Consider the following 72089-nt stretch of genomic DNA (forward strand, 5'->3'; position numbering starts at 1 on the left):
CTTCTGAGTATTTTCCGAATGGTCTTTTTCTTATGGGTGTATGAAGGTTTTTTATATTACAGAAAAATGAAAACTTGTCTGTCATTTGTGCTGCAATGTATTCCCCCCCTTTTTTGCCTTCTGATTTTGTTGGATTTTTTGGTGTTGTTCAAATGTTTTAAAAGTCATCTGTGGTCAAATATATCTATCTTTTCCTTTATAGCTTTAGATATTGTGATGTGAATACAGAGGCCATCTCCACTGTAAACCAAACAAGACAGAAAAAAACTCACAGTTTTGATACATCTCACATTTTATGTTTAAAATTTTAATCCATATAGAATTAATTTTGGTATAAAGAATGAGGTATGGATTTGAGCTTGCATTTTTTTTTCCAAATGGAATTCAGTTGCCTTAAGTCTATTTACCGACTGACCCACCTCTTTCCCATTACTTTGATGTTTGTTTTTCATCTTTTGAAGGTAATTATTCTAATTAAAAGGCTAAATCAGACTCATTAGATCCTGGGTATGAAAATTTTTCAGTTAGTTTATTCAATTTAGAAGCTACTGGCAAAAAAATTCCTTTTATATACAATTCTAAATCCATTCAGCAGATGGTACTTATTTTTTCTCCAAACCAAAAATTCATGTGTCATAAATGTTGATGAAGTTTTCTTAAATGAAATTTACTCCCATTCATCTTTCATTTCTTAGCAATAAGGCTGCAGTCCAAGTGGAGAAGAAAAATGAATTCTCTGCAATGCAGAAAAGGATAACATAGACTATTTGCATCATTACCTTTAATTACCCAAGAACTGGTCCGTTACTGGAGATTATTCTGTGGTTTTTTGTTTGTTTCAGTCTTGCTTGGGATACCTTCCAGGTTTCAACTGCATTAAAAAAAGTTAATCTCATGGGTTAACAAAGAGTCATGGAAAAACTGCACGTGAGCTCATCATTAGTTCTTTATGTTACCAGGTACCTCTACAGTTAACTCACTTCTAGAATCTGTATTTGTCAAATGAATTGAATTCTACCCTCACAAGAAGGTAATATTCGAGTGCAATCAGTTGGTGCTGCTAAAATAAACTTGAGAATACTTTGCAGGGCTGCTTCAACTTGACTAGGCCTTAAAAAGATTAAAAAATGCTCCTTAAAAAATGGGGGGCGGGGGGAGGGCATAAGGACTTCATGAGCCCTAGGCAGACATCACTGATGGAACAGAATCCTATTTCCATTTGTCCATCTTGCTCACCTCTATGTTACCATTTAGAACAGTCCTTTGCACGTAGCAGATATTCAGTTGGTTGAGTGGAAGGATGGAAGGAAGGATGGGTCAATGGGTGGATGGGAGATTCCAGATGTAGGACTCACCAACTTCCTCGACACAGCAGCAACTGTTGATGGAGCAATTAAACATTCAAGATGAAATCTATTTTCCATGCTACACTGAGGTTTTATTCTTGACTTATTTTTCCTGACTATTCAATGAAAGACATGTATATTAAAGAAAGCACTTCAATCAGAAAAGCCTATCTTGCTTGGTGTTCTCATTGAAATGGTTTGCTCATTTTTGCATCATGATATAATTAAGAAAACTGTTTTTATATCTCAAGTTTCCATAAGTCTCCTAAACAGAAGTGGATCGATGTATACTCCCTGTTTCAATTAGGGACCACTCAAGGTTTCTTTCTTTCTCATTAATTACAAATATAAGCCAAATGAGAATGGGAGCTCCTCCTTTCATCAAGGACAATGGAAAGTGTTTTTATAATAGCCATGTTTGCAGTATTTTAAAGTACAGATAATTAAAATCTCAGCATGTTGCCATCCAAATCATATACAACAAAAAAGTAAAATCTTCTTACACCATATTTCAAAGCACCAGCCACTTGGCTCCTTCCTCCCCTTCCTCCTCTAACAGGCTCTTCTTACTCAGGACCTGGAATGTGACACATGACTTGTAAGTGGTAGCCGGCAGCAAAGGTGAGCAACCATTTGGTTCTGTTGGGCTTGCACACAGATAAGCAGGGAGTGTTCACAAGCCAACAAATAGCGAGAATGGCTGATGACAAGCTCTTACTAAAGTCAGGGAAGGACTGAAGAAGCTGCTTCTTACATTTTGGTAGACTGCCTGTAATTTAAAATGAATATTTATTTCTGCCTGTTCCCAGTTTACACTGTCAAGGTTTTGGTAGTAATCATTTCTCCTCTAGATTCAACTTCCACTGCGTGTTAAAAACCCTTGCTTTTATTCATTTCAAAGGAGTTGGCTTCCTTAGGAGATAACATCACTGTTTATAACAGATATTCATAACAACCATATGGACCTTAAAAAATCATCTGATCACTCACTCAAAAAATATTTATTGAGTACCAACTAAATACTAGGCACTGCACTACATCAATGTCAGGGCTACAATGGCTAGAGGCTCAAACTCTTTGCCAGGAATTCTTTGTATATATTTTTTAAAATTACTAGTAGACTTAAAACCATAGACAAATAAATGCACAAGACTGTGGATTGCTGGAGGTCAGCAAAGCTCAGATAGAGCACTTTGCATGTAGTAGAAATGCCAGAAAAAAAAGTCATTCATATGATGTCTCATCCCACAAGAGGTTTGAGGTGATTTACAAAGATAAATGAGCTTCCCTGGTAGTGCAGCTGGTGAAGAATCCACCTGCAATGCAAAAGACCCTAGTTCGATTCCTCGGTTGGGAAGATCCCCTGGAGAAGGGACAGACTACCCATTCCAGTATTCTTGGGCTTCCCTGGTGGTTCAGGCAGTAAGGAATCCACCTGCAATGCGGGAGACCTGGGTTCGATCCCTGGGTTGAGAAGATCTCCTGAAGGAAGGCACGGCAACTACTTCAGTATTCTTGCCTGGAGGATCCCCATGAACAGAGGAGCCTGGCGGGCTGCAGTCCACAGGGTCAAAAGAGCTGGATATGACTGAGCAACTAGGCACAGCACAGCACAAAGATACATATAATTCAAAACGATGAAATAAATGAGTCAGTACAAAGAAATGTGGATATTAAAATAATAAAGGTGGGAATAAATTTACCATTTAGATATGCTTTCTGGAATTCATTTAGTTACTCAGGAAAGGCAACCACTAGTGATTGCCAAATGGAAGAGAACTGTAGGTGAAGCCTATTTAACATGATTTCTTCTGCAAATAGGAAGAATGTAACACACAAATAAAAGGTATTTGTAAGATGATTGACTATACTATATAATGGTCATGCTCAGTGAGAACACATGGAAAAGTTATTGTTATTGAAAGAATTGAAAATTACACTTTTTTAAAGAAACATTCTTTTATGTGTGAACAGATGTATTTTCTACTGCAGGACACAACAACATGCATTTTAATTAAAGCATGCATCAAACTAAAAAAATAAATAAAATGATTAGCCAGTCTGTGGAAATCAACAGAAGGGATAGTCCCAACCTACCTTAGGTGGATAATAATAAATACCTAGGTGTCTGAAATCATGTTGAAGAGTAAGGATCAGACAAAAGGTGGAAATAAGCTAGTATCTAAAAATAGTGAGTTCTACGCCATAGTTAATCAGAAATTAAGATGTGGTAGATTGCTGTGGTCTTATTAAGGCTTTGACAACTGTGTTTGGGGGACACCCATGAGTGAGGTCACTCCTACTATTGTGACACCAAAAGATAACAGTCAGTAAACAAAGAGAAGGTTTAATTTTGAGGACATCTGGTTTAGACATTAGAACACAAGAGTTGAAAGCAGAGAAGGCAGGGCTGAAGGGTGAGCACCAGGATTAAGATTTACCATTGGCAAGGCACTCCTGTGGCCTGGGGTGGGGTGGAGGGACTAAATTTTGTCCCATATAGATACCATTCCGGGGGGCGGGGGACTAAATTTTGTCCTAAATAGATGTCATTCGGCACATTTTAGAGGCAAGCATCATGATGACAGGTGTCTAGGCTAGATCATCAGGTGGTGTGACCCTTAAAATAACAACAAGCCTCCTGGAGTGAGCGAACCTCCTTAGAACCACTCCTGGCTAACAGGTGGGTTGACTAAGAATCCAAGTGTCTACAGGCAGCTGAGTGGCTGAGAAAAGCTTTCAATCTTTCACAAGCTCCCTTGCTCTGGAGAGACCCACCCATGGTGCCAACCTGCCCTCATCCTTCACCAATTCAGAGGAAAGAAACAAATAGGTTCAACTTCCAACCGGATTTAAGTTTCCTCCAAGGCTTAGGATTCCTCTGCATCCAGCTCATTGTTCCCAAGATTACCAAATTTAACCTGATGCTCCTCCCAGACCTGTCCTCCAGGGATGACCCCAAGACACCCAGATTGTCCTAGTCACGGTTTCCCTCTCTGGTCCACTTCACACAGCAGCCTGCTCGTCCTGGTTCCCACACGGCTGCTGCCAGTACTCTGCTGTAACTTCTCACACGTAGTGAAGGAAGCACAGAAGCACAAGTCTAATCAGTACTAAAATGCCAATATTTTTATTTAAAATCTATTCACTTAAAGTGACATCTTAATTCCATTCAGCACTGATGAAAATGCCACTCAGCATTGATCCACTTGATGAAAGTGAAAGACGAGAGTGAAAAAGCTGGCTTAAAACTCAACATTCAGAAAAAGATCATGCCATCCGGTCCCATCACTTCATGGCAAATAGATGGGGAAACAGTGGAAACAAGAGACAGACTTTATTTTCTTGGGCTTACAAATCACTGCAGATGGTGACTGTGGCCATGAGATTAAAAGATGTTTGCTCCTTGGAAGAAAAGCTATGACCAGGCTAGACAGCATATTAAAAAGCAGAGACATGGCTGACAAAGGTCCATCTAGTTAAAGCTATGGTTTTTCCAGTAGTCATGTATGGATGTAAGAGTTGGACTATAAAGCAAGCTGAGTGCCAAAGAATTGATGCTTTTGAACTGTGGTGCTGGAGAAGACTTGAGAGTCCCTTGAACTGCAAGGAGATCCAACCAGTCCATCCTAAAGGAGATCAGTCCTGGGTGTTCATTGGAAGGACTGATGCTGAAGCTGAAACTCCAATACTTTGGCCACCTGATGAAAAGAATTGACTCATTGAAAAATACCCTAATGCTGGGAAAGATTGAAGGTGGGAGACGGGGATGACAGAGGATGAGATGGTTGGATGGCATTACTGACTCAATGGACATGAGTTTGAGCAAGCTCCAGGAGTTGCTGATGGACAGGGAAGCCTCGCATCCTATAGTCCATAGGGTCGCAGAGTCAGACATGACCGAGTGACTGAACTGAGAATTGAGAAGGCCACTCAGCAAAGTAATTTGCCCAGAATAAAAAAAGAGCTTCATTTTTGGAAAGACTTCCTGCTAAATTTCAGACATTTTTTTAAATTAAAATACAAGGATTGTCTTCACAAACTCTTCCTGAATATTTCATGTGTTTTCTGCTTTATTTGCTGTGCATATCTTCACAGTGTGCGTATTATTTTTAAGTATTCCTAACAGATGGCTTCAAGTGCTACATATTATATAGCATTAAGTGAAAAGCTTGGTAAACAAATGAGTCAAGGATTAAAATATTTTACAGCTTATAAATCATGAAAGATGTTCAGTAACAGTATATTAATAAAAAACCTTTAAATGTAAACATAAAACATTCATTACTGCCATTGGATCGGTCAACTGTTTATGACAAATGAATTATTTCTTAAAAGAAGCGCTAGTCCTATATGGTCTCAGATTATAACCTAAATTAATCTGAGGTTGGCAACTACTTTTCCTATGAGCCTGGCCTACTCCTACTTTCTCCATCCAATTCCCCAGGCTTCTCTGCCATTTTCCCCTCATTAATGCCTGCTTCCTAACTAGGAAAGGAAATGAAATTCATGTCAATTTGTTACCATTTGTCCAACTTTAGCAAAATTTTGCTGAAAGAAGTTGAAAGCACAGGTTCAAGTTGAGAATTCAGAATAATCAGCTGTGATTTTAATGATCTATGCTTTCTAGTTCCTTTTCTACAAGAGACTAATCTAGTGATTGGCACTAGAGTTTCCACTGAGGGTTTGTGCAATGATTGAAACAAAGACGACCAAAAAACCCAATAACTTTTGCCAGTGTACTGATGTCTTTGAAGCCATTTTACACTGTTAACTTTTTAGCCATTATTCCACCGAGGGATAAAAACCAATGAAATAGTCTGCTACTCAGTGTTTCTCTCTCATGTGTGAAAGTGTTAGTTGCTCAGTCGTGTCCAACTTTTGCGACCCGGTGAAATGTAGCCTCCCCAGGTTCCTCTGTCCATCGAATTCTCCAGGCAGGAATACTGGAGTGGGTAGCCATTCCCTTCTCCAGGGGATCTTCCCGACCCAGGGACTGAACCTGGGTCTCCAGCATTGCAGGCAGATTAATTACCACTGAGCCACCTGGGAAGCCCTCCTCTCTCACACTACCCTTATTTTAAATTGTTATTTTCAACCTAGTACGTAATGGTCTTTTCCTAATCGTTCAGTATTTCTAGAATCTGATGCAAGATCTAACAAGACTCTTACATTTCATTCTCGATTTCCCCAGGAAATGAGAACTCGACTCAGTTTTGATTGTGAAAATAATGTCAGCTTTTTATGAACGATCTGACAAAATGCTTATAACCAGCAGTTACAAAGTGCCTGTTAAATAAAACCTCTCACCTTCAGGCCACAAGCTGGCTTCACCCGTATCAAGGTTCACTGCCCAATTTCACACATACATTCAAAAACTTTATTCTACTGCATTCCATGTGTGGCTGCATTGTTTCCTTTCTACACTAATATCTCGTACTTCACTTTTCCAGACCTCTGTGAGGCTGAGAAGGATGCCCTCCTGAATCAAGGTTGGCCACCACATCAGAACAAAGGCAGGCATTCTGGCAGTTTCACATTAAGGCCTGTGTGCATTTTTGCCTTCCCTATCACAAGAGCGAATCTTACTGCACAACAAACATTTAGAAGCATGAGCAGTATTAACTATGTATCTATTCTGCATTGTGTATTGTGCATATCTTACAAGCAGTCTATCTATATGACGTTTCGTCAGACAACTTTCTTTAAAATGCAAAATATTCATATCATCAAAAAACCAGGAAAAAAAAAAGAAAACCAACCAAAACATGTTCATAAATAAATTCAGGACTGGCAAGGAAAGTTGCTTAAAGTTTAAAAAAAAAAAAAAAAAAAAAAGATTCTCTAAACTACATTAAACTAAGAGAAAAGGGAGTGGGTCTCTATCTCAGTGGTACTTAGATTTTAAATATGCATTTGAACCACCTGCAGTTCTTGCTAATAGAGCTTTCTGGGTCCTGTCCCCGGAGTTTCTGATGAAGTGGGTCTGGGGTTGGGCCTGAGACTCTGCACTCTTCCAAGTTCCCAGGTGCTACTGCCATTGCTGCTCTGGGGACACCACTTTGAGAACCAGTGATCTCACCAACCAGCTTTCCAGATCTGGCTGGCCAACTCCTTTAAAAGTACAGTAGAATTTTAAACGGCTGATGTACAAAATCAAAGAGACTATGATGGAATGAAGGACCACTGTATTTCAACAGAAAAATGTATTTTACTTCCCTAAAACACATCACCCACCACCACACTGGCTTTAGATGACTGGAAGCTGTCACATACACGTGATATGACCTTAACACAGGACAGTATTATGTGCTAAACTGACCGCTGGGATACTTAGTTTTTACCAAAAGGCAAGACCACCATAAATGACATTGAAAAGTCATAGTTACCACAAAGGGTGTGTGTCAGCTCCTAGGTAACATTCTGGAAGGCTCTAATCACCAGCAGCCCACGGACTGTCAGTCAGATGACCTGCACCGCCAGGCTTAGAGGCAGGTGCACTTGAGAAAGGCTTTCTCTTTATTGCTGTAGGAACATCTCACGTGAACTCTACCCTCTTAACAGATTTTCTGTGCACAATACAGTATTGTTAACTGCAGGCACCACGCTGCACAGATCTCTAGAGCGGACTTACCTCGCGTAACTGAAACTTCTTTAGTCACTGAGTTACTCCCTACACTCTCCCGCCTCCCGCCCGAGCCTTGAGCTGTGGTTCCACATCACACGGGCCCTGCATGCCCCTTGGCCAAGCCAGGTTTCCACCAGATCATCTGTGTGTGAACTAAAAAGTACACTCTGCACTGTTCTGATGATGATGATGATAGTGGTACATCAGAAATAGGGACGCACTGGACTTCCCCGGAGGCCCAGTGGTTAAGACTGTGCTTCTAATGCAGGGGCCACCAGTTCAATTCCAGGTAGGGGAACTAAGATTTCACTTGTGCTGGTGCAGTTAAAAATACTTTTTTAATTAAAAAAAAAAAAAAAAAATAGAGATTCACTTAGGAAGAGACTGTGTACTAGTGGCCTACATTTTTTTTTTTTTTTAAAGAACCAGTTACTAACATTTGGACATCATATTTCACATAAAAATCTGTGTTGTCAGTCACTGAGACAATCAGGTTTAGCAACCCTGGCCTAATGTTCATTTCTATCTGGCCACCATGAGCTTGGGCTGAGAAGTTCAGCTTTCCCACACTGCCACTGTCCTCAGTAACCCCTCCTCTCCTGCCCCTGGCCTGCCTTCTCCTCCACCTCACCTATGCAGCTCTATAAACATTTCAGTTTACAACCCCTGCCCCAAGGTTGTGGTATAAATGAAAAGTTTGCTGGGAACTGTAAATAACCATAATCTCTGTCTCATGCACTTTTCTGTCATTCACCAGAGCACAAGAGAATGTGACATTGTAATAACGACCATCTTTACTCTCCTCCAGTTTTTTTAAATCATTTTCAAACTTTGGTTCTAATATTATTAAAAGTGCACCATATCTCACACTTGACAACACACCTCTGAATACCTCTGAGAGAGAAATTTGATTTCATGCTTCCTACCATACATTCTGGTTTTTGAGTATGTCTAACAGATGATGAAACCCTTGAAATTTCAAGAATCAAATTTTAGGGGTATAAGAACAGAATCAAGCACTTCTAGTTCATGTACTTATAGGTATGTAAGAATGTGGCTTGTAAACATTTGTACAATCATAAAAATGTGAAAATATGACATTTGTGTTATCATGTAAAATCATTTAGGGGGAAATGTAGAATGCTGGGCATCCTACAAGCTTATTACTTGAAAAGCTGAACAAAAAACATTTCTGAGAGGCACTGCAATAGAGCAAACCTACATGGAAAATAGCCACTTTAACAGAATAACAACTCTCTACTCCCAAATTACCCCAAATATCTCTGTCTCAATAGACTAAGGAAAATAAATGTGAGTGCTAGGGACAGGCAGAAAGGGGAACGACCTAGAGAAATACTAGAGGAGGTGATGAGATACATTAAATGGACCTCTAAAACTGAGGACAATTAGGGGTGAGGAAGGTATTCTGTCTGCAGAGAGCTCCCTTGTTCCAAGTGTATATTCCTTACCTTCACAACTACGACGTGTGGATCACGTCTCATCTAGAATACAACCACGTAACATCCTGCCACACCCACCATCATCCCACGCCCTTTGATTCCTGCTGCCCTCGGACAGCATCTGGGATGGACAGGCGTTGTATGCCTGCACTGCAGGCTGAGAGGGCTGGAAGTGGGCAGAAGATGGTGGTCTTCGCCAAGAACCGGACCATAAACATGGGTGGGAAATGCTATGGGACTGCCAACTCTAGTCTACTGTTGAGTTCCGGAAGTAGATATTCTGTTAATCGTCTTCGATTTCCCCTGAAAGCTTGTACAGTCCTGACCTTAGAAGGCTGTTGTGAAGAATAAATGAGATAATGCACTCAGTACAGGTCTCAGGTTCTATACAAACATTCAAGATGTAATTTTCCACCAAATCGTTAAGTTCTGTCCCTGTGAGGGGATGACGTATTTATAAAGGGCTCACCGTGTCCACGGTGAGGTATAAGCCACTCTCTCAATGAATTTTCAAAACTATTTTCATAGTGAAATGAGTCTGCAGGTATTATAGAATCCTTGCTGCGACACATCAAATGATAAGGCATCCAAGTACTGCATTTTTAGAAGAAAAGGAGGGCTCATGGACAAACGCATATTCATGCTGTGCTATCTACAATAAGAAATTATGACAACCAGATTAAGATTAAACACTTTAATCAACTATAATAAACCAATAATCATATATTATATAAAAATTCTGACTCATGCATCAGATTACATAAATTACACAACTGTCACATTATGTAATGCTTACATACTTCTGAGTTTGTACCTGCAAAAATGTATACAAGTTACTAGAGCATTTTCCTTAGTAATTGTAATACTCCTCAGTTATAAATAATGCTTGTATTTTTCAAATACCTGCTAAATATATACATTTCTAGATCTGCAGCATTTTTTTTGTACCTCAAAATACAAACCACCTAGAAGACTTAAGATTATAAGCCCAATGTATCGTTTGTTACAGACTTCAGTTCCATTGTAAGAGTGGATTTTTTTGACATGGAAAATAAATGAAATAAAATGTCAACTCTAATGCTTGAAGAGCTTCTACACTTCTTATTAAATACATCAGAAAACCCTTCATATGCAGATTAATTAGTTAAGGTGCTACCTATTGCATATTAAATACTTCCAATGAGTGCATCTGGATTATTAAAGTTATAAATCTGTGAAAATGGGGGCTTTCGGTGTGGGCTGACAGACCCTTCCATCTACAATCATGAGCCAGCAGCACTGCAATTCTTTTCCTTTTACTTCAAAGAGATCGAGGAAATGAGCATGCTTCGTATTTCACTTACACACACGAGTGACACCAACCGTATCTATAAGACATATGAGCACACAGACATCAGAAAGTTTCACCTTGTTTTGCAAATCCAGGGTAGGCTGCTTTTTCTAAAAAGCTACAGAGGAAAATAAAAGCTCTAGTGTAACAATTAATAGGTATATTAAAGGCAGCAATTTTTTTCTTTTTTTTTTAAGATCTTTTTGCTGAAGAATAAGCACGCTTACAAGGGTGGAGGAGTTGGTGAAGGATGAGAAGAAAGCAAGTCTGTCACTAACGAGCTGAGTTTTACTTTAGGTTTCCATTCATGAAACCCCTTTAAATACAGGGCAACATTCACAGCTGGAAAATTACAACAAAATCTTCATTTGCTGTTAAAAGCAACAGACATAGTTATGTATAATCTACGGATAATACTACATTCATGAGAGGATGGCAGAACTAGGCTCAATGCAGAAAATAGCAGCAAAAAGCGATACTTAAAAAGAGTTGTAAACGGGTGACACGCTATTTTATATACAATTATAAGATTTACTTCCTGGTATTCAATAAATGAACTTGAAGCCTAAGTGGTAGGAGTGTCTGTTCAATACTTTGAAGCTGAATTTTAGAACTTGGAGGGGAGCTGGTTGTATAATTACACTATTTAAAAAATATTAGCAGAGACATTTTTAATTACATAACAGAACTGTGTTAGCTTAAGACCGGTTTGAGATTATCACAAACGCGGCAATTTTAAAAAAATCCTCTTTTCTGTGGAAATATTTTTGAGCATTCCTTTTTTAAGCATAAAAGCAGAAGTAATCTGTCTATAAGTCTATTGTGCTGTGCATTAATGAGTACATATGTTTTATTTCCACACCTAAGTTACTAACAAAACATACCATTATACTACTTAAAAGTTAGAGTTTGGAAAAATAAACCAATGTGATCTTCTGGCCTTTTTTCTACAATGCTAGAAATTAATACTACTCCACTTTCACTTCCACTCACAAACAGGAAACACTGATATGTTTACGTAGGAACTCATTTTTACTTTTCGTTTTTAGTTCATTGTATTGACGAATTGATTATGAAAATACAGAATAAGTCTGACTCTAGGTCATGAATGAAAGAAAGTTCATAAACATCAGAAAGGAACATTTCAGGCAGTGATAAATGCAGATTCAATTTTCAATACAGTTCTTGTCTCAGAATAAAAGATAAAAATATTGATGCAGTTATAGCCAAATCATTCACCAAGGATAAGTCTAATCCTTAACAGTTTTCACAAAGGCCAAGATTCTCTCCTTAAAAATGAATTTCCTCATTAAAAAAATAGTAGCCCCTGAATCTTACTTTTTCATGAGCTTTGTTTACACAAAACATATCCCTAGTACAACACTGGTATCGGGGGTCATTCTATAGAGAGTAAATTTGGCCAAAGCATATTAAAATATTTGCAGATAATGTCATAATACTGAAAACACATGGATTCTAATACTTTTAAAAGTGTAAGAAGAGCCTCAATTATACTAACAAGAGAAAAACTAATTATTGTGCAACATTTAACAAATGTTAACTAAAAATGGCACCAGGTTAAAAAATAAGAACTACTAAGACCTCAAATGAGAAAATAAAATTTTATACCAGACTGTGAGGTTTACTACAGAAATTTAGAAGTGAAGGAAAAAGTTGGTAAGAGCTGTTTTTCCTTCTCTATTTCCTCATATTAAAAATTATTTTTTGTATTAACATTTGGGATTTTTTTCAGAATTTCAAAATTTGTGCTCTCATAGGAAAACTAAAGCAACTCAGAAAAATACAAATAATAAGGAATTTTAGCTTATGAATATAAACTTGGCCAAGTATTATCTGATTCAAAATATTAAACTGAGCAAAAGAATTACACGTGCTTTATTATTTAACTCTCAATGAAGTCTTAGTAGAGACAAATTTTAGACAAAAATGCATTTGGTAAAAGATTGGGGAATATATGTCTCTGTATACAGGTGAACTTTTCATTGTAAATTTCCTTTAGAAGAAACAGATTTCAGTATTACACGGTATGTATTTCAGACTTTTAAAGTTAAAAAATGAGCAGGAGATGATTAGTAATATTTTTGTATCACTGTTTTTCACTCTAAAGATTAATTTTGTACAAATATATACAGAAAATTCATGAAAGTAGTCAACATTTTGGGAGAGCAGACTTTATAAAAAGTTGACATACAGTTTTGTGATACTGATTTATTTTTAAAGGGTTTTAAGTATGTAGAACAGTATAAATTGTCATCCTAGTAAAGATCTGTTCTAAGAACTCACCCCTCCTTTAGTAAATCTTATTGTGGTTCAGAACCCAAATGCAACCATCTGTTCCACTATTTATGTAACTTGAAACCAAGCCTAATTCATCATTCCTAGAATTTGCTCATTGCTCTGGGTTATCAGGCATCAGAATGATCACCTACTCCCCCCCAAATTATCTTCAGATATAACTTCCTAATATTTTCTTTGCTAGTATTTTAAAGACATTAAAAATCTCAACAAAACAAATCACATTTGCTTATCTTCTGCTTATGGCTCAAACAAAGCTCAGATATTAAGACAAAAAACTAATTAAAAAAACTCATGCTGTTGTGAAGTTAATGAAGTTTTCTAAAATACATCATTCTTTGAAAAGGGACTTTGGGTCATTACTCTGGAAAAAGAGAAAGGATCTGATGGTAGAATAATATATAGTAGCAGCTTATTTTGAAACCAAGGTTCATATTGTCAAGAGTGATTTGAAGCAGCTTTCTATAACAAACCATTTAGAGTCCTAACAGCAATGCTGATTTGTTTTGCATCGATAGAGCACACATATATTTCCAGATTAAGAAACCCTAATTGGTATCCTATAATTTTAGAGGCAACCAGTTGTTTTTAAATGTTCTAAAAACACACGTATATATGAGGTATATGCACGTATTTTACATACAAAGATACATGAACATCTAGATATTCATGTACACATATATGTATATAAAATATGAACCTTTTTTTAAAATTAGTGTTTATAATGATCAGTACTCCTGCAGCTAAATGTCTATAAATTGACTTTTGAGAAACCAACCACAGTATCAATTTTGCTTTACGAGAAACCTGTTCCTGAGGAATACGTCATGTACTTCTGAAGATACTTCTAGGCCTAAGGGAGATTAGTGAGCCAGCACCAGCACCTAAGTGAATCCTAAGGAACGGCTTATTCATGAGAATCTGGCCCTTTTTTACTTTAAAGGTTTAAATTATTGAGCTCACTTCAAAGGTCACTCTTGATAGTCCCTGCTAATGTTTACAGGCGAAACGACTTTCCACAATGCAGGAGAGTATGTAATGAAACCTGATAGCGTGGTCTGTCTTTCAGTACCAAGCTTTTCTTCTATTTTTCGTCCTCTTTCTTCCTTTCTTTTCCTACCACCCCTCCCCCCCGCGCCCCCCCCCCCCCCCCCCCGATTATAAATGCAGTACCATTGGCTTGTTAACTGTTGGAGAATTTGCCAGCTTTCCTGGATGGTTCGTATGGCACTCTGAGAATACTGGGCGTCTCCTCCATCACCCTGACAAGGAGGTTGTCGATGTAGTCCTCCAGCTCCCGGATGTGCGAGTCCTTCCTCCTCAGGAGCTCTTTGTGTTTCACCAGCTCCTGCAGCACCTCCTCGTAGGTCAGACTGCGATAGCCTGCAGTGGCGTCAAAGGGGTTGCTCTCCTAGAACAGGATGAAGACGGGCACTTCAACAGAGGATCAGAGGAAGATGACCAACTATTTTGAACTTCAGCTTTTTCAAACCCTCCTCCCTATCCTGGGCGAGAACCCGTGTGACAGTTCACAGAGTGGCTAGCCAGTTCTCAGGAAAGGACTAGGGCAGACGCATGCCTTGATTACAACTCTGAATTCTTCTAAAACCACTTTTTACACTGTGGACAAATGTCCTAGTGTTAAGAAATTGACTATATAATTTAAGATTAGATTAACAGATAAAATGTTCTATTATAAATATAATTTAAGAAGCTGAAACCAAAAGATCTGTAAGAATCAACTGTAGGAAATATAAGAAGCTATTGAAAACTAGACCTTTGGACATTAATTTAGTCCTCATGGAATTGCTTCCACTGAACTAGAGTTTAATGTTATGCTTTTGCCTTTTTATTGAAGACGGTTACAAGAAACAGCATTATCAACTCTGCTTCTGCAATTTGTTACGAAATGTTGCTGGCATTCAAAACTATTATATACTATTATATAATAATATTATTATGTAATAATAGTATATCATAATAAAAAATCCATGGGCACCCTTGCAAGAAGCTCCATGGGAATAACTACCATTTTAACTTATAGGCAAATAGACCTTTTCCTCTTCTGAGAAACTAGTCTATTTTTCTCCTTCTAGTACTAATACCTGTACAATTTATTTCCCTTTTTGCCCTGGTTGTCAGGAAACTCAAGAGTTCCACTACTATCATGGTAACAATATTAGTATATCTGCAGTCTCCCACTTCACTTATTTTGTTTAATCTTATTCTTTTGGTGAAAATTCTTTTAACACAAAGGTAAAACATAAGCCAAAAAGGCACTGATTAATGTTTATTATAAAGCATCCTATATTAATAGAAAATATTTCTCAGGAATTTCATCAAAAAGGCACTGTATCGTCATCTATTTAAAGTGTGTAATACTGAGATTTTTCATTATGCAAAATGTAAAGTAGCAATCTTTTTGGCATTTTATATATAGTTCTATCACTACATTCAACAACTGGAATTGGTGTTCATCACTTTCTTTCCAAACATCTCCTTTCAGTTTTAAAGAAAATACACTAAAATCCTGAGCAAACTGACCTTGCTCTTAAGGACTAACAGTGTCTAATCTATTCAGTAGAGGACTGAGACCCAGGACTGATAAATACAGACAGGTCTTTTGCTTTTTCTTGTCATGGAAATTAAATTTGTATTCACTTTGAGGATCTATTTTAATTTGCCATGCATCCAGGAGTTTTCATCAGTAAAGTCAAAGTGTAACTTTTCATCCCCTCCTTCCCTAGACCCTCTGACTGCGCTGCTCCAAAGGCATAAGCAAGAGCACGGATACCAATACGATGTTTGTGTTAGCCAAGCACACTCCCTTCTCTAGCTAGGATAAAGGCAAAAAAAATATTCTGGGCTGCAAACTTCTCCAAGCCACAGAATCCCTAAGGTGTTTTAGAGAAGACATAGCTTGCACTAGACCTTCAAAGATCCTAGAAGGTAAAAATGCGTACAGGAATCTCAAGCAGTGGGCTCTGCTTGTTCAAAGGAGGAAACAAAGCTCAAGGCCCAGTGGTCAATAAAGGTGATCAGCAGAGTACGGCTGGGAAAGGAGGTTCAGGGCAGGGCACAGAGAGAGACAGAGACTGAAATGGTGGGTTCCAAACAGGCCATCAAGGATGTCTAATGCTATCAGACTTGGTGCTCAGAGCCTACTGAAGGTTTCGGAAGAGAGGAAAGATGAGTAAAGCTAAGTTCTAGCAAAATGGTATAGCAGTGGGTAAGACCCTTTGGAGGGACCATGATGAGTTACAAAGTTATTTAATACTATGTGGTACATGCATCCTCAGTTGTGTCTGCTTCTTTGTGACCCCATGGATTACAGCCCGCCAGGCTCCTCTGTCCATGGAATATTCCAGGCAAGAATACTGGAGTGGGTTGCCATTTTCCTAGCCCAGGGGATCTTCCCAAGCCAGGGATCGAACTTGAGTCTCCTGCACTGGCAGGTGAATCACACTGCGCCACCTGAGAAGCCCCCAGTTAATAGTACAGACAAAAGTTAGTAAGAGCCTCTACTAGATTAACAGAATAGAAAGGATGCTAAAAGGAAGTAAGTGTAAATTCTGTTAGGCATATTCAAAATATTTTACCATTAGAAACTGGTACAGATACAACTTTATGAGTTGTGCTATCTTTGTCCCCCAAACATTTCAAAATATCGTTTTACTACAACTAAAGGACAATTCTGGAGATAAGCTGGTTTACTTTTTAGTTTCTTTTCTTTCAGAGCAATTAACCTTTTGTTAGAGTAAATATACACACATACTTATAAGTTTATCTAATTGGTCATAAGTAGTCTAGAGATATAAAAGTTATAATTTTCTAAACACATTCTTATTGACATTTATTATACTAAGCATGTTTCGGGGGGGGGGGGGGGGAAGGTAAGAAACACCATAGAGGCAAGTATATTTAAAACATTAATTGAAAATAAGCTACTCTCTTACTTTAACCACATTCTGTACAAATTTGAGACAGAAACCCACATAAGTCTCACTTTTCCTTCTCTGATATATGAGATGTTCTCCAAGTTCCCTTTCAACTCTTAAATCTCCTGGTCTACAAACTGATTTTTCTGAACTGCATTTAAAAAAAAATAATAATGTCCAACTAATGTGATTTCATTTTTCTAATACAACACTTACTGAAAAAATAGCAGTTCTTCTGAGAACTGCAGGGATTAACGAAATTAAACTAAATGAGATTCATTATCAATTGATTGTTTTACTTTTTTCTCTTAATTTAACATAATAATACTGTCAGATTGAGCCTCTCTTAATCAAATTATACATTTAAGAACTGATTTCTTCAAATTAATTAAGTGATAATATACACTTAGAAAATCATTTATATTGTTACATTTAACACTATGCCAGCACTACCAGAGAATGTAGCTAAAATAAATTTTTAACATTTCTCTAAAATGGGGATTAAAAATATCAGAAAATTCTTTTATTTTGACATAAGTAGCTTAAATCAATGCCACGATACAAGTCAATCTAAAATTTAATCTCTCAAAATAATCAATTATTATCGCACAATATTGTTCAATACTTTACAGCCATAATCTAGAATATACAAATCCATTAACTGGCTTATTTTTCTCTTCACAATCATCTAATTATGGGGAAATAGATTTCTTGGAAATACACTTCTGAGCTTTCCAATAAATTTTCCATTTGTCCTTTTATGTGAAAATTTTACCCCAAATTTCTGTATCAAGTTTCTATGCCAAAAAAAGAAAAATCTTAGAAACACATGTACTATATATAAACTATGTTCTGGAAAATAATATAAAATAATTAAAAACAGTTTTATGCCTAGCTCCAGATTTATCTCATATTTGAAAATCATGTAAACCTCATTTTAAGCATAAGATTCTTAATTGACTAAATATACTCAATAAATACAACTATCTTTGTTTTTGATATAATTGCAAATAAAATAAAGATTAATACATACAATAGGAAATAAAAAATATTTTCTAAAAAATTTTCTAAAATATTATTTTGCTTAAGAACTCTCAGGCAAATATAAAAATGAATTATTTTTTCAAAAGATACTTTCAATACTATTTTTGGAAAAGCTAAAAATTGAGAAATCTCCAAACTTACCAGACTCAAATAACTTAACACAGGACTCCTAAGTACTCAATATTTTTCCTCTAGCACTCCATACAGATGGCACATATGTTTTTAAGATGTCTTCTTATATTGAAATTTAATGCAATTTTTCTCCTCTATTCCTCTTTCATAACCAATCCTTTTTATTCCTACCCGACCTCTGTTAAAAATTTCCATACACAGATATAAGAAAATAAGTATTGGGTGAGAAAAAAGAATTACTACAGGAAGCTTTCTAACTGGAATTTTAAATAACAGTTGTGCAAACGACTTTGATCTATTTTTACTTTACTCATAGTCTAGCCTTTTAAACTAGGAAATGTATATTTTTTACAATATTTAAATTTCAACAAAAGCAAATTATCAAGACTCAAAATAACTGAAGATTTAAAGAAAGGTTGTCCTGGTAACCAAATATTGGTGGGGTACTAACTGACATCCAAGGCAACTAGAGGAGGGAGAGAGAGATAAGATGAAGGCTTGGCATTCTCTGATCATCTCATTATTGTTCTAATGAGGAACTTTGCTCTGGGAATATCATCTCAGCTACTTTCACATCTTTTGTCCTACTCCCTTCATCTCCCTTTCAGTTCTTAATTAGGCCTTAAAGAGCTCACACTGCCCTTTCAACTGGCTACTGCTCCTGTTTAAACACTGTGCTTTCACAGACAGGTGTTGGCACTAGCATATAAGACATACAAACTTAATTACAAAATACTACGTCCAGAAGGGGGAAAAAATATAACTTAGTGGATGGCTATTATTGGAGAACTTAATGTAAATTACTTCAAACATCTTATAATCTTCAACATAAAACTTGTTCAAATACTTGTTTTCAATAACGGTCAGTAGGAGGATGAGCTTTCTCCTCTTAATTGTATCTTGCAGTAAATTAACAACACCTAGTAATCCTTTAACTGTCATTTAGAATAGTTAGTATTCCAGAGAAAAATAATCACACATCAAGGATTCTTTTATCACCTTTAAATCCCTTAACTAAAACAATTTTCACATTTTATTTCTTTAAAGAATTCTAAGGATGCTTTTGCAGCAATAAATTACAAGATTTGGAAAAGTACATTTACAAACACACAGAAGTTGTAATTAAGGTTACTTAATAAACAATAGCTGCACATTAAATCGATTTTTTGATGTTGCATTTTGTTTGAGATTAAGTAACTGCCTGATAGAATTCATTTTACTATCTGATCAAAGGCTGACTTCATATATTCTGATGTTTCTTGCCAGACTGCCATAATATAAAGACTTGAGTATTTATGAAACATCAAAACGTACAAATCATTTACATAAAACAGCGAAAACACAGTACAAAGTCCTCTGCTTCTATAATGTTTTCTACCATTTTAAAGACAACTATGTTTAGAATGGTTTACACAACACCATGGTTTCTTCTAGGCCTATCACATCACAGAAAATTGTGATATGTTACTGCTTTGAAAAATTCTTATTATACATCTGGATCACACACATTAAGGACAGATGGTTCAAACAGCAACCACCAGCCTCTTGGAATAAAGGCTCTATTTCTGTTACTCAGTGAGAATGTAGTTTCCTACCAAGACATGTGTCCATATTTTATAAAGTAACTTATTTTCTAGGTTTAATATAGTATTTAAAATTGACTGAAGATATTACTGAACCTCTGAAGAGAGATCGAAGACTGAACTTGAAATAACAATGAAATGAAGTTAAAATATCTGAATAATCCTTGCAAAATATGCGAGTTAATTTAGCAGGTTGCTACCAAGTCTGTTAACATATTTGGTTTCGTTCTGACTTAGAAGGTAAATGTCCTACAGGTTCTTTCACACACACTTTCCTGGTTAAATGGATCTCTTGCCAGGAAGCTTTCCCTATTGTTAAATATTAACAAGCAGTTTTATTTTTCCTTCAATCTTAGTCACAACAACAACAACAAAATGCTAGTTTTCTCCACATGCTCTTATTTCATAACAATTATAATGTTGACTTTGACATATAGCTTTCTTATCCATATTTAAAGAGCCTGCAAACAAAATCTGTATATTCTAAATGAACTTCAACTCTAACTAAAACTGTTTGCTTATACTTCCATAGATCATACCTAAGTCACACCCTATGGTATATTTTGTGTTTCTTTCTCTGCAGATTATCACACTAAACCATAATCTGTAGGTAACGGAGGGATTCACGAAGATGGAGGCCTTTTCAAGAATGTGCCGCAGACAGAAAGACAGCCTGTGGCTTGGTTTTTGGTAATTCTCAAACCCTCGATGCAACTTACCGGAATCTTCCTGAGGTCCTCATGACTTGTCGGATTCACATGAAAACTGAGCAATAAAAGACAAGCATAAATGTTAAAAGCATATCACAGTCCATGTGGGAGGAAACATAAAAGCAGAACATTTCAACCAGCACTGCAACAACAATTTCTAAACTCCTACACCACCTGGGTGACTGACATTTAATCCAGGATGTAAAAGAAAAACAAGATTTACGCAACATTCTATACTTTTAAACTTTGAGGGAAAACCCTTCAGTTAATACTAGAATTGAAGAATTGTATCTTTAAATACATAGTTTCTAAATATGTTTAAATATAAGCAAATTTACCTAGTCAGCTACTTTATAAAATTAAAGTTTGTAATATTATTATTCATTTAATACATACACCCACCTTAGGCCTTCTGAGATAAAACTAAGGAGACTTAAATAAATTTAGGGTGAGAAGCATGTAGAATGAAAGAGTTGAAGCCATCTTTTAAAACAATTATTCCTATAGGTGTTAGAAAAATTAACCTTTAAACATTTTCCTATCAAGGAGAATGAATTCAGAGTTGTGTGAACCATTTCTGTCATTAATGGATTTCTAAGTAGCTGGTCTTCAAAATTTAAATACCCAAATGGACCAAAACAAAATGGATTTCTTCCATGCAGAGGATGAAAACATCACAGCTGAATGTTATAATCATTTTCCTCTTTAACACATGTCCATTAGGAAGGGGACTGCAACCAAAAAGCAGCTAAACTTCAAAGCCATCTGCTGAGTAAATATTTCATCGTTGCTATTCAAGTTTATTTTTTACCCAGCACTTAACGACTATTAACCATCAGAACCTCTACAAAGCATTAATGTCCTAGGAACCTTTTTAATCCCCACACCCCCCAAAAAAAAGACTTCACTGTAAAAGATGTATATATATTTTTTCATTATCTGTGCAAGTAACTGGAATCCTTTGAAGAAATTCACTTTGAAAACTTTTGACTGCATGCATGAAAAGTCTGGACACTGAAAAATATCTATTTTCACAAGTACATGTCCCAAGCTGTAAATCCACAGGGCATGTGTATGACCACCTTGAGAGAGTTTCTCACATATCCAAGGTTTCATTTGTTATGACTAAAGGTTGTTGTAGTAGGTACCAGAACTGGCTGCTGACCTCTTCTGCCTAGAATTCCTGTGGATAAATCTGGCATCTCAGTAGAGCCTGGTGACATGGTAGGGAAGATTGAGACATGTTTTAAATACCAACGATGCACCATTTACAGGCAAGTGTGGCTGATACATTTTCCCATTCCCTGCACCTCACCATCTTCATGGTGTTCTGTGTGGTCCCAGACTAGTCACTGTACCAGCAAAGCCTCCAAAGTCTGACAAAAGAGTGGCTTAGAAGAAAACAATAACAAATCCAAAATACATCATCATGTGGTACCCCTAGGCCTACAGCAGGAGCAGCTGATAACACGGTTCCCATCCTCCCTGGTTTTCGGTCCAAGGAGGTCAACACGAGGGCCCACGGGACCGATCTCTCCTTGACCGTTATCTCACAGTGCGCTGTTCTCTAATGGGTCAGGAAACACATTCTGCAGAGGCTCTCCGTTCGGCTGTGATCCTCTGACGGACCCTCAGTAAGCACACCACAGTGGTTACAGGCAGAGAGGTGGTGGCGTGAACTCAAATCCTGCTTCTTCCCTCTACACACTTGCCTTTGAGTGTGTCTGGGTTCCCTCACCTATAAAACGGGAATCCTAACAGGAGGAATGCCAACAGTCCCATGGAGGACTCCTGGGAAGGTCAAATGAGATGATACCAGGTAAAATGCTCAGCACTGGTGGCTAGCAGATAGCACATGTTCAGTAAATTATTTTATTGAATGAATATTTGCATATCGCTTATACTGTGCCAGACACTGTGCTAATAAGCACTTTAACCAAAATTAACTCATTTCATCTTCATAACCCTTAAGGTAGGTATGAGTTTCATTTTCAAAAGAAGGAAACGAGCCACAGAGAGGTTAGGCAGCTTCTGGGAGGTGGTACAGGAGGTGAGCGGTGGAAGTGACACAGTGCTAGCCCTGTTTTCTGCTCATGGATCCACTTAGTGAGCACCGGCTGCCTGGCTGAAGCCCTAAACACACAGGGCATGAGGCATGAGCCACACAATGTTTTGAGTGAGCACATAGGAGATGTGCCCTTGCAGGGGGAAGAGAGCACTCCTGAGTTAAATTCTTAGCCCACCCAGAGGAAGGGAGCATTCTAGTGCAGCAAATCAGCCAAGGAGAGTCTAAGTCCAGGAAAAAGTAGGACATAACGCTACATGAAAGATAGGCTTGGCAGGCCAGAGAAAGAGGACAGTGAGGACCTATGTCGTCTGCTACTGCAGGACACCAGGAGGCTGGCAGAGGCAGTAGGGTGGGAGGGAGACCTTGAGGGGGAGTCATGTAGGAGACGAGGCCCCTGGAGCTGATCCGCAGAGCAGCAGGCCACTTCTGACAAATTTAATCTTTCATAAATGCTACTAGATGTTTCACAGGGGCTTGCCTGGTGGCTCAGATGGTAAACAGTCTGCCTACGATGTAGGAGACCAGGGTTCAATCCCTGGGTCGGGAAGATCCCCTGGAGGAGGGAATGGCAACCCACTCCAGTATTCTTGCCTGGAGAATCCCACGGAGAGAGGAGCCTGGCAGACTACATCGATCCCATCACATCCTTAAAGAATAAACAGTATTACAGCTGTATAAATCTCATTACATGTCTCAGGAATGCATGATTAAACTAAGAAACAGAAATGTTCCTATTATACTTATTGTAATAAGAATTTTAAAGGAACAAGGCACTTAGGACAAAAATTTTACCAAAATCACAAAGCTAATAGTATGGACAATCCAATGGCTTTAGCTTATGGGATGAAAGTGAAACTCAGAGACACCTGCAAAGGGTCTGTGAAGTGCCAAGAACGGTCACAACTGGAAGGGAAGGAGGTGTGGAGCGCAGAGAGCCCTGGTCTTTGCCATTGTACCCGCGCGTGTAACCTGAGTGCGCCCACACTCGCAGCCCAGCTGAGGCCAGAGCTCTGGGACTGGCCATTGTCTGAAATCCAAAGGCAGAACCCGTCCCCTGTGGTCGGCTTTACATTCACAAACTGACGTGTCAAACACATGACCAACCCAGTCATTCACGGCTGCCTTTTCTGATCCATCCTTAAGGGGGAAAAAGAGTGAACTGAACTGGACTGAATTAGCTTGGGGAGAAATAAAATGTCTCTATTTATGGACGTGTGGCACCAATTTGGGATACCTTTCCCCTTGGACTGCTGTCCTCGTGTCAGACAAGATACTGAGGAAGATAGGCTGACTGCTCAACTGAGTTGCTGACAGGTTAAGGAAATGTTTTTTAAATCAGGTATAAAAATAAACAGACATGCTCATACTGAAAAGGTCTTACACAAATTTAAACTTCACAATTCAAAAACAATTATTTTTCAAAATCAGGACTAAAAGAGTCTGGTGGCAGCAGGAGATTTTAAAGTACCTTTAGACTGATAAAAATATTTTTAAATTCATATTTTTTAAAATATTTTAAATAAAAGGCTTTAAGCTAACATTCTGAGGTTTTTAAGTTTAATAAAAGCTTATTTTTTTACCTTGTGGTATTCCCAAATTTTAAAGAATTTTTAATTAACAGTACTCAAATTATTTCAAGGGATCATCAGTATCTCTTCAATAACCTCACATAAATTTACTTTGAAGTCAGGATAAATACGGAGTAAGTAAATTAGTGAAACTTAAAACTGTCCTTCAATTTCTGCTATGGACTAGCTTCCCACAGATAAGCCAGAAAAGCAAACCAACGTTTATAAAGTGATAAAACGACAGAAATCACTAAGGCATTTGGCAGTCACCTGAGTTTTTTTCTTTGTCCTTTCTTTTCTCTTTTTAAAACTCCTTTTGTTCTCTTTTGGATTGAGAATACCTAAGAAAGGGCAGATATGGTTAACAGTGAAAAAGTTTATCAAGACAAAAAAAAACCCACAGAAGAACAAAGATCTATTAAAACTGATTAACTGAGCTGCCTTGCCAGTATAAGACAATACAAACTGTGTAAATTCCTGGCTCTAGGATTTTACATCTTTCAAGGAGAAGTCATATAACAACACTTGAAATTCTTCTGAAGGCATTTAAAAACAAGTATTATTACATCTTCTATGATATATCTTTCCAAGATGTGTTACTCTGGAATTATAAAGCTAAGTCCATTTTAGCCTACAACTTGACCCATTTTGTATTTAACAAGTGAATTCAAGTTAACTGCAAATTTCAGGAGGTGTCCTGCTTGTCTGGGGGGGGCGGGTCAAAGAGAGGAAGGGGAGTGGAGGAGTAACTTTCTTAAGAACACCATTTAATTCCTTACGGTACACAGGAAGTAAGTACATTAACTACCGCAGAACCCCTGACACTAACTCTGTTCAGGGGAGGTGCCCTAACATTGATCTTCCTGTTTAGTTGAGAGAGGGGGCTCTGCAGGCCTGGAGCTTCATTTGCGGGAGAGACATAGTTTTGGGGGAGGGGTGTAAACTGAGAATTATAACGTAAAACCTTTAATGAGTGTGAAAAGAGGAAAAGTAAAATATCCCCTTTACAGAGAAGCAAGGGCAGGAAGTAATGACACTGGTCAAGCCACAGCTGATATTACTGGACTTTAACCATGATACCAGGTACCTTGTGAACACTTTACATGCTACCCCCACTTAATCCTTGAACATTACAGAAGAGGAAACAGGCATGGCAAAGTCAAGGTAACAACAATGCTCCAGGTAACACAGCTACTAAGGGGCAGAGTCAGGATTCAGAGAAAAACAGCCAAAGGTCACCATCCAAGCTCTCAGTCACAAACTGTACCTCCCACACAGGGTTCCACTGGGAGCTCAGGGAGGCGGGTCTCAAGGCAGCCAACACAATTCCTGAGCATTCTTCCAATCAGAATGACTGAGGAAAGTGCAAGACACAGACATTCTTACAGACAGAACAAAGGCTGAAAATCACTTGTCTGTCCCCTCCCAACTCCCCAGCTCCATTCTGCCCATCTCTGCACCCAAGATGGCTGATCGCTGGAAAGCACATCTCCTGGGCCCCCTTGCCCACTGGTTTCCAGCTGTGCTTGACCACTGGGAGGTACTTGCAAGAGACTGGAGGACAGACAGAAGGGAAGACAGTATTTATTTCAGCCCCCCAGTCCCAGCCTACCACCTTCTCAGCCCCATGGCACTACAGCTTTGCCAGTAGCTTCTGTACAAACAGCCACAGCTGTTCCTTCACACCTACGTGTGGCAGTCCCTTCCAGACATGGCAGGTCCCTAGCGCTATAATATCCCTTCCCTGCTGTCCTCACCCCGGCCAGCCCTCCATAGGTGATCTCTTCATTCAACTTTCTTCAATTATTCACTTTGAGTGTGTCATCTGTTTCCTGCTAGGAATTTAATGGATGTAAAAATATACAACAAATGCCAAACACTGTTCACTCAATAATTTAAAATAGGACAGAAAGGAAGAAAACCAAACTGTAGTTCTGAAATGGTATAACTGAAGTGACTGGGATTTGAATACCACTACTATATATTATGCTGCCTTCCAATTTATAATACATTTTCACAAACAGAATTCCTTTAAGCATGTTTCCCAAGGAACAGGAATCAACAGACTGGATTACAGTCTCCCACAGTAAGATCTCATAGTTGAAACACCGTCTGATCCATCTTACCTTCGGATCCTCCCACTCCTTCGCTCCTATCGGACCTGCTTTGTGGACCCCCACTAACATCCCAATTGTTTCCTAATCTGTTTGTATTTACTCACCCCTCTCAGCAGAGCATATTTACAGCCCGTCATCCCTCAGATGTTTTCCCACTTTTATTTTGCCAATCTCTAACCCCTCTCAAGTCCCTCCTGCTGTCTTTGTTACTTTACTGACTCACCTTTATAACCTGAAACACATCCTCACCACCCATCCTCACTGCTGCTTTTATGAAGGTTAACAACAAATCATTTTTATTTAAGGCAACAGCCTCATTCTCTTTAACCTCTCAGTTCTCTTTGAAGAGTATTCTCTCTTTCTAAGATCTGTGATCTGCGACAGCCTAAATTTTCTCCTATGTTTCTGATTACCAGTCATCTTCCTTGTTCCGCCCTAGGTGGGAGACACTAGCCATTTCTAAAGGTTCTGCTTTCAAACTTCTTTTTCCACTCTACCTTGGTGATTTCGTATCTTCCCACTACTTCAGCTGCCATCACTATAAGGACTGATGACGGCTACATCTTTAATCTTCGACCACAACTGCTTTATCCTTTGTAACAATACCTCCTTTACAAAAGTCTGTTCACTCTCAGACTGGGTATATTACTTGCATCTCAAAGTTGTCCCAAGCCAATCATCACCTTGACTCTTCTATCAGTTCTGACTTTCCTCTTCTGGTACAAAAACGTGAAGCCTCAGAGGCACCCTTGACTCCAGTCTCCAGCCTGCATGCCTCATCAGTAAGCTGCCAGGTTCTCCCTACTCAGCTTCTGGATGTAGATCTCTCACTGTTTCCTTGCTACTCGTTTTCAATGCTGGTTACCCTTCTGCTCGTGAGACTACATGACCACCTACACTACAACAGCCTGGACCACAGTAGCAGCCTCCTCTCCGGCTCTGCCACCCTCCCTCCATCCCATCTAGCCATGCAACAAGCGTGGGCAGGACATTCTAAAGCGCAAGTCTAACCTCCTCATCCTTCTTTCAAAAAACTGGCTTCCCACCTCCTCCAGGACAATGACAAAATTTCTTAGCGTGGCTTTCAAAGCCTATTGTGCTTAATTATATCTTTTCAAACTTACTGCCCACCACCACTCAGCACCCAGGTACAACCTATTAAATTGCTCTACATTTCGTATTTTATTTTTAATTAGGAAACAAAAACTTCATTACCTATTTCAAAAAATTAGGATTAAAAGAGATTTAAAATGGAACATTTTTTAATGACAAAGCGCTAAATCCAATGTAAAGTGTATGAACCTAGATACAGACCTTACATCCTTCATAAAAATTAACTCAAATCAATCACAGACCCAAATGTAAAGCATAAAACTACAAAACTCCTAAAAGATAACACAGAGAAAGTGTAGATGATCTTGGGTATGGTAATCATTTTTTAGATACTACACCAAAGGCATGATCCACGAAGAAAGAAAGAATATACAAGTTGATTAAAATTAAAAACTTCTGCTGTACCAAAAAAAAACCCCCACTGTTAATAGAATGAAAAGTCAAGCCACAGACAGAGAGAAGATATATCTGATAAAGGACTGTTATCAAAATATACAAAGAACTCTTAAAAGTCAACAATAATCCAATTTAAAAACAGGCCAAAGATTCCAACAGATCTCATCAAAGACACACAGATGGCATGAGGCATAAAAAGATGTTCCGACATATGCTACTGAGGAAAAACAAATGAAAACAATGAGATACCATCACACACCTACTGGAACGGCCAAACTCTGCAACACTGACAGTGCTGACACCAGCTAACGCGGACACAGGTGTGGAGCTACAGGGACGCTCACCGCATGATCCAGCCACTGCCCTCCACCGTATCTACCCGGAGGAGCTGAGAACTATGTCCACACAAACACCTGCACACAAACGCTTACAGAAACTTTGCTCCTAACTGCCAGAACCTGGAGGCACTCAAGATGTCCTCCAGTAGCTAAGTGGATAAACTGGTACATCCAGACAATGGAATATTATCTGGTGCCTAAAAAAAAAAAAAAAAAACCTCTCAAGTCATGAAAAGAACGAGGAAGCTTAAATGCACCTCACTAAGTGAAAGCAGCCAGTCTGAAAAGGCTACAGACCGAATGATTCTATGTGACCTTCCGGAAAAGGCAAAAACTAGGGAAACAGCACAGAGACCAGCAGTTTCCAGGTGTCTGGAAGGAGGGACAAGTCAATATGCACAGCACAAAAGATTTTTAGAGCAGTGGAAATACTCCATGTGATACTATAAAGATGGAGGCATAACACTAACACTACATACTAGAAAGATGAAGGTGCATCATTACACATTTGTCAAAGGCCACAGAATATACCACCAAGGATGAACCCTAATGTAAGCTGCCCACTATGGACGGTTCTGATGTGTCAGTGTAGGTCCCTCAGTTTTAACAAATGCATCACTCTAGTGGGGAATGTTGATAATGGAAGCGGCTACCTCTGTGTGATGGTAAGATGTATATGGGAAATCTCTGTACCTTCTGCTCAATTCTGCTGTGATCTCAAACTGCTCTATAAATAATGGTTTTTTAAGTCTGCATTTTGGGTATCTATCTTAATCCCTGAACTCCCTATTTCTTTCTACTACAGGCTGCTTGAAGAAAGGAACAATATCTCAATCTTTTCAGTCCAAGCATCTGACACAGTACCTAGGGTATGGCAGATGTTTAACAAATGTATGTTGAATAAATTAATAGCCAGTGCTTAATAAAAACTGAGCTAATAATTGACTGACTAAATAAACAGTTGATCAATAAAGGCTTTGACAGGAAATTATCAAGTCCCCAAAGAGCAGAGGAAACCAATTTTCTCAATAATGAAGATCACTCTGATCTAGACCTGACAGCGTATTACTGGAGGTGGGGGGGGGGGGGGGAGGGAGGGGGTTCATTCTTTTTAAGATAGAATTACTCTGATACTTAAAACTGCCAATATGAATTGAAATAAGTTTCAAACTGGTGACTTCTAATAAAATCCATTCCACTAGCCAGTTTATCCAGTTTACCAACCAGGTCTACCAGTTTGGGTATTTGATCACAATAGAGATTAAATTGAAAATACTCTGGCAAATCCTGAAAACATTTCATAAAGGTTCAATGTTAAAGGAGTTCAAAGAAATGTTAACAATTCCTTTTACAAAAGGCTTTAAAAATGAAGTGCCGGTAGAGAGATTCCACTAAAAAACAAAACCTTTGGCACATTTCAATTATGTCTATTACACATGCAAATAGGGCTTAAGTCAAGGTACAACTCAATACTGCTTTTTTCCTTTCTTTGGAAGGGGGAGTTGGGGGAAGTGAGTACCAAATCAAATTAATGCTACTAGAGATTAAAATACTCCATTATCTCTCCTGGGACTGGGCATGCACACTGACACCTAGATGGCAAAACAGAACCTAACACATAAATGTCCATGGGGATTAACAGTAATTTACTTATTATTATTCTCACAGGGTATCTTTTATGAGATCTCGTAGGCAAGATGATTAAGAAATTGTGGTCAGTGACACCACAGATCATGGACAGCAAATTCAGACCTAGCTACTTTTCTATCATGATATGGTAATCACTATGTTACTGAAGAAGTCCTAAAACTTGAGGACTGAGGGATATCCATAAAATTAAGGCATGTTTCATCAAGAATATCATGTTTGATCAAGCTTAACTTACTGTTTTTTCCTGGTGAAGAAAAGAAATATAAATAAAATGTAGTTAAACTGAATAGCAGAAAACAAAATAAAAAAAGTCAATTTACAAATTTCCAAACACAAATCCCTATGAATTCTGAGAGTTCTCCATTTCTTTAAAACTAAGCTTCTCCAAGGTGAAAAGACAGCCCTCACATTGGGAGAAAATAACAGCAAACGAAGCAACAAAGAATTAATCTCAAAAATATACAAGCAACTCCTGCAGCTCAATTCCAGAAAAATAAATGACCCAATCAAAAAATGGGCCAAAGAACTAAACAGACATTTCTCCAAAGAAGACATACAGATGGCTAACAAACACATGAAAAAATGCTCAACATCACTCATTATCAGAGAAATGCAAATCAAAACCACAATGAGGTACCATTACACGTCAGTCAGGATGGCTGCTATCCAAAAGTCTACAAGCAATAAATGCTGGAGAAGGTGTGGAGAAAAGGGAACCCTCTTACACTGTTGGTGGGAATGCAAACTAGTACAGCCGCTATGGAAAACAGTGTGGAGATTTCTTAAAAAACTGGAAATAGAACTGCCATATGACCCAGCAATCCCACTCCTGGGCATACACACCGAGGAAACCAGATCTGAAAGAGACACATGCACCCCAATGTTCATCGCAGCACTGTTTATAATATCCAGGACATGGAAGCAACCTAGATGCCCATCAGCAGACGAATGGATAAGGAAGCTGTGGTACATATACACCATGGAATATTACTCAGCCGTTAAAAAGAATTCATTTGAATCAGTTCTAATGAGATGGATGAAACTGGAGCCCATTATACAGAGTGAAGTAAGCCAGAAAGATAAAGAACATTACAGCATACTAACACATATATATGGAATTTAGAAAGATGGTAATGATAACCCTATATGCAAAACAGAAAGAGACACAGATGTACAGAACAGACTTCTGGACTCTGTGGGAGAAGGCGAGGGTGGGATGTTTCGAGAGAACAGCACTGAAACATGTATATTATCTAGGGTGAAACAGATCACCAGCCCAGGTTGGATGCATGAGACAAGTGCTCGGGCCTGGTGCACTGGGAAGACCCAGAGGGATCGGGTAGAGAGGGAGATGGGAGGGGGGATCGGGATGGGGAATACATGTAACTCCATGGCTGATTCATGTCAATGTATGACAAAACCCACTATAATACTGTAAAGTAATTAGCCTCCAACTAATAAAAATAAATGAAAAAAAAAAACCTGAAAAAAAAAAAGAGGTACTGGGGTTTAAGAATTTAACATGTCTTTTGAGGGAACACAACTCAAACCATAATGCTATTTTTTATGAAATAAATAGTTTCCCCATAATAAGATACTAAAAAAAAAAAAAAAAAACTAAGCTTCTCAAACTTTGTTCTCTTCAGTACTCTGCCTGATGCATGAGAATAAATCTGACAAGCACAGAACTGCCTTGACATCGCAAATTTAACTTAAAAATTCAGGTAGATTTTTACATTTTATTCCATACCATAATCATGCTTGTCTTAATACAAAAAAATCTCTTCTCCTTAAATTTTTAGGAACCTTGTCACTCTGGGAAGTTGTGTTGTGATTATCCTGTTGCTCTGAGTAGACCGTGACCCACTGTCTGCTGTAAATTCATTGGAGTCTTTTTGAGGGTATGGGGAACGGGTAGGAAGCCAGTCCTGGAAGCCCAATAGTGAAACTGGGCAGGAGTGATGAGAACAAGGCACCATGGCCCGCCACAGAGCCAGACCCAGCACAAGCGCTCTCTGTGATCAAAACCAACCCAGCCTTGATCAGCCTTTTCCTCTGAGAGGCTGAAGACAATCTGGGCAGAGGTAACTCTTCCATGAAGGAGGGGACAAAAGCAAGTTGGCCCACAGTGCCCTTGGCCAAGAGTACCAGAAGCTGGCTCTGCACCCAGGACAAAGCCGCGTCTGACTCTTTTCAACTCTATGGACTCTAGCCCACCAGGATCCTCTGTCTATGCGATTACCCAGGCAAGAATACAGGAATGGGTTGCCATTTCCTTCTCCAGGAGATCTTCCCGACCCAGATATCAAACCTGGGGTCTCCTGCATTGCAGGCAGATTCTTGACCGTCTGAGCCACCAGGAAGCCCAAGTTCTGGGAAAGAAGCCTTGGCACCCTCTAGTCACCAGGACGGCCTCCAACGTTCAAGAACATCCCGCAAGGGGTTGTGGTCAGAAAGCACCAGCTTCCTTAAACCATCATCTCTGCAGGGCTTTCAAGGCGAGGTACGCAAGGCCACCAGACTTCCTGGGGCCCTCCACAGGGTGACACAAACCCTGGGCTCTGTGTATGTATCCTCCTTGGAAGCAGAGCTGCGGGGGTGACTGGGAGATTTCTGGCTATGCTACACCTCAGGCTGAAAAGCCCAGCCTTAAGAAGTCTTGGCAAGTTAAGAGCTGGTTTTCCAAGACCATGAAATTGTGTGATTTTGCCAGAAAAAAAAATATTGTTCCATGTAAAAATACACTCTCTAGCCTCTTCTTCCAAACAAGAAAATAACATTTATGAGACAAGTACCCACTTATTTGGTTAGAAAGGATAACACTACTACCTGTGTGAATTTCCTAAGGCAGGGACCCTTTTCCCAAAGCAGACTCAAACTTTGAGTTTTCCATAAGCAGCAGTTATCCTTCTTACTGTGACAGCTTTGAACAATTTAATTTGAACTCAGTCATGTGAGTTTAGAAAAACTCATCAAGCTTTAAGGTAAAGCCACAGCTTAGATATTTACCTTGCACTGTTCTTATTAGTGTCATGTAATAATTTCTGACCACAGGATTAAACACTGCCTTCAAAGTCATGAATTTTCTACTTAAATAGGGAATACTTTTACTTAATTTCAATGTGGTATACAGTTTATTTCATCAAAGATTATCATTGAACATACACATTGAAAAGAATTCTTATATCTTTCTTTCTACCAAATGTATGTTCTTTATCAGTCAGTGAAAAACATGAGCTCCTAAGTTCTTTTATTTATGATTTATGATTTTTAAAGCTGAGAATATAGTTACTTGTAAATAATTTAACTTATTCAAAGCAATTGTTACTGATCCTATAGATGCTTTGTAGTAAGACCATAGCAAGAGCTACCATTTCCAGCTTTTACCATGTGGCAAACCTACCTTTAGCACTAGCACTTTATGGTGCCTTACATCATGTAATTTCTTCCACAACACCAAGGCTGTTATCCCATTTTACAATGAGGCTTAGAAAGGCTAAGTAAGGTCAGACAGTTATTCAACAGACTCAAATACAGACCTGAGTCCTAAACCTGAATTCTTGATACCTAGCCTATACTCACTTTAGGATATTCTACTATGACTATATTTATACTTTTACGTAACACAGAAAAATCCTCTGGTAGAAGTAGTTAATCAAATATATCTTCTGAATCAAACATGAAGTTATATCTGGTATGATCTCCATTTTTAATTTATTTGGGGAATTTAATTTCTTTCAAAGTGCAAAAATCTACATGAAGCAATATATTGTACACCTCAAATAAACAAAACATGTGATTAACCTGAATATCCCCATTCCCACACCAGGCTCCATAACAAAGAGGCTGTTATCCTTAATGCAGAGCTGCTGCAGGGCACTCACTAATTGGCTCCTGGAAGCCTAAAGGAGCGAACACACTTCCCCAGGAACCTACCAGACAGGGAATGACAGACCAAGACTACAACTCCAACTGGAAAAGCAATGGTAAAATTACTGAGTAGTTAGCAGACAATTAAAAATAGAACAGTATATAGTCACTGTTATAAAACATTCTTTCAAAATGTATCTCATAATTTTTAAAATAAGCTTTCTTGCTATGTACTAAAAACTACTCTGTCCACTCACTCCCCAAGGTGAAAAATCACGTTCAATGGTCAAGAACAAAAGTTCAAAGGCCTCTTCCTTGAAGAAGCATTTCCCAATCTCTAGCAAGCTCTTCCTCTCCCTTTTCATAACAAACCGTATTCAACACAGTTCACTCGGCCTGGATTACTGGTCATTGCTTACATATCCCTCTCCCTAGCTTAGAAGGCTACTTGTAACCTATGAATCTCATCTTCACCTATCCCCCTCCAGCCACCGTAGAGTTTTACAAACATGTTTGTTGAAATGACCTTTAAAAATTGGCAATCTGAATTAAGTTTTATTCTGGGTAAACTGATCCATGTAATTGCTATTAAGTGGTATTAGCACTTTTGTCAGAAAGACATCTAAGCTTAAAATAAATAGATAAAATACATAAAACATTTTAATTTGTTGTATACTATACTTAAAGTAGTTACATAATACTGTACTCTAACATTTATATTAATTTGTACAATTTACATTATAGTTATTATCCGTTATATGATGTGTGTGCATGCTCAGTCCGCTAAGTCATGCTGGACTCTCTGCGACCCCACAGACTGCAGCCCGCCAAGCTCCTCTGTCCATGTAATTTTCCAGGCAAGAACACTGCAGTCGGTTGCCATTTCCTCCTCCATGGGATCTTTCCCACCCAGGATAGAACCAGCATCTCCCGCTCCGGCATTGTCAGGCAGATTCTTTTCCACTGAGCCACCTGGGAAGCCTCTGTTATATTATACTGAATTGTATTTAGCATATCAAATCAAAGATAAATAATTTATCTTTAAAACATAAGTTCAAGGAGACAAATGTCAAATGTCTGAATCCTAATATTCTTAGAAACTAGCTAAAATGCATATAAGGAAGACGATTTCCAAATCAAATAACTGCTTTAATTTCTATCACCAGCAGCTATTTAAAACACTCTAGCCACAGGTAACACTACCACCACAGGTTAAATACATAGAAATAGCAGCTGTATTTAAAAAATTAAAGCTTTATTATCATGAAGGGTAACCACAGGTGATGTGGACACAGTTGTCCAAAAAGAAACGCTCTAAACATCGAAACAGGAGGCCTACAAAAGTGGTGCACAAAGAAGGGAAAATCATAGAAGAGAAGTTATTCTCTTAGTGAGAAACTGACAAAAGGGATCCAAAGTGGGCAAGATTTGGTAAAGCCAAAGCCGCTGGAGAGAAATGCATGTAGTAATTACAGTGTTAAGATGAATACACTTCAAATGCATTAAGTCCATAAGCAGTTATAGAAATGTGCATTCTTGAGTTCAAAGAAGCCAAAGTATTTTCCAGGTTTCAAAAACAAACTCTCATGAACTGTTATTAGGCTGATACTAAGTTCCTTGTCTCCAATAACTCAAAATACGTAATTCCTATTCTCTAAAAACAAAATTCTAAAATAAACAAGACAGCATCACATTAAAAACACAAAAAACTCAAACCTCTTCATCAAGACTGAAATGCCAAGTTTGATTCAAGGACTAAAGATCTGACATTGCTACAATAGTTTTTGCAGTACTGTGATTCATCAAATTTAAGACATTGATTAAAGACACATCACTGAAATGATCCTCCTTGTTTTTTCTCCTTTACCAGTCCCCCAACATCCCTCCCCTACACATACATACACAGACACATACACATGCAGAATGGTCAAATCCCATCTATGTTAGTCCAGAAATGTATCTCAGAGATGTTCCCTTCTTTCCATCCTCACTGCCAAGTGACCTCTATCAAACTCTCACCTCAATATGGTAACTTCCTAACTTGTTCTCTTGCTCCCAGGCCTCCTCCCTTCTGCCACTCCTGGCCCCAGGAAATCCCCATGCTACAGAATACCGAAGATATTACTCTGATGGTATCACAACCCAATTTAAAAATCTTTCATAGTACCCCAATGCTGATACAATGTCCAGTCCTTAGCATGGAATTCAGACCTAATTTTTATGTGCCTGTTTTGATGAGCTCTTAGAGCAGGATTTGTATCTTAATAACCTCTGCTGTCCTTATATATAGCAAATATGAAAGTGAAAGTGTAGTTGCTCAGTCGTGTCCGACTCTTTGCAACCCCATGGACTGTAGCCCACCAGGCTCCTCCTATATCCCAGCGCGAGACATAGTTCTATTTTTTTCATCCAAAAATAATGAAAATTGAAAACATCATCTGATTATCAGATCTGAAATTTGGAAAAATTCATCCTGATGGACTTGAGCAGACAACATCGAGGAAGCAATAGAATGAATTAGAAGACCTGCAAGGACTTTCTTCATATTCTTAACCTTTAGAGTATAGCATGTTTTAATAAAGGCTTACAGACTGGGAGTTTTCTGAACCAGATCTCCACTCCTACCCCAACAATTTCAAATTTACATAGCAAATATGAGACCAAGTATCTGAAATTGAGACTATCTAATCTCAGACTTAAAGGTACCCTTAAGAGCATGATGGGAGGGACCCTTGCATATTATGTAAAAACCAAATTGATGAAGTCCTCTCGGGCCTAGATCCTGACTGTTTTAAAGCCGTCAAAGAAAGTGGACTGCCCATTTGGAACAGGTAGTTTTACTCAACAGCCCATAGGTGAAAAATAAACAGAATAATCATCTAAATTTAGAGCCTGGTGGGCTACAGTCCATGGGGTCGCAAAAAGTCAGACACGAATGAGCGACTATGCACAGCGCACAGTACAAATCACAGAAGTTATGTCTTTCTAATGTATTGTTCTCAAAGTTCATTAATGGCAATTAATGAAGATTATTAATCTATATGTAACAAGCTTCCTTGCTTGTTGATTTTACAAAGAAATAATTCAAATTCTATCTTAAAGCAAAAAATTACATATTGATTTATAAAGGAAAAAAAAAACTACAAATTAAGGTCACTGGAATATAATCTTAATATTTACCTATCAGAAACTTCAAGAAGACTTACATTCTACATCTTGTATTTGATCATAACAACCTGTTCTCTTTAACTGTTGGACTCGCTATGTGTTATCCTGTGTCCACTGCCTAAGAGCTCGTTAATTACCTAAACTATATCTCCATAGGTCTTGTTAATTACCCGTCTCCTGTCTCAGAGGACCTTGTTAATAACTTGTACAGTCTCTCTAAAGAGGTCCTAACAACACATTAAAATTAAAGATGCTTTTCTTTTAGCACCTGTCAAGTGCTGTAAATTGAGAAATTTTCACATCAGTTTATTAGCCTACAGTAGTTTTTGTGGATTTTTTTTTTTTTGGCTTGTTTTCTTTTCTCAACAGATTCTCTGTGTATCTCAATCTCTCAGCTCAAAATAATAATAACTTAGCAAAGTTTGTCCTTTTCTGTTAGGGCTTTTTTTGTTTTCAATTTTGATGTCTATAAATATCAATTTGCATTAGTAAGTTAGCAAAAGGATAGCACGGTTGGTATCTTCAAATTAACCCATTGGGAGATGTACCAATTAATGAGAGCTATTATAATGAGTATCAGGATGACAAAGGGTAAAAAAGTTTCAAGTCGTATCTGGGGAGTTAAGCATAAAAGTTCTAGTTAGTGTTAAGGGAACTAATCACATCACATATTTCAGGCTCCCAGTCATCATTTCATTAGATACATTCTGTAAATCCCTGGGCACTAATGGATTAATGGCTCTAAAAATCATCTCAAAAGTTTTTGTTTTCTGTCTCATAAATGAAGTTACAAATTGTCAGCTGTGTAAAAAAGATTTCTAGGCTGCCATGAATAACAGGTAGATTATCTTTAACATTAGACAAATATGGACAAAAAGTAAACACTGCTATTAAAATAAACCTTATGTGGGGTGAGGTTTATTAAACCAAAGACTGTGCTTTAAATTTAAATAGGAAAAAAAAAAAAACGTTGTAAGGAACATTATAAAAACGATGGCTTTAAAACTATGAATAGGGTCTTTAGGATGATTTGTTTACTATAACTTTGAAAAATAAATACATGAGTCTATTTTTTAATGGACATGTTATACAACTTCATAATAATTGTTACATGCTCAAAAGCCTATGGTGATTTTTGCTGTGAAAATTAGAAACACATTTAAATATATACTCTAGGTAACTCATTTTTTTTGTTTTTTGCAGCTTCTAAGAAAGGCATGTTGCAAACATCAAAGGTACTGGAAAAGACCCTGATGCTGGGAAAGACTGAAGGCGGGAGGAGAAGGGGACAACAGAGGATGAGATGGTTGGATGGCATCACCGACTCAATGGACATGAGTTTGAGTAAACTCCAGGAGTTGGTGATGGACAAGGAGGCCTGGGATGCTGCAGTCCACGGGGTCGCAAAGAGTTGGATACGACTGGGAGACTGAACTGAGCTGATACCATTATGCAAAACTGTATGTACGTATGATAAATATGAGATCTTGATCTCAGACACTATGCACTGCCCTAAAAAATAACTGGCTTAAGTTCAGAGCTAAGAAGTGGACAGATTCCTCCACAGCAGATACTGCAAAGGGGAACACAGGCATACACACTTGAATAAAGTCAAGGATACTAGGAATGTTATACAACATACCATTAAGTTCTCATAGCACAACTAAGAGTTTGTTTACATGGTTTTCACAACTACAATAAGGCAGAAAATAATGAAGGGAAAGCAGGTTCTTTGTGCAGGTCTTAAAGAGGATGTTCCCCAAACAAAGCTCTCTGGTAAAAATATCTCCCATAAGGTCTTGCTCTTTGATGAGCTGCCTCTAACCTCTAACAGCATTAGCTCATCCTACAGAGTAGGCTTAGGTTCTTGACTATATATTTTTTAAAAATTTCAGAGTAAGACATACACTACAAATTTTTTCCTTGTATGAATGACTTCCCTTAACCAGGAGGAGTTCTTCAGTCCTAAACTGGAACCTCAGAAGAATACACATCACAATTGGAGATTCTCTTCAATTTCTTACAGGTAGTGTACAAACATAAGCACGTTTTTTAAATGTTGTTCGTCATGACTGATGCCTAGGTATCACCTGAATCCTAAAAAACAATTCATCCACAGATGCCATAAATACTCAACAGTCAAGACATTCCTGCCTGATCTTCAACGCCTACTATACTTTAGTTGTTTCTTAGCCATTCGACCAAATATATACTCCTCTCAACATCCCTGTTTAGTCAAGCTGATCTCCTCACTGATCCCTCTACTTACTCAGGGCCCTGCAGACAAAGCTAGTATGACTAAACTGTCCCTTCAACTATGAGTTTACCAGTAAAACTCCTGAATCCTGTTCGTATATAAGTACTTACTGAACTTTCATGAAATAGATGATGTAATTTAGATCAACAATTTTTAAGCCTGAAAATCAGCAGGAAGTCTTTTTTTTTTTTTAACATTGACTTTTATTTCTGGGCTTAACCACTGAAGATTCTAATTTAGCCTTGCAGTAGGACTCAACTGAGATTTAAGCAAAACAAAACAAAAAAAACCCAGGTGCCTCTGATGATCAGCACTGAGGACCTGCAGTGATCTGGGTGCTGCGAGCATGTGCTCAGTCGTGTCTGACTCTTTGTGACCCCAGGGACTGTTGCCCGCGGGCTCCTCTGTCCCTGGGGTTTTCCAGGCAAGAAAACTGGAGTGGGTTGCCATTTCCTTCTCCAGGGGGGTCTTCCCGATCCAGGGATCAAACCTGTATCTCCTGCACTGGCAGGCGGATTCTCTACCACTGAGCCACCGGGGAAGTCCCCGGGTGCTGCAGGCACCCACAAAAGAAGATACAGCACAACTGCTCAGTAGTTTACACAGGTTAGTTGGGAAAACTAAAACCGAGACAGAATAAACACTGTTCGGCAATTACGTTCTCTATCGGCAGAATTCCACGGAAGGGAACACGATGTTATCAATCAAGATAGGATTAAAGAGTTTTCAACATCAAGGATAGTCTGAGGACACTCAGAGATGAGTGAAGAGTACATTCCACAGCTGAGCCAAGGAATGGAATTGGCCAGGCTTACAGAGACCTCAGGGTAGAGAGGTGCAATAAGGAAATGAGCCCACCTGGAACAGAAAGGTGAAGTACAGTAAAAGAAAAGCTGAATAGTTAAGAAAAGCCTAAAACACAATAATCCTTGACAATCAGAAACAGCCGTTTGGGTTTGGTGATGCAAACCAGTGATGCTGAAAGTGTTTTGAATTAGGCTTCCTTAAACAGAACAAGAGGCATTATGGCCTAAATGCTAAATAACAATGCTATGTGCTATAATACATAAATGCAAACATCAGAGTAATTTAATATTCTGAAAATTTATTATTCACAACAAGGTTCAGCAGTTGTTTATGAGGTGGCCTTCCACATGCATTCAGGGACCCTATCTATGGCTCTCCAAAGACCTCCATCTAGTTAGTACAGGTTCAGCAGATTATCTGTGTAAAAGGTCAAGTAATAAATATTTTTGACTCTGTGGGTCACACAGTCTCTGTCATACCTACTCAACTTTACTATTACAGCACAAAAGCAGCCACAAACAAATGGGCAAGTTGCATTCCAATAAGAACTTATTTCCAAAAAACAGGAAGCAAGCCAGATTTGGCCCACAAGCCTAGTTTGCCAACCATCTGTCCAGGGTATGGTGGAACAGAGGAATGTGGAGGGCTGTATAGGAGGTTTTCATGGACTAGCCCTAAAACTGGTATAGTCACTCCCTGGTATCTGTAGGGCATTGGTTCTAAGACCTCAGATTACTCAATTCTCTAGATGTTCAAGCCCCTTATATAAAAATGCCTAGTATTTGCATGTAACCTACACACATCCTTCCTGTATACTTTAAATCATCTCTAGATTACTTATAACACCAACACAATGTAAGTGGTATGTGAATAGTTGTAAATACTGTGTAAATGGCTGCCAGCAAGCAACAAGATCAAGTTTTACTTTCTGGAACTTTCTAGAATTTTTTTTCCCCCAAATATTTTTGACCCAAGATTGCTTGATTCCATGGATGCAAAGAACCCAGGGATATGGAGGACAGACCATTCTTCTTTTCCACTAAGCCTTCAGTAAGCCAGAACTTGGTCACCTGTCCCCACCTAAGAGAATAGTCTAGCTGTGACTCTCTTCTAAAAAAAAAAAAAGAAAGAAAAAAAAGCAAATCTGCTTTGGTGAACATACTTACCTCTTTCCACTTTCCAGAGGGAAAATAGCCCAGTGTTGAAGAATTAGTCGTGAACAAATTATTGAAAATGGTATAACAAACATTCAGGAATACTGGTTTTGGGAAAGTTAAATATTGCTGATGTAAAAAACAATCACTATTTTTTTTTAATTATTTAACTGTAGGGTTAATTACATAACATTAACTGATACTGATGCTGCTAAACCACCTGTGATTTATAATTAAAAACAGGAGCAGCAGCAATTTTAAAACACAAACAACACCAATAGTTAACTGATAAAACATTCTTCTTAAAACTGTAAGAATTCCAGCTACACTTTCACATACATGTATAGTAGGAATTCTACAGCACACCAAGTGTTAGAATGTCATCCAGACTTCTTAAGAGCTGGCATCCAGGACACACACACTACTGTGCGCTCAAGCCCAGTACTTTTCTCTGGGTCTGCAGCTAAACCGTGCTTCTTAACTGGCGGCACTGAGGCTAGGACATGATTGAACACTGCCCAGTGGAACAGCAGCGGAACAAGTGATGGGCACCACTGCCAGGCGTGGCACATAGAGACATCCACGTGATCCTCCACTCTTTTTCTCTGCTGCACAGCCTTGGCGGACGCACATTAAACAGCAGCATTACAAGGAAGGAGCCTGGCTCCTGAGCAACCGTGTGGAGCCAACAAACAGCGTGGAACAAAGCACTCACGTGTCACGCTAAGGAGGGAGGAGGGACAGACTTCTACTGGAACAAGCCAGTGAGATCTAAGGTTGTTTACTGCAGCTGGTAACCTATCCTAACTGTTACAATACAGAATTCTTAACAAACTTCAGAAATGTGCCAGTTAGAATATGAATATTACCTTTTAGTAGTCCTTTAAGACTCATTTAGATTTCTATCATCTTTTGTTGCTGTTGTTTAGTCACTAAGTTGTGTCTGATTCTTTTGCAACCCCACGGACTGTAGCCCACCAGGCTCCTATGTCCATGGGATTTCACAAGCAAGAATACTGAAGTGGAATCATGTTTAGTTGTATATAAAAACACACACATCTGCCTTTATGGATCTGTTGCTGGTCTATCAGAAAGACCTTCACAGCCCATACTGAGCTGGAAGCAGAGGGCTAAGGGAATGAGGGGATGATACTAGTATTTTAGGAAATCCATCTGCTATACCATATGCATTTATTCAAAAACTGCTTTCCAATACCTGTTACCTACTATTATGCTGGAGATTAAGGGTTAAAAGGTGAATGAAAAGGAGGCTCTGTCGTCATGTTGTTCATGGAGGTGAGAGGGGTAAAGTGGTTAGATCAATGAATAGGGGGACGCCCACAGAAAGGAAGACCTAGGGAGGACCAGGCTGCAGCACAAGGAACAGCGACTTCTGTTCAGAGAAGCAGGGGTGGGTAAGAGGGAAGAGACCGAGAATTAGCAACCGCGGGGAAAGGGATTTCAAAGAGCCCTACTCTTTGTTGAAGCAACCCAACAAAAAGCTAGCTCATTTCCTCTGTTTTACGTACGACTATGGGATCTATTCCAAGAACAGAAGCAAAATGCTGTAACTTTTGTGATTACTAGGTGATTTCATCAGCTCGACTTTACTTACAAACAAATAAAAACTCTAACTTTCAAGAAAGTATTCCTTAGTACAATTTTTTTGGCATAAGGAAAATTCTCCAGTTGTGATCACACACATTATTCAGCCAGAGGGTAACAATACGGTTCCCACGTATCTGCGATCACAGGGAACCAGTTTACTCAAAGAACAAGATTCAGTTCCATACCTACGTATTTCACCCTTCACTTTGTTCAGCTTTCTCACAGACATCAGTCACAGGAGTCCCGAAGACTCTGTAAAGAGATCTATTTAGCATTACTGGAAAAAAAATAATTCACAGCGCGTGTCCTAGTGATGTGAGTCTATAGTTTCAAAAGTGCATTCGGTTTGGATGTTAAGGTAAGAAATTGAAAATGTCCAATATAACTAAGGAATGCTACTGGAAGGAAAAATATGAACAGACCAAGCTATCTTAACTATATCCTTTCTAAGTCCACTTGAGACAAAGTTGCTTTCCAAAAATTCGAATTGCATTATCTTCCTAGATCTATTTATAGTCAATCCTTCTATTAATTTATCTCTAAAAGACACTTGCTCCTTGGAAGAGAAGCTATGACAAACCTACACAGCGTGTTAAAAAGAGACATCACTTTGCTGACAAAGGTCCGTAGAGTCAAAACTGATTTTTCCAGTAGTCATGTACAATGTGAGAGTTGGTCCATAAAGATGCCTGAGTGCTGAAGAATTGATGCTTTTGAATTGTGGTGCTGGAGAAGACTCTTTAGAATCCCTTGAACTGCAAGAAGATCAAACCAGTCAATCCTAAAGGAAATCAGTCCTGAATATTCATCGGAAAGACTGAGGCTGAAGCTCTAATACTTTGGCCACCTGATGCAAAGAGCTGACTCATTGGAAAAGACCCTGATGCTGGGAAAGACTGAAGCAAAAGAAGGGGGTGGCACAGGGTGAGATGATTAGATAGCATCACCGACTCAATGGACATGAACTTGAGGAAACTCCAGGAGTTAGCAGAGGACAGAGGGGCATGGTGGGCTACAGTTCATGGGGTCAGAAAGAATTGGACACGACTTAGTGATGAAACAACAACAAACCCCTTTACCACAAATGTTTTCCATTTACCACGGAGATGGTTTGTGACATAAAAAGGAAGAGTAACTTCACAGGAATCTACAGATGTTTTTGTCTTCATAGTTGGCATCTTACGAATATGAAGAAAAGAAAATTTTAAAATGAAAAAACCTATTGTTTTTTCATTACTTGCAATCATTTTATGCATGTATCATCTTGCTGTTGTTCAGTCACCAGTTGTGTTCGACTCTTGCGATCCCAGGGACTGCAGCATAACAGGCTTCCCTGTCCTTAACCATCTCCCAGAGTTTGTCCATTGAGTCAGTGATGCCAGTGAACCATCTCACCCTCTGCTGCCCCTTCTTCTCCTGCCCTCAATCTTTCCCAGCATCGAGTCTTTTCCAATGAGACAGCTCTTCGCATCAGGTGGCCAAAGTATTGGAGCTTCAGCATCAGTCCTTCCAGTGAATATTCAGGGTTGATTTCCTTTAGGATTACAGCTCTAATTTTGATAGACACAACAGCATTAATACTGAAGTAACCCAAAATAAAGTCTCAATTTGGCAAAACACCACACTCACTTTTAAAACATTAATTTTTAAGTTCATGTAAATAGCCAAGTGTAAGGGAATTACAAATTTAAGGACACCTATTTTTCCACATACTGCCATAATTTAAAAATCATTTTCCTACCATGTCCCATTGTTTTCGTTTTTCTTTGACTCTAAAATTATGTAAATTATCCAATCTCTAAGTTATTTCAGATAGTTCTTGGCAATAACTTTGTTCAGAAAAAGTTCAGTTGAGGGGGAAAAAAGCAACTACATTTCTATTTACCTCTGTAGTTTCTTAACACAATATGTGAAGTATAGTATGTAAAATACCAACATGAAATATTTGAGAATAGCATATCAAAACCATGGACTTCTCAATAAAATATTAATACCATATGATAAAAACATATTTCTTTGAAGTATAGTCTATAAAGAAAACTGAACAATACTTTCCAAAGCTACAGTGAATACCCATTTATTTTGATAAAAGAAGACAAAAGAAATACTAGCTTTCCCTGGAAAACTCTAAATGCATGTTTTAAGAGATCAGAAGACAGGCAGGAGATCACAAGCCTAAAAGGGCGATTATTAGTACTATTTTCTGTTTATAGTGGGACAAAACAAAGCAACGTTCTTGAACAAAATATGACATGGCACTATATAAAACGTAACAGCAACCACTGTTTACGGGTTCCCTATTTGGGGCCTGGCTTTATGCCATGTACTTTATCACTTATCGTCCCCCAATCCTACTGAGAATGTCTCATTTTCCTTATTTCAAAGACAGAGATGCAGAAGTTGAGAGAGGTCACAGAGCCACTAAGCAGGTTTCTCGCTGGAATCTGACCACCATACGTTCTTGACTCGGGAAAGAACATCTATGTTTCAAGGCAAACAGTCTACCATGCTCCTCCATGATAACTGAATAAGATTCCAATAGATTCATCTTATTTTTTGCTTGAGGTTTCCTTAATCAGCTATTCCACCATTCACTTCTGCAAAATGCATCATCTTACTTAAGCCATACAGTTCCAACCTGTACTAAGGAATTAGAAAAGTACTATTAATATAACTGAAAACTCAAGGATTTTGACAATCTAAACCTTATCATGATAGATTATTTCTGTTAAGTCATCATTACAGATACTCTGTGATGTATTTATAGTACCCCCAATGTTCACTGGATCCCAATAAACATTACTCCAAATAGCCATTTAATAAGGATGTATGTGCATGCTAAGTCACTTCAGTCATGTTCTACTCTTTGTGACCCTACTGGCAGTAGCCTGCCAGGCTCCTCCGTTCATGGAATTTTCCAGGCAAGAAAGCTTGAGTGGGTTGCCATGCCCTCCTCCAGGGTATCTTCCAGACCCAGGGACTGAACCCACGGCCCTTCAGTCTCCTGCGTTGGCAGGTGGGTGCTATACCACCAGTGCCACCTGGGAAGCCCTTAATAAGGACAGTCAACACCGATGAAGAAAACCATGGGCTTCCAAGGATAGAGAGAGCTGACAGACTTCAAGTCCACGGAGTCGCCAAAGGGTGGACACAACTGAGCAACTAACACTTTCACAAAAACCATTAATACTTAACTTAAGCCAGTATTTCTTAAAGAATAGTCCATAGGCTGCTACTGGCCCACAACCAATCAATGAAAAATAACATTTAGAAACTCATCACTCAGATTTCCGGCTTGAATTAACACCCACTGGTGATTCCCTCTCACCACACCTCATCAAAAGCTACGTAGTTTTCTCCATAAGTTTCTGAGAGTTTCTGGCCAACGTTAAGTAGAAAGAAATATAATGCGGTGGGGATTAAGAATCTTTTATCCTTCTAAGATAAAAAGTTCAGTTCCAAAGATGTACACACCACCTGGCTCCAAAATTAATTATAAAAACAAGATAAGCATTTTTCTCAAATAAAATGAAAGGAATTTAAAAAGGATATTTGATACCTTCACGTATAGTATTTTCCAAAATAGCACAACTTCTCCATGTTTAAGCTTACCTTGAAGATAGGATTATATTTGAAGCCCTGAATTTTGTTGTAAACGGATTGGTTGACTCATAATCAAAATAGTCCTGCCGACGTTCACTAAATGCATTAGGTGATTTCAACTCACAAGGGCTATCAGCTCCCCCGTTGTTAAGTTTATCAGATCTTCTATCTTTTTTTCCAGTCACTCTTTCAAAGAGGCTGACTTTCTCCCTTTTTTCTCTCTTGTTTTCTTTTCTTACTTCAATTGATTTTGAAAATAAATTCACGCTGCTGTCCCATGATTCACTGCTTTCTTCAAACGGATTTTTCTTCCTTGGCAGTGTTGCAAATTTTTGGGGTAATGAAGCAGTCACATTTGTAAATGGGTCATTTTGTCTTCCGAAAGACGATTCACCTTCATCCACACTGCTGTCAGGTTGGTTCATTTTAGAAGTATCAAAGCTTAATGTTCTTCTGTGTGGAGATTTGAGACTTCCTGCAAACAATTTTGTAGTTAGTACATAATCAGTGACACATTATATCACACTATTTGACACATCCTGTGTGCATACTGCTGCTTTTAGAATGAGAGCAATTAGCTATTTAAAGATATGAACCTTTTTAAAACAGTCAAGGAAAACAATCTTAAAATGCTAAGGTACAGCAGTATGTAGGCTAATAACAATTAGTATCTTGTGAGACAATTAGTAATTTACTCAGCTCAGAATGAAACAATCACATAAACAAATTATAATGTCAAAACTAAAGGTTCTGCTCAGCATTATAGTGCTATATAAATTCTCACTGTTTTTTCATCAGTAGTATTAAATTTACTTTCTTACTTCTGAACAACAAGATTCTTTTCTAGGAAAATTCTGATGAAATGGAATATTCATTTATGTTTCAGGCTTCTGCGATAGGAGAAATGACAGCTTAAAAAAAAAAAAAGCAGCAGCCAGGCCATGAAAAGAAATCAAGACTCATTTTTATTATCTAATTCTATAAATACAGTATTGAATTCAGACCAGCTCTGTCTTTAAACTTACCAATTCTGAGTATAGTAGGTACTCAATAAATACCTGATGACTAATTTAGAAAATGCTAGCAAGAAACCTCAATTTTTACTAACTTTAGAAGTCAAACTTTAAAAATTAAGAAGGTAGTTCAGATCACAGAGGATCAACTAGAAAGAATGCATACATCACTTACCACTTTCCGGAACTGCTCCAAAGGAATCTATCTGGCGGCCAAGAAGATGCGTTTGAGCAACAGTGGCAGATTTCAGCTTCTCCGAGCATACGTGGGCCCCAGTTAAATCAGACATTGAATGTGCTGAAGAGAGTCGCTGAGGACCCAAAAGGAAAGGCTTTTTTGGTTTAGATTTCATCTGTATTTCACTACTTGAAAATTCAGTATTGGCATCAGGCACGTGAGAACTTGGAATGATTGCAGAAGATGTATCAGAAAATGTCCCATCATTTTTTCTACCTTTCATCTTATCTTTTAATTTTGCAAAAGGAGATCTTGTTTTGTCCTTCATTGATAAGTCAAACATACTTGCTGTCATATTGTTCCTCATAAATTGAATATTGACCTTTATCTCACCCCTGTTTTTGGCTCTTTTTCCTTGTTTGGATTCTAATCTAAACCACCTTAAAGAGAAGGAAAAACTGGGTTGTAATATGTAATGAAGAGAGGATTATCGAGCTCTGTTGTATACAAATAGCTTTTTAGGTAAAGTTACTCTACATCAAGGCAATCTAAGCACTGAAGGAGAAGCTTCAGTCAGCCAGAGTGCTTCCGGTTTTATTCATGGCTTCATTTAAAAAAACAGGGAGGTCTCTGCCATGTACCACATACATAAGGAATCAGTCTTTTTTGAAAAGCTATTTAGACAACTTTTTCTTTCATGATTTGAAAATCACGCATCAAAATTTCTTACCGATAATAGCCATTATGCTTCCATCTAGTGAAAGTGTGGCTCATGGCTGAAGAATATTTTTTAGCATTAAAAGACACTGAGGTAGAGACCCTGAAATAATTCATCAATACATAGTATTTTTGAATACCATAAAATAATAAATAGCAACCAAACCTTTAATAAAATAATATTCAGCCTCTGAGCCAAAATAGTTCTTCTGTAAAAGCTATTAAAAGAATTCTGTTAACATGGGAGACTACTCCATACAGTTTGCTCATCATGAAAATTGCTTACGATGTAAATTGTGTGTGCGTGTGTGTGTGTGAAGTCATTTCAGTCGTGTCCGACGCTTTGCCACACTATGGACTGTTGCCCAACAGGCTCCTCTGTCCATGGAATTCTCCAGACAAGAATACTGGAGCGGCTTGCCATGCCCTCCTTCAGGGGATCTTCCCCACTCAGGGATGGAACCTGTGTCTCCTGCAGCTTCTACATGGCAGGTGGATTCTTTACCGCTGAGCCAACGGGGAAGCCCACAATGTAATTAAGATTTACATAAAATGGGTCAAAGCCTCTTCCTGAATAAAATAAGTAAAATGCAAGAAGTGACAAATGGTAATAAGTCTCGTAAAGCATTTTTGAAGAAAAAAAGAAAGCTTAAATGCTTCCTCTTACAATCTCTGTTTCAATAACTTGCTACTGTGACAATGCCAAATAAAGCTTATTTTAACTGGACCCAAATCTTACGCTTTTAGTCACTTGAGTGAATTACACTGCCCATTTTCAAATGATGTGTAAATGCAGAATTTATTTTGGTTTATTTACAGTATTTTTATCCATGAAAATTTCTCCAATTGTTGGTGTCATAAATGGTCAGTCTACAGGGCAAACAGCCAAAAAGACTACAAACTCCAGCAGAGATGAGAGTTCCTACAATGTTTTCACATCACTTAAACAATGAAGAATATCCATTTCTGCAGACAGGTCATTATTTAAATACAGCTCTACAAGTGTTAATTTTCTTAAATAACTCAGATCTAATTTTACTGAATACACCAGAAGAAGCTACATTACTATCAAGTGGAACACTAGTTTCAAAGATCTTTCCAGGCAAAAGAAAACTGGCACATAATATGTAAGTGTGTGTGTATGTGTATATATATATATACACATATATATATACACACACCAGCTACATCTTAGAAAGTAACATGCAAGTGAAATATTTTCAATTTAATCAGTTAAGATCTAGCTGCATCAAAACAAGCAACTTTCAAAAAACAGAAAGTCTTATAACAGAAAGCATTAACCTGAGACCCCAAATAGAGAAAATCCTTTATCTGAGGCAAATGGTGAAATGTGAGGATTCAGAAACTAGAAATAAACGACAGCAATAAACTCTGTGGAACAGAGAACCTTCAACAACACAAAGGTGCACACCCCCAAAGCCTGAAAACAAAGCAAGGTTATATACCCAATTACTAACTCACAGCAGGTCAGATCTGTGTATGTAACAAAGCATAGCAAATCTGAGGGGAAAAGAAATCGATAATAGAATTTTAGAAATGAGACCAAATAAATCATTTAGTCCAAAATCCTTATTTCACAAAGAGGAAACTCAGGCACAGAGAATAAGTAACTTCTTAATGTCAGACTGGAGTTAACTAGGAAAACAAGACAAAGCTGACCAGTAACAGCTGCATGAAAATAGTAGTTCTTTTGTATTTAATGAACCACATATATGTTAATAAGGTTAAACGCATACCAGGTTGTATATCACAGGACACTGTATTTAATCAGGAGGCTCAATCACAAGGGCAACGTAGGTTTTGTCTTGCTGGAGTGTAAGCTTCTTGAAGGCAATTTTCCTTGCACTAAATAAATGTTTACTGAATTTTCATTTCTAAAGCTATATTCTTAAAACTACAATACTACAACTCTGTGTGTGTCTGTGTGCATGCTGCACCATTTTGTTCTCTGGTTAAGAAAAGCTGAAGACTTAGGTACACTTTAATGGATAAAAGCAAGTCAGTGTTTGAATATAAACTCTAAATACAGTATTTTCCATCCTCCTTGACCAAAAAAAGTAAAACACACACACAAAAAACCCAAAGACCCAACTGCAAAGACCTTTAACAAATATACCAACTTAAAATATAGGCATGACAAATAACTCTAGCTGCTTTGTTTGGAAAGTGATATAACAGGGAAGCCTTAATGAGACCTTCAAGAATCATTCCAGAGATAGCACTTGTTTTCCTTGGCTTCTAAAAAGATAAAAGGAAGACACAGCATTTGAGGCTTAGTGGATTAATGCTGATTTTATTTTTTCACCTCTGGAGTGTTAGATTTAAACTGTATATGGCCTCTGTTCAATTTTTGAGTGGGCACAGGTCCATGTTCAAAAACCACCACACATGTGGGAACTATTCCCAAGCAATTGGTGCTGTGTGGTCAGAAATGGGACAAGATTGGCAGGAAGGGTGCCAGAGGCCAGGACGCAGGTGCATGCACAGCCGCACACACAAGTCCTAAAACCTGCCTGTGTTTGAGTCATACCTAACTTTTGGATGAGTATGGTTGGTTATTACTTTTCATGAGCATTAAAAACAAACAAACAAAAAAATCAACATGGCCCACTTCTGCTGTTAAAAAAAAAAAATCAATTGATACAACATAATAGCATAAACAATTTTACCATTCTATTATTAAGTACTGTACTGTTTTCTTAAATCTTGTACCCGAACCAACCCAGACGCCCATTAAAATGTGAGATACAAAAAAGTTCTCTTTCCAGGTCCCACTCATGAAACTGTTCTGGCTCAGGCCCTTTATCCCTCTCCTTGAAAGAAGGAAAAAAGCTTTTAATTCCAAGATATAAAAATAAATCAAATGATACTTTTAGCCACCACACTTCTTTCTTATCATGGAAGACAAGCTGTAAATCCTTGTCTTTAGTGTCAAGAGTAGAAACTGTCACACCCAGCAGTTGCATGGGACTTCCAAATCAGCTGGTCGCCTTCATCACCCATACCCATTTTCTAAAAAGCACTTGGGAATATGCTGACAAGGCTCAGCAATGTGCAGAATATTAAATATCTTTCTTGCAATACACCGGTGGCTCAAGTCTGTCTCTTACTGGGCCATATGTATAGCTGTGCTGCAAAAGGAAGCTATTAACTATATTAAAAAACTAGAAATATTACGAATAAAGAGATCTCATCAAATATGTGGTCTCCATTTATCCACAAATATTAGGGATTTAATAACCTGAAAATCACTTTGAATGCAATAACATCACAAGCACTGTTGATAATATTTAAACACATTTTCCTCCCCAGAAGTTCTAATCCATTTTTTTTTAGTAGCCAATAGAGAATTTCTGTAGGAAGACGATATTAGAGTATTGCTTACAGCCAAATTTATTGTAACTGTGATGCTGCCAAAGATAAGGAGTAAAACAAGAAGAAACTTTAAAAGTGTATTCCATCTTCAGAATCCCTGGGTTCACAGTCGGGCCTACTTTCATTTGGAACATTTATATCACAGAGAAAGCCTGTAGTATATCATTCATTAACACTAAAAGTACTGTAAATGCAGTATCAAATCTGAAGATGCAATACACTTAAAAAGCTTACATTCAAAACACTTCTAAATATTCTTTAGTCAGGTCATCCAGAATTGGCAATTTGAAATAAATTAGTCAGTGATTATCCATTTTTCAGTTTAAATTTGATTAAGAACTCCTCAGAGGTAACTGAATGCTACTTCATAGCTGTCAATCAGTATTATTAAAATCACTGATATATGTTCAACTTTACACTTTATTTAAACCGTTTTCTCTCCTTCTAAAATATTTTCATCTCTTCAGTTTCCTCTGGCATTCCTACTATTACTTATCTCTCTACCCTTTTACCTTACATATATTAAACCTTTAGGTCCTTAGGTAAAGACCTGATTAAAAAAACATTTTTTCAATAAAAGCAAAAATTTCAATCAAGAGAAGACTGCAGGAAGGTATGTATAGAAAAACCATGACATGGTTTTAAAATATAAGAAAATAACATGATCTTCAAGAAAGTTTTTGAAAGTGTAAATATCAGTTATAACAGCAAAGCTATTTTTGAAATGTTACATCCCCTTATAAATTCAACCTGTATTTTTCTCCCATAAATTCCATCCACTTCAAACATTCCTTCAGACTAATTATAAGTTTAAGAAAGGGATATCACTATCTCAGAAAACATACTATTTTTCAATTTAAGACATAATATCCTAGTTTTAACTTCTATTATGGTTTTTTAAATTAGAATATATCTAACCTAAGCTTGGAAGTCATATTATAAAGTCCATGTTTTTATTGAATATGTCATTTCATCACCAGAATTCAATCACTGTCTCCAATCTGAGAGCATTTAATATGGTCTAAACACACTGGCTTTGCAGAGCTAACTTTGAAGTAACTATGTTCAAGAATGAGGATGTCTGTACATACTTTTAAAACTTTTTTCTTTTAATAGCTTTAGACTCCACCACGATGTACTGACCCTGAAATCTGAGCTGAAATAAAAGCCAACAATGTTTATGATGCTGAAATAAAATATTGAGTTCTAAATTTGGTAATTCACCACTTGACAGCTTCAGACTTCAACTACAAAATAAAATATATAAATAAATATATATATATAGAGAGAAGAGATTTACTTTTCTGATGTTCCATTTTCTGAAAATTGTAATGTTTAAAGATTATAATAATTTAAATTGATCAACAACACTACGGCCCAGTCCTCTTATAAGTAGTGAAACAACGTTAATTTACTTAAAATCCTGCGAAAAATATTCAATTATTGAGGATGTTTACCTCAAACGAGAGTAACGGATCATTAGACTCCACTTTAAAAAAAATTGTGTTTTCACAAGGGCTATTTTTACTTCAGATTTATGCAAATTTGGTGCTTAAAACTGGGTCATATTTCAGTCCAAAAACCAATGCCCCTAGTAGACAAATAATTTCCAAGAACAGAAAATCCATTCAGATAATAGTTAAGCTCCCCCCAATTCAAAATAAATTACATAACTTACTCTGTTTTCCTTCTTTGTTTGTCCTCAAAGATGTCATTGAGATTGATGGCCACCTGCCCTAAAAACTTATCCAGACCCACCAGGGACCTGTGCATAACTATGAGGAAAAGGATGTATTTCTCTGGATTCCCCTGCATTAGCAGCCCAGGTAGCTCAAAAGAGGCCTCTTCCTTCCAGACTGGCTCAAGGGTTTTCTCAGCTACAGAGGTGGAGTACTTTTCCTTTCCCAGCTGAATTATAGTGTATGTGTCATTGGTGCCACTTTTGCCTTTTGGCTTAAGATCTTTGGCTTGGAGCACGGTGACCTGCACATGGGTCGGAAACCACTTTTGGGCTTGCTCGGAGAGCATCATTCTGTCCTTTTTCTCTGCACCAAGTTCACCAGCGCAGGAAGAGCCCCTCCCGCAGGGAGAGCCTGATGTCTTGATCACTGCATCCTAAGGGCACTTAACGGAGGCAGGCAAAATCACAGCTGCCCGACTCCCTCTGGGGCTGAGGTCCAAACGCCTGGCTGGGGCAGCCCAGAGACACGGCTGCTCTGCGGCGGGGGGGAGGGGGGTGGGGGGGGTCCCCTTTCCTCTGGAGAAACACAGGGGCCCAGCATCACCTGGCAGCGCCGTCCAGGCCTCGCGTCCGCACCTCCACGCTCCGCCGCGCCCCTCCTCGCCCCGGGACGGGCCCTAGGCAGCGGCGGGCGGCTCCCGGGCCTGCCAGGCAGGGGAGGCCCGGCCACCAAGGCCCCGGCGGAGGGCGGCGGAGGAATGGAGTGCGCCCCCACGCCCTAATTCTCAGTCTCCGGCCTCCCGCCGGCCTCCTCGCCACCGGCGCGGCCCCCTCCCGCCTCCTCCGCGCCTCCCGCTCGCCCTGCGCGAGTCCGCGCGGGCCCGGCCAGGCTCCTCCTCCCGACCCCGGTAATACGAACCGCCGCCGGCTCGCGCGGCCTCGTTCCCTCTAGCAAACCTCTCCCTCCTCCCCCCCCCACACCTCGGCTCCTCCTCTCGGGCGGGCGTCGGGGCGGGGGCCGATCGCCCGGGGCGGGGTGTTGGGGGGGGGCGGGGGAGCGGAGTGAGACCTGGGGCGGGGGGCCCCGGCTGCCTCGGCGCGAGACGACCGCGTGGCGGGGGCGGCGGGCTGCAGGGCAGCGGGAGCGCGGCTGGACCTCGCCGGGCCGGCGGCTCCTAGCACCGAGCGGGAGGCGGCGGCGGCACTTCCGGGTTGTCCTTCTCCATGTTGGTCTCGAGAATGCGACGGGGCGGGGCCGGGCGGGGCCCGGGGGTCAAGGGTCAGCACCTCCCTGGTTGCCTTGGTGACCGGGGCGTGCCTCGAGGGAGCCCGGGAGAGCTCAGCGCCGGTATATTGAGTGTTCGTCCTACTGGTTCGCGCCAACTTGGGGCTTGGCACTGCGCTGGGCGCTGGGGACCTGCAGGAGCTGGCAGTCGGGAGGGGGGGAGCCCTCCGGGAGGCCAATCAGAGAGGAGGCAGCCAAGGCCCGGAGCCTGCCTGGTCTTGGGAGAGACCCATTTTCGATCTTTGGGAGCCGTCTTTGCTGTACCCTGGGTGCCTAGTATCTGGCACCGATGGTAAAATGAATCAGTCACCTTCATAGGCCGAAAACATACTTTTTCCCACCCCCCTTATCCACTTTTCTATTTTTGAAGAGAGAAGGCTGTTGATTGACTGAAATGACATCCCCAACTCAAATGACAGTAGAGGCAAACAGATAAAAGATTCCAAAATGACTCAGGGGTTAATTAATTATATCCCGGGAGGCACTGGGCTGAGTCCGGAGACCTGGCTCTGATCCCACGTCTGCCACCATCAGACTGTATGACCCTGGTCAGGTCATTTCCCCTGTCTGAACCTCGGTTTCTTCACAAGCAAAACACGTCTCCATCGTGCCTGAAACTCTATGGACTCAACGTCCAAGGAACCCCTGGGCACTCAGTCTGGTAGTCTGCCTAACTTCAGAAGCCAAACCCGGAGGTGATTCTGGTCGTATTCAACGAAGTCAGCTAAGAAAAGCAAACAACCTCCTTCACCAAGGGGGGGGTGACAAGTTCCTTACCTGCCCTGAGGGCAAGGCCTGATGGACACTAGTACTGTGTTAAGAGAAAACAAATGGAGATGTGCTAATACTGCATTTTTTCCAAAACCATTCTGACCTAGCGGGAGAAGGGTAGGTAATGACTGATAAGTCAGGAGCCTTGTTTGATGTCCTGACTGCCAGAAATTCCTGTCCAGAGCTCATGATGAGCACTTAGCTTCCTGAGACAAAGAACTTAGATTCTGGGAGCCTGGATTTCCTTGTCCATAAATTGTCCAGAAGATTGCTACTACAGAGTTAGGAAGGTATTAAGAGATAATTCATGGACATTTCCTGGCATAGTATGGAACATAATTCTAAGCCTGCCTTTGTCCCTCTATTTCTCTATTACAGGAGATATTTATATACTACACTTATTGTATTTTTCCCTGGTGGCTCAAACGGTAAAGAATCTGCCTGCAATGCTGGAGACCTGGGGTTGGTCCCTGAGTCAAGAAGATCCTTTGGAGAAAGGAATGGCTACTCACTCCAGTATTCTTGCCTAGAGAATTCTGTCGACAGAGGAGCCTGGCCGGCTACAGTTTATTGTATTTACTTCTATTTATGTCTTATCTTGCCAAGGAAAGTTGAATCTCTTTGGATTGTCCTGCGTATCGTGGATCATCCCTTCATAGTGCTTAGCAGGCAATAGACAGTTGTTGAATAACTCAGTGCCTTTCTCCATTTACAAGACTAATTTTGAGAGTAAAACAGTATGCTAGAGGTGCATACATATTTCCAACTCTAAATGACTACAAAAGTGTAAAGTATTATGTTTATTATTTTCAGGTGAGGTTTAAATGTTCCCACTTGAGAAGAACATTGTATTCTCCATGTGTTTTTTTTTTTTTTTCCCCTCAGCGTCCCCATGGATAATAGCGGCAGAACTTAAAACTCTTTAAGAAACAAGGTCTTTTCATATTTTTTGAGTGGAGATTTGGGAGAGTCCAGTACATTTGTGTCAGAAGAACAACCATACAGTTGAAAAATCTTGGGGGGAGAGGGGATAACATTATATATTATTTAAATCTTGCAGAAAGAAGGTACTGGCTTGAGCCTAAAGAAAGTGAAAGTGAAGTGAAAGTCACTCAGTCATGTCCAACTCTTTGTGACCCCATGGACTGTAAAGTCCATGGAATTCTCCAGCTCAGAATACTAGAGTGGGTAGCCTTTCCCTTCTCCAGGGGATCTTCCCAACCCAGGGATCGAACCCAGGTCTCCCGCATTGCAGGTGGATTCTTTACCAACTGAACCACTAGGGAAGCCCTGAGCCTAAAGAACAATACCACAAATCTCAAAGCCTGCTCATGTTGCAGCACATTCTTTCAGGGACCCACTGACACTTGCTGATATCTATAGATTTCATTTATTGGCAACCATAGTTTTTTTTGGTACTGCTTACGTGCAGTGACTGGTGAGAGTTCTCCATGAAGTAGGCTATCTAAAAAGAGATGTTAGATTAATTTATTGGTATTTAGTCGCTAAGTCTTGTCTGACTCTTTGCAAACTCATGATGACCTGTGGGTTGCCGGGCTTTGCCTGTGGGATTTTCCAGGCAAGAATACTTGAGTGGGTTGCCATTTCCTTCTCAAGGGGATCTTTCTGACCTAGGGATCAAACCCTTGTCTCCTGCACTGGCAGGCGAGTTCTTTACCACTAAGCCACCAGAGCAGCCCTAGATTAATTTACCACCAGGATATTCAGGGAACCAAACTACAGATAAATCTTGAATCATCTTGAGTCATCTAAGATGAAAAGACCTGGTTTCAGGTCATTCTGATGAAAGTTAAAATCTAAAAAAGAGGCAGAATTTTCCATCTCTGAGAGACAGTCTATGAAAAAGCCATGTGTGGAAAGCAGAACAAAATCATCATACTGTAAATATTGCATCTGGATTCCAGAGTGGGCAGTTGTTAGCCTTAAAGAAAAATATTCTGAGGAATTTTTAAAGAGTGCATTGGAATAATCAAGGGTGGAATTTCAACCAGGTTGTCTGGGGAGAAATCAATTGACACCTGAAACTTACAAAAGCAAAACAAACATCATAAAAGTAAATTTAAGTTTAGAATTGTTGTAAATTGCATTTTTAAAAGTCTTCCTCTCTATTAAAAGCTGTAATTAAGTAAGCAATAGGCAACTGATTACAATAGTGAATGTGTGTTTCTAAAGAGCTTAAATTGTTTGGTAAGCTTTATAATGATTACAAACTTGTTTACAAGTATCATTTCATTCATCTGAAATATAGCCATCTCTAGGGTGGAAGTTGGCAGTTAGGGTTCACAGCAATGCAGTAACACACTCTAACACAGTTCAGAGAATACTTTAAAGGCAACAGCTGAACAACTGGAATTACTAACATCTCTTCCTGTTGCACCTAAGTTTCTTTTGAGTTTTCCCAAAACTTGGCCAGAGCCAAAATTGTTCAGTTTTACTATCTGGCAAGTTCACAAATTATGACTTAATGTTCTGAGCCATAATAAGAAAATAGTTTATTTTTGCCCCAGAGGAAGCAAATAAACAAGCAAATCAAAATGAACTAAAGAGAGTCTTTAATTGCATTTGTAAAAGTGATTTCCCATAAGAAAGATTCTTTCCTTTTTTGATTATTTGTATTAAGAGTAAAAACATGTCAGTCGGGTCAAATATATGGTTGGCTCATTGTGAAATATAATGGTAATTATGCAAGATCTGAGATGAAAGTGGTTCTACAAAAATGTTTATTGTCTTACAGTTTAAAGGTACTTTTTACTAATTGAAAGATATACATGAACCATAGTTTAGACAGGGAAAAAGGATTGCATGTGTTGTAAGGACAACATAACTTATGAATGGATGAGAGTCACTTTTTAAAGTTATCCTATGACTAATGATATGTCTAGAAATGCTTGGTGAAATTCCAAAATTAAGGGTTTGGGAAAATAACATATCATAAAAGAGGAAAATGCTGAAATTTTTGTTAACAATACTGCTGCAATGAATAAGAACTATTTGTTCAGAAAGTACAAATAATAATACTCTCCAGTAGTGGAGGATTTCATAGATGAAAATATTTACTAATGCTGCAGCTTTAATAAAATCCCGCAAGGAGACTTACGCTGAACTTCTTTGTGAAAGATCCCTACCCCTTCTTTGGGCATCAACATCTTTAAAATTGAGACTTAAATATCTATTATAGGACAATTACAGTGCTCTTAGTTTTTAAATAGCCCACATATACATTGCATAACATTTACATTACATAACAGATATTGTTTTTCATATCGAGGTTCAGAGACACCCGGCCACAAGAAGCTTTCCCGATGTATCATTATAGTCTGCAGATACACACACACACATGCTGCAAATATATATACAACACAAATATATATAAAATTTATACATATATAGGTGCATGCTAAGTCGCTTCAGTTGTATCCCACTCTTTGTGACCCTATGGACTGTCCATGGGATTCTCCAGGCAAGAACACTAGAGTGGGTTGCCATGCCCTTCTCCAGGGGATCTTCCTGACCCAGGGTTTGAACCCACTTCTCTTATGTCTCCTGCATTGGCGAGGGGGTTCTTTACCACTAGTGCCACCTGGGAAGCCCTTGTACACACATACACAATACGGCAAACTCAGAATTATGTTAGAGATTTGTACGTAGATAATCTCCACATAATCAGTTGATAAGTAACTTGCAAAACTGATTTGAAATTATAATTGCTATAAACTAGTATTGGGGTTTTTGGTGATTGTCTTGTTTTCATCACTGATTACTTTGTCTCTGGGACTGGGCAGTGTAGGACACAGTTTGTGATGCAGGAGAAGCAGTGTGGTGTGTGGTTGAAAGTGCTCTAGTCAACAGCCTGGGTCTTAATCCCAGGGCTGCCTATTACAAGTTTCGTATCTTTAGGGAAGTCGTTTTCCTTCTTTGGACCTCTGTTTATTCATTTGTAAAGTAAGAGTCTTTAACAGGAACCACTTAAAGCATTCTCTATCATTTAATAATTCTAAGTAGTCCATCCAGAACACAAGGAAGCAAATTGCATTATCATTGTCTAATTGAATTTGCTTGGTATACTAAAGCAGATTCCCCTTTTCATGTAATTTATTAATAAAAGATCTTCTAATTCAGCAGAAAAGGATCTCTCCCAAATGAAAATGATCATTACAGAAAGGAAGTAAATATAACTTGTGTTTATAGACCCTGCATGAGGAAATTGATACTAAGAACTCAAGATTTGAAAGAAATTACATAAAGGTGTAAGGGATTTTGAAAAGCCTTAAACTTTTCATTTATAGAAATAAACATAACTTCTATTCATATTACAGGTTTTTCAGACTATGAAGACATGCTGAGAAGGGTCAGAATTGTGGACCAGGATACATATTTGTATGTAAAAATGTTTTATATGGATGCTTTTTAAAATTTCCCCTTCATAGTATCATACTATTATGTTATGCAATTTTTGTTGCCTCATCAAAGTCAACTGAGTGACTTCAGGTTTCCCTGGTGGCTCAAAAGGTTAAGAATCAGCCTGCAACATAGGAGACCCAGGTTTGATGCCTGGATTGGGAAGATTTTGCAAATACACAGGTATTTGTCTTCAAGTTGTGATTATCTCATTGTCATGAGCCTTGCTGAAATCTTCCGGAACATGGTTACTTTTCTGGATTTATGTGAAGTTAATAAGGACTGGATTAATATTAATAATATTAATTAATAATTAATATTATTAATTAAATAATTAATTAAATGATATTAATAATCATACTCGATTATTGCTGAAAGGTTTATCAGACTAACATAAACTTATCATCCTTGTACTTTGTAAACAGCTGATGATATTTTTTCATGACCAGTTAAAATCAAAGATGGAGGATTTTAAAAAGCAAATAAAGGATTAGAATGACAATATTTCTGAAACTAACTTAGGTGTTCCTTTGGAGAGCATTAAACTGGTGAGCAGCTGGCAAAAGCTTTTGGTGGGATAATTTTCTCCCCCTGCATAAGATCTAGCGCCCTTTCTCCCTTTCTACTTATTTAATCTATACAAAGCAAAGTAGAAGACTTTAAAAGTAGTGCTATATTTTGTGTGTTTGATATAAAACCAGGTGAAAAGTGTTGCATTTTGAGGGACAGACCCAACGCTTCTTGTCCCAAGGTCAGAATTCAAACTATTTCTGCTAAGCAGTTTTCAATCAGCCTCAACAGTATTTTAGTCCATCTGAATGTCTGATAATAAAGGTAGTTTGGGCTTAGAACCAGGTGCTTATCTTTTACATGGTCTGGATTAGGTCACCTTCCAAGCACTTACAGTTTATGATTCAGGGACAGACAGTTTTGAACCTGTATTATAATCATTTTCTCATCATTGAAATGATCACTGATGATCTATGTAGCCAAAATTAAGCATCAGAGTTAGTTTGACAGGGCTTCCCTGGTGGCTCAGACGGTAAAGAATCTGCCTGCAATCCAGGAGAACTGGGTTTAATCCCTGGGTGGGATCCCCAAGGTCCCCTGGAAGAGGGCATAGCAACCCACTCCAGTGTTCTTGCCTGGGGAATCCCCATAGACAGAGGAGAGTCCATGCGTTCGCAGAGTCAGACACGACTAAGCACAGCACAAAGTTAGTCTGGCAATGTAGACTGGAAAGCAATACTTGCTTCCAGAATGTGAGGCGATAATGGAAGGGGCATTGAATGGAGAAGGGCAATCTGGCTTAGCCAACCATTGGTGTGTATGACCTTAAGCAACTTAAATTCTTCTTTAGTAAAATAGCAGCCTGTAAATTTCTTCTACTTCCAAACCTGGATCTCAGATTATCTAGAATGGCTTCCCAGTAGACTCAAGTCAATCTTTTACTGTGGTTGTTGATCAGGCTTATCTAGAAGAATAAGGTATTTAGATTGTGTAATTTGTACCGATAACTGTGCTCTTGTAACCTGAGTTCTTAATAAAAATTAAGGATGTTTATTGAGAGAGTAGCACTGAAACATATACATTGCCATATGTAAAATAGATAGCCAATAGGAATTTGCTGTATTAGGCAAGGAGCTTAATCCAGTGCTCTGTGACAACCTAGAGGGGTGGAATGGGGTGAAAGGTGGGAGGGGACGGTTCAAGAGGGAGGGGCCTTATATACACCCATGGCTGATTCATGTTGATGTATGGCAGAAACCAACACAACATTGTAAAGCAGTTATCTTCCAATTAAACATAAATTTAAAAAATAAATTAAGGAAGTTTAAAAAAAAAGAAACAACTCCTGTCCAAACTGCAAAGTACATTGCTTGATTTTCTAAGCTCAAGTTTTGACTAAATCATTTTTGTAATTTCAAGGGTTTTTGTTTCTCTTTGCTTATATACATTTGAACACTGGAAAGGAATGGGACAAACCAGCTTTGTAAACGTGAAGTCTGGAGCCTGAGACATCTCAGGAATCAAGGGCTGCAACATTTTCTAAAGCAAGATTTTCTCCAAAGTTCCTGGCATACAGACACTCACTCAGATGGAAACATTCACTCAGCTTTCATTGAGTGCCCATCCCAGGAAAGGTTTTGTCCCCTGGGTGCTAACTACTAGTGTGACCTTTGGAAAATTATGTAAACTCTCTAAATTTAGGCTTCCTCATCTGCAAAAGGAGTTGTTGGGAGGATGAAATGAGGGGTCAGGTACAGTTCAGGGAAGAACTGGCACACAGGAAGTGCTCAAAAGATGTTCATTGCTGTTGGGTTGGTGGTGTAATTCCACTTCTCTTTGCAACAGTTTTCCTCATATCTGAAGGCAACAGCCAGCAGCACAGTTGTTCTGGACTATTCTTCACCAAGGAGTTAAGGATCTGGAGCTGCAGCTGGTGGGAACTCCCTACCAGGTAAAGAATCCTCCTGCAATTCAGGAGTCTCAGGAGATGTGGGTTCGATCCCTGGGTTGGAAGATTCCCTGGAGGAGGGCATGGCAACCCACTCCAGTATGCTTGCCTGGAGAAACCCATGGACAGAGAAGCCTGGCGGGCTACAGTCCATAGGGTTGCAAAGAGTCGGACACAGCTGAAGCGACTTAGCACACACGCACACAGCTGCAGCAGGAGCCTCACTAGCTCAGTGCATGAGAGTAGGCCAGTGGAGACCCTGAGTTACTTTAGTTTCAAGCCAAACCCGATGTTATCAGACACTTTTTCCAAATAAAAATAAAATAACTCCTTAATATTCAGACCTTCATTTAACATTTAACATTAACTTTTAAAAGTGTCATTTTAACAACTTAATTAGATTTTGAGTTGCAGAAAAATAATGAAGACTCCCTAAATTATGTAACTTCTTTCTCTGCAAGTAGCTGAATTAGAAACTTAATAGATCATGTACCAGATAGTATTTTAATATATTAGATTTTTACTTAGAATTGTGATCAATTTAAAAACAAAAGCATGCCATCCTTTGGTACACCTAGTAACATAAACATTCGGTGACTGATCAGTGTTTTCAAAGTTCCACATACCACTCTAATTTTAAGTATGTTATCTCTATATTAGGGCCTCACCAGTGGCTCATCAGTAGAGATTCTGCCTGTAGTGTAGGAGACGTGGGTTTGACCCCTGGGTCAGGAATATCCCCTGGAGAAGGAAATGGCAACTCACTCCAATATTCTTGCCTGGAGAATTCCATGGACAGAGGGGCCTGGCGGGCTATAGTCCATGGAGTCACAGAGTCAGACATGACTGAGTGACTAACACCTTTAATTTCTAATATTCTTGCCTGGAGAATCCTATGCACAGAGGAACCTGGTGGGCTAAAGTCCATAGGATTACAAAGATTTGGACACAACTGTGTGACTGAGCACTCATGCATCTCTATATTGATAATAATAATAGCCACTATTTGCTGAATGCTTACTTTATGCTAAATTCTTTAACATCACATACTCATTTAATTTGAAAGAAATAAAGCTACAACCAACATAAACATCAATCACATTTTTTTTTTCCTACCCCATCACAAAGAAGAAGCAAGGTTGTAAGGGAGACTGTCCTCTCAGGCACTGCTCATATCAGGATGAGACAGAACACTTGGAAACCAAATTCTTCATATCCTTAGAACAACTCTTGTACTTCAATTGGCTTTAAGCATTATCGTAGCATCCTTGACACAATCCCAGAGCCTAATACTGCGTTAGTGAAAGCACAGAGGCAAGCAAAAGAATCAATCTATTTTGTAACACCTGGCATACTCTCTGAAGCAGCAACCTTTACTGTGGTGTTTAGCATCCGTAAACTGCAGGAGATGAGATTTCCCTGGCGGTCCAGTGGTTAAGACCTCTTCACTTCCACTGCAGGGGATGTGGGTTTGATCTCTGGTCCAGGAACTAAGATCTCCACAGCCCTCTCGGCATAGCCAATAAAAAAAAGGTATGCATAAACTGCAGAGGGATCAACATGTATCAGTGAACCCATCCATTGGGAAAAAAGTCACTTTTGACATCACTTCTGCTTTCATAACCCAATGGTGGGAAGTTGTTGGGTTTTCATTCAGAAGACCAAGGTTCACATACCACCTTAATCCACTAATTATGTTTGTTAGACATTTGCCAGAGAGTAAACTGCAGTAGTATATGGAAAAGCATGCTGTAAACTGTAAAGAATTTTATACATATGAAATTTTATACTTGTGTACCGACTAGCATTTTAGCATCAATAGTTAGATGAGTTGGACAGATTGAAAAACCAAGAAAATTCTACCTTAGCATCATTCAAATTAAGTTCAACTCAATTAAATTCATAAAGTAATGAATAAATAACTTAGCCACATGGATAAATGTATGTGATGGGTCAAATATATTGACAGAATATACTGTATTTGGACAGACTAAATATAAATGTATTGTGGAATGAAAACCCCCATACCCTCTTGGAAAAACACACCTTAACAGACCCTTGTGGCTGTAGGGTTGATAATACATTAATACCATCTTCCATGCTTCTCATTCTTAGTTATACAGAGTCCCTTTGAGACTTTCCTCCTAGTTTGAGAAAGAGCCAGGCTTACAGAGCTAAGGTCCAGCATCAACTTTGCCATGTCCAACTAACCAGTAAGGGAAGAGATAACAAAAGCCATGGTTTATGCAGTAAATAAAAAATGTTGGAAGAACACAATTGGTGAAAGAATTAGACTGGACAAAGATTTTACTGGTCAGGGAGAAGGGAAAACAAATAAGAATACTTGCAAAGAAGGTCAAGCTTGTTGGATATTTTTTAATGCCTCTGTGACATTTCTCTTCTCTCCCTTATTGAGCATGAGTATTGGGCATATTGTTGATAAAACTTTCAGACCAAAAGTAGTTATCACTTGTATCCTGTTTTCCAGGAAGGTCCTTGAAAATGAGCTGGGTACTAGAGCTCCCAATCCCTTGCACCATGCTGCCTTGGAGCAGCAGCGTAGCAAGAGAACATCAGGTTAGGTGGCCTCTAGACAGAGAAGATCCGAGGTAATCCCTGAGCCTCTTATTATCAGAGAGACGCCAGAAAATCTCTTGAGAATTTCATCTTCTCTAGAGAGGTGAGAAAATGACGAAGAAACCACTGGTAGACCTAAATGATCATCCAAGTCATGATTGGAAAGGTTTGGAGCACATGGACCAAAGACCAGGAACTGACAATGATGGTGTACTCAGTTGCTCAGTTGTGTCCGACTCTTTGGGACCCTATGGACTGTAGCCTGCTGGGTTCCTCTGTCCATGGGATTCTCCAGGCAAGAATACTGGAGTGGGTTGCCATTTCCTCCTCCAAGGGATTGTCCCCACCCAGGGACTGAAGGGGTTGCATCTCACCCCTTGTCTTCTCAAGGTTTTGCATCTTCCATTATTCTTTCTCCCTCCTGCATCCTCAGCTATTTTCTTCTCTACTGGATCAAGTCTTGGCAATATGCATATTCTCTAATAACTCTTGTATTATAACAACAAAGGCTCAGAAAGTATATCGGCATACACCAGGGGCTGGGGTGGGAGGGGGATTGGGGACAGGACAGAGTTTCAGTTTAGGAAAGTGAAAAATTCAGGAGATGGATAGTAGTGGCCAAACAATGTGAATGTATGTAGTGCCACTGAACTATATAGTTACTATGCTTAAAAGAGTATGTTTTATGTTGTGTGACTTTTACCACAATAAAAAACATTAACAAAGATAAAAGCAAACAAATGAAGCAACAACAATGGCTCATTTGACCTTGTGTCCCCTCCAACTACTACCCCACTTTTCTATTTCTTTTTGGAGAAAAACTTCCTGAAAGACTTGTCACAGCTTGCTCTGTCTTTCTCCTATCTTCTCTTGAACCATGCTCCAATCAGAATTTTGTCTTTCCTACTCTACACGTACATGTTGCCAGGGTCAATTTTCAGTGCTCATCTTAGGCTAGTTAGCAACATTTGGTACAGTTAATCACATAGCTTTCCTTCATTAGATAAAATTCAATGTTCAAATTTAGGAAACAAAGACATCTTAAAGGAAGACCAAGGTTCAGAACAATGGCTTACTCTGTTGTAATATTGGGTGTATTACAGGTTAATGTCATTGTGCCGTATGATGATTAGCAATGAAAATATAAACCAAGTCTAATTTCCAGGACTCATTTAGTGTATTTTTCATTTATATTTAAAATATGTTTTATATCCACCTGTTAAAGGAAGGGGGACCCCTTCCAAGGCCCGAAACTGGGCTCTTGTCTAACACTAGGAAATGAATTGTCCGCAGAGACACATGTGCTGACAAAGCAAGAGATTTTATTGGGAAAGGGCACCCGGGTGGAGAGCAGGAGGGTAAGGGACCCAGGAGAACTGCTCTGTCACATGGCTTGCAGTCTTGGGTTTTATGGTGATGGGATTAGTTTCCAGGTTGTCCTTAGCCAATCATTCTGACTCAGAGTCCTTCCTGGTGGTGCACGCCTTGTTCAGCCAAGATGGATGCCAGAGAGAAGGATTCTGGGAGGTGGTCGGATAGGTGGTGTCTCCTTTTGACCTTTCCCGAACTCTACTGGTTGGTGGAGGCTTATTAGTTCCCTGTTCCTTACCAGGACCTCCTGTCGTAAAACAACTCTTGCAAATGGTTACTATGGTGCCTGGCCATGGTGGGCGGTTTCACACCCAAGGCTCCCACCACAAAAGTTGTTAAATCGCCTTATACTAGGTGTGTCTCTGAAAAGCATGATTAGTAAGAGAACTCTTATTTAGTGGCTCTAACAGGGGACTTCGGAGAAGGCAATGGCAACCCACTCCAGTACTCCTGCCTGGAAAATTCTATGGACGGAGGAGCCTGGTGGGCTGCAGTCCATGGGGTTGCAAAGAGTCAGACACCACTGAGCGACTTCACTTTCCCTTTTCACTTTCATGCATTGGAGAAGGAAATGGCAACCCACTCCAGTGTTCTTGCCTGGAGAATCCCAGGGATGGGGGAGCCTGGTGGGCTGCCAACTATGGGGTCGCACAGAGTCGGACACGACTGAAGCGACTTAGCAGCAGCAGCAGCAGCAACAGGGGACTTGGAGCTTGGACTTCAGGGATGAATATCTGTGTGTGTATGTGTGAGTCACTCAGTCGTGTCCAACTATTTGTGACTCTTAGCCCGCAAGGCTCCTCTGTCCATGGAATTCTCCAGGCAAGAATACTGGAGTGGGTTGCCATTTCCTTCTCCAGGGGATCTTCCTGACCCAGGGATCAAACCCTGGTCTCCTGCATTGCAGGCAGATTCTTTGCCATCTGAGCCACCAGGGAAGCCCATTAATATCTGTATTCTCTCACTTTCTCTAGTTTGGTGTGATGTTAAGCATCTCATAGGCCCAAGTCAACTTTTCTTGAGGCAGGGCATATCAGAGTAGCTCTGACTCTATTCCTGTGGATGTGGCTTGATGGAAGGAGAGAGCTAGTGGGCCCCACAGTCTGTCTAGGATTTCCACTTTATTAGGGATATAGGCAGAGCCAGTCCTCTTGGACTAGGCTGTTGTAGGCAGCTACAGTGAATGACATATAAAACATTAAAATACAGACATTAAAGACTTTTGGTGTGGTTCAAATTTCAGGGTCAAGCTTCATTTAGGAACAAAAATCATTTTACCTCTCAGCTTAAATGAAATAAAGGGTTCAAAATCACTAAATATATGCTCTTGTCATGTCAATGTTGTATGATTGAAGCACATATCATTCCAAGTATTTATTTCTATATTCTATTAATGTTTGTAGATTTTTTTCTTTCAATTGTTAAACTAATAATGACTGCAAATTATAATTGCTAATATTCTCTAGAGTAGAAAGCTTTCAAATCACTTCCCAGCACTAATACCTTTAAAAAAAAAAAAAACTGAGTTGCATTTGGAATTTCCTGGATTCTTCTATTTGTCATGCAAATATTCAGTTCTGCTCTTTTTATGATAATATGAAATAAAGTAGTTTCTCATAGTAACATTGTAAATCATTTGCTTTCTATTACATACAGCTGGTTTTGTTACTGTAATGATTTTCTATGAGTGCACATTGCAGAATGCATAAGATGCAATGTGATATTCTTTTATTTAGAATTTATACGTAATTATTATTTGCCCAGAAATAATGAGACATTTGGAAATATAGTAATTTATTGTAATGCATTTCTTTTTAATATGTATCTATAATGAGGAAAAAAAAATCTTAATTTCTGAAAATGAGATGCCATCTCTTTTTGTTGTAGAGACCAGAGTTTTCATCTCACTGAAAATTCAGAATCAAAATCAAAAACAGCTGAGGTAGTTACTCGGGTGCCTTCCTTCAGCTTATTCAAAAGAATATAGGATGAACGGTAAGAATTAAGTAAACCACAAATTATTTTGGAGTGTCTGGTTTGCATTATAAATAAATTTTTCACTGCTGGTTGTTTTTTCAAAAATATCGCCTGTATTTTTGATATTCATTCCTGTGATCTAATGTAAACTATGTCCTACCAGTTTAATGTATTGTTTGTTCATGATTACATTTTTTATTACACTCATATGCTATAAATATTTCTCACTCTGCTCTTTTGGCTCTTCCCCAAATACCAATAGTCTTTAAGACATGTTGGGAAAAGTGTTATTAAGAGAGCAGTCCTCCTTTTGCGTTGGCACATACTAATTTCACACCTTGAATAGAGTCTAACCACATCAACAACAAAGTATTGATTTTTAAGACATGGAATTAAAGATTATTTATTAAAAGGAAACAGCAACAGAAAGGCAAAATAGAATGTCACTCTGGCATAAGTCAAAATAGAGTGTCAATCTGGCATCAGAAGTTTCTTCCTTATTGGTCTGGACAAGAATTTTTAAATACTTGATGGTAAATTTGCATTAGTTTGTAGTTTGAGAAAATCAGTGTAGGTTAGTGTTTGGTTTTGAAGTCTAAATACTTGCGAACCTTGAAATGGTAAATTTATATAATATTCTCATATTTCATTCTTAATTACAAAGGTAGTATCACCCTTCACAATGCATCACATATGATAAGGAAGAAAGAAGACTTCTAGTCATTGTCTGTGGGCCACATATTTTAAAAGGGTGTTTAATTCTCACTACAACATTCTGTTTCATTCTCATTTTCTTTGTAGTTCTGTGGCTCCACATGAAGAAGCAGAAAGTTTATGAGAGGGGGCAGTGCACCAAGAAAGATTTGGGGAGGCAGGTATGATGGAGAAGACTGTCTTCTTGGAGAAGGACATCAATGACGGAGGGGCCAGCATGATGCAGACTGTGCCCAGAGAAAGCCACGAGCACCATCTGCATGGGGGCCACCTTGTTGGTGGATGTTAGGCACACATGGAACCAGCCAGAGCAGCAACATGAGAAAAACCTCTCCACACAACCAGCCAGTGACCAGTTAGTTACCTTCCTCCTCCCAGAGGTGTTAGTCCTTCCAAGGGGGAAGGGGCATCTCAAGCCGTGTCCCCTCCCCCTCTTGCCTCACTCCCATTTAGAAGGAAAGACACTAAGTAGAGTTCCCTGTGCTATACGGTATGTTCTCGTTAGTTACCTATTTTATGCATAGTATCCATAGTATATATGCGTCAGTCCTAATCTCCCAATTCCTCCCTACCCCCTGACCCTTTCCCCCTTGGTGTCCATAGGTTTGTTCTCTATATCTGTGTCTCTATCTCAGCTTTGCAAATAAGATCATCTAAAGGAAGGCCAACCCACCTCACTCCCAGGTTCCTTAAGCCACACAGCTGGATGAGGGAAGGTTGGGTGAGTGCTTTGAAGAAGATATAAATTGGACTTTATAAACTAGATCACATAGGCTTGTGTTTTAATTCCAGAATGGCCAGAATATTATGAGAGCTGCTGAAGATATTCTGAAGGGGTATGTTGGCCATTAATTTCTTTAAAAGCCACCAGAAAACCTATTGATCAAGCCAAGAGAAGTTTATTAAACCTACTGCAATAAGAGAACAGACAAGAGTACTGGAGTGAGTTGCTCCAGGGGAATCTTCCCAACCCAGGAATCGAACCTGGGTCTCCCCCATTGCAGGCAGATTATTTACCGTCTGAGCCACCAGGGAAGCCCAATAGAGAATACCACCTTGACAAAGTCTCAAAGGGGTGCCTCAAAGCGGGGCAGTTGGGAAGGGGCCTAAGGTTCTGGGCTGGTAACACTGGGGCAAGTGCTGCAAGGCAGGAGTAGCAGTCACTGTGTAAGGGCAGGCTGTTTATGATGTATCAGCTTTGGCTAAGTGCAAATAAAGGCTCCCATCTCACAATGAGCAAGTAGCTAGTCTTGATCAGTAAGGTATTTTGTTTACTCTTGTCTTAAAGAATGGGTTTATGGTGTGATCTTCCAAAACAAGTCTTTTCTAGACCAAACAGCCAAGTGATTTTGCTTGATCTCAGTAACATTTAACACAGAGACAGGACATTTTTCCTGGCTTATTAAACAGATAAGACATTACAAGCTTTCCAATGAGGAAGAGAAACTTTCCCAAAGTAATGTTAAAAGCAGTGGTTGGATTAGCATAAATCCATTTCATGTGTATGCCCTACTCTGTTGAGATTTTGAAATAAGTCAGTTATACTTTATTATTATCCTTATTTGCAATTATAATCTAAACTTGTCCAAGATCACAAAATGAAACAGTAGAAGACTCAGGATTCAAATCCAGGTCTGTGTAAGAACCCTCTGGCTGAGAGATTTGTTCCCTCCTCCCCTCCCACCCCCACTGACTACCTGGATTGGTACTCTCTGACCTAAGAAGTCTTTCTTCCCCACCCCCGCCCACCACTGTACCATACTATCTCTAATGAAGGTAGAGCTAAGCCATTTTTCTTAGCAGAGCTACATTATAACTTTCTTTTTTCCTTTAGTGCTTAAAAAAAGAATATGTCCTTGGCAGGTCACATGTTGGAACATCCTTACATGCTGTCTTGCCTAGTCCCTTATTTCTGTCTTTTCCTTTAATAACACTGCAGAAAGCTGAAGCTGCTTCTCTTACTTCTTTGATATCTTCCAGCACTTATAGGGTGCTAAGCATAGATTGGGCTTTCCAGGTGACACTGGTGGTAAAGAACCCTCCTGCCAATGCGGGAGACAAAAGAGACATGGGTTCAATCCCTGGGTTGGGATGATTTCCTGGAGGAGGGCATCGCAACCCACTCCAGTATTCTTGCCTGGAGAATCCCATGGACAGAGGAGCCTGGTGGGCTTCAGTCCATAGGGTCGCAAAGAGTCCAACATGACTGAAGTGACTTACCATGCACACAAGCATAGACTAGGAACACAATGCTACATTGAATGGACTTGAAATGTTTACCACTCCTTGGGTAATCATATCTCCACTACAGGGTTGTAGCTACTATTTAAAACACAGTTGCTCTGCCAAATATTTGTTGTGAAGAATAAGCAAATATTTCCCAAAATGTTCAGGCAAGCACATTACCACTGTAAACAGATTTTTCACTGGGAAGTTTTTCTCTTACATTCAAAATCTTTAAAAAACAAAGTCTCAGTGTCTCCTCTGCATCAGAAATAAAGATAAAACTACAAACACATTTGTAAAACAAAGACCAACTGGCATTTCAGCTCCAAAACACAGGGTGGAATTTGTTCTCCATTTGTTAATCAAACATGGTCTCTTCAGCCCCTGCCCTGTGGGACCAAGAGAGCAACTCTTGACATGGTGGCGCTTGTCCCCCAAATATGCTAAACAAAACAAGCAAAATAAACCCTGTTATAGGACTGATGTTGATGCTGAAACTCCAATACTTTGGCCACCTGATACCAAGAGCTGACTCATTGGAAAAGACCTTGATGCTGGGAAAGATTGAAGGCGGGAGGAGAAGGGGACGACAGAGGATGAGGTGGTTGGACGGCATCACCGACTCGATGGACATGAGTTTGGGTAAACTCCAGGAGTTGGTGATAGACAGGGAAGCCTGGTGTGCTGCATTCCATGGGGTCGCAAAGAGTCAGACACGACTGAGCGACTGAACTGAACTGAACTGATAGGAAGTGGGGTGAGGATGGAAAAATGTGTGTGTGTGTGCGCGTGCGCGCGCTGGGGTGGGTGGTGGTGGTGGAGGCACTTCTTGCCCTGAGAACATTCTTCAGAAGCTGTAGCCTTTCGCTGCTCCTCACCTGCCCTTTCTCACCTCCGCAGACTACCTTTAGACCTTCTGGCTGAGCTTTTACTGTTTAGGGTTGCCACAAAGATTCATATCAGTTGATTTTTTTTTTTTACCTGACTTAAAAAACATGCAACCTGGGACCTTATGCTACGTTGTTTCTGGAGGGTCAATGTCATCTAGGGGCAGCCGGAGATCCAACCATTTTCACGAAAATACTTGCTTTCCGTTAGCTTT

The 72089-nt window shown here is 39.1% G+C and overlaps 1 protein-coding gene across 4 annotated transcripts; it reads right to left on the reverse strand.

Moving 5' to 3' along the window:
• Positions 1–10104: 10104 nt before the first annotated feature.
• Positions 10105–53751, reverse strand: RAB11FIP2 (RAB11 family interacting protein 2). 4 transcript variants are annotated; one of them, XM_061162749.1, is made up of 6 exons: positions 53187–53749; positions 47393–47835; positions 46214–46679; positions 20497–20542; positions 14254–14491; positions 10105–10801 (listed from the first exon to the last, which is right to left on the reverse strand). In XM_061162749.1, the coding sequence occupies exons 1-5, from the start codon at positions 53537–53539 to the stop codon at positions 14264–14266; spliced, it is 1536 nt and encodes a 511-aa protein (XP_061018732.1). In that variant the 5' UTR covers positions 53540–53749; the 3' UTR covers positions 10105–10801; positions 14254–14263. The 4 variants fall into 4 exon arrangements, 2 of the variants coding, with proteins under 2 accessions (XP_061018732.1, XP_061018733.1); XR_009696156.1 differs by lacking the exon at positions 10105–10801 and adding an exon at positions 24394–24464 and having other exon boundaries at positions 14405–14491; positions 53187–53750; XR_009696155.1 differs by lacking the exons at positions 10105–10801; positions 14254–14491 and adding exons at positions 24394–24464; positions 42787–42853 and having other exon boundaries at positions 53187–53751.
• Positions 53752–72089: the final 18338 nt, after the last annotated feature.

The sequence above is a fragment of the Dama dama genome, chromosome 15 (assembly GCF_033118175.1).
Source record: "Dama dama isolate Ldn47 chromosome 15, ASM3311817v1, whole genome shotgun sequence".
Classification (NCBI taxonomy): domain Eukaryota; kingdom Metazoa; phylum Chordata; class Mammalia; order Artiodactyla; family Cervidae; genus Dama; species Dama dama.

What these genes read in the sequence shown, in the direction of transcription:
- RAB11FIP2 (XM_061162749.1), bottom strand. Translation starts at nt 53,539, where the DNA reads ATGATGCTCTCCGAGCAAGCCCAAAAGTGGTTTCCGACCCATGTGCAG. An exon ending in AAACAAAGAAGGAAAACAGA is followed by an intron (nt 47,836 to 53,186) that starts GTAAGTTATGTA and finishes CTTCTCTTTAAG; the next exon opens with GTGGTTTAGATTAGAATCCA. An exon ending in TGGAGCAGTTCCGGAAAGTG is followed by an intron (nt 46,680 to 47,392) that starts GTAAGTGATGTA and finishes AATTGTTTGCAG; the next exon opens with GAAGTCTCAAATCTCCACAC.